The 72,089-nt window shown below is 44.7% G+C and overlaps 1 annotated feature.

The window, feature by feature from the left end:
- Nucleotides 24,078–25,277: an enhancer, noted in NCBI's record as "P300/CBP strongly-dependent group 1 enhancer chr11:134721213-134722412 (GRCh37/hg19 assembly coordinates)". NCBI's record gives its function as "activates an origin of replication core promoter dependent on BRD2, BRD4, P300/CBP, MED14 and CDK7 cofactors, with strong dependence on P300/CBP, by STARR-seq in HCT116 cells {active_cell/tissue: HCT116}" and the evidence as "EXISTENCE:reporter gene assay evidence [ECO:0000049][PMID:35650434]".

The following is a 72,089-nucleotide window of genomic DNA, read 5'->3' on the forward strand; positions in this document are numbered from 1 at the left end:
TATAGATTTGAGTCTATGGACTTGAGTCTCCTGAATAATATATATTTATAATATATAGAAGCATATATTTTAAAATATTTACATAATATATATGTATATATGTGTGTGTGTATATATATGTATGTGTCTGTGTATATATATGTGTGTGTATATATATGTATGTGTGTGTATATATGTATGTGTGTATATATATGTATGTGTGTATATATGTGTGTGTATATATATGTATGTGTGTGTATATATATGTGTGTATATATGTACGTGTGTGTATATATGTATGTGTGTATATATGTGTGTATATATATGTGTGTATATATGTATGTGTGTGCGTATATATGTATGTGTGTATATATGTGTGTATATATATGTATGTGTGTGTATATATGTATGTGTGTGTATATATATGTGTGTGTATATATGTATGTGTGTGTATATATGTGTGTGTATATATGTATGTGTATATATATGTATGTGTGTGTATATATGTGTGTGTATATATATGTGTGTGTGTATATATGTGTGTATATATGTATGTGTGTGTATATATGTGTGTGTATATATATGTATGTGTGTGTATATATGTGTGTGTATATATATGTGTGTGTGTATATATGTGTGTGTATATATGTATGTGTGTGTACATATGTATGTGTGTATATATGTATGTGTGTATATATGTATGTGTATGTATATATGTATGTGTGTATATATATGTGTGTGTATATATGTATGTGTGTATATATGTATGTGTGTATATATATGTATGTGTGTATATATGTATGTGTGTGTATATATGTATGTGTGTGTGTATATATGTATGTGTGTGTATATATATGTATGTGTGTGTATATATATATGTATGTGTGTATATATATGTGTGTGTGTGTGTGTGTGTGTGTGTGTGTGTATCTGTTTTTAGGAGTGAATGTGCAATTTCTGGTTTAAGGCTCCATAGTTTACATCAGAAAAGGAACTTGTCACCACAGAATTCTGTTCTAGAACCTGCTCAAAGGCCTCTGGGCAAACGTTGCCAACCCTGTGGCTTTTGTGTGGAGCTTCTCAAGATGCCTTGGATTTGCCAAGGGAGAGAGGTGAGCAGCCTTTCTGGGGTCATGCTGAAGATCAGTAGTTGGGACGAAATGAAGACCCAGGTCTGTGGACCCCTGGTACAGGCCTCTGGATTCTCTACTCCTGAAATTCTCAAAAAGTAGCATATAGGGACCAAAGAAATAAGCAGAATTAATGGAGTCACTTCAGACATCAAAATAAACTTCTCACATTTACCTCTTCAGGACTGGAGGAGGTAAAGACACCATAATATTCTAGTCACAGAGTATGGCATTATCCTTTTGTTCTCTGACACATTCTCCCTATTTTGGAAATATCCCCTGTGTTAAAGTCATTTGAATTACCTCCACTGAGTGTGCAATCTCCCTCTCACCAGACTTGATTGACAAAGACACCAATTTCTGTAACACATGTATGTACAGGAGCCAAATGAGATGATGACTAAAAACATGTAGAACTCAAAGACTCATATGAAGGTGGCCACCCTTCTGCCCTTGAATCACGTGTAACAATTCCAAACATGACATATGACCCACGTGAATAACATGATCCTAATGAATTAATCGGAGGTTACAGGAAGGCAGGAATATGTGTTTTTCTCCTTTCTTCTCTTATTTAAAAAACAATTGTGGCCACGTGTGGTGGCTCACACCTGTAATCCCAGCACTTTGGGAGGCCAGTGTGGGTGGATTGCTTTAGGTCAGGAGTTTGAGACCAGCCTGGCCAACATGGTAAAACCCCATCTCTACTGAAAATTCAAAAATTAGCCAGGCATGGTGGTGTGAGCCTGTAATCTTAGTTACTTGGGAGGCTGATACAAGAGAATCACTTGAACCCAGGAGGTGGGGGTTGCAGTGTGTCAAGATCATTCCACTGCACTCCAGCCTGGGCAACAGCATGAGACTCCATCTAAAAAATTAAAAAATAAAAAATGAATAATAAAAAGCAATTATATTAAATAGTGTGCATATAATGTATCATTGTGCCTATAACATAAAGAAGTATAATATATATGTAATATGTTTGCCTATGACAGCATAAAAGAGGTAGGTGAAAGCAAACTGTATTAAGCTGAGAAAATGGTAAAATCAAAATTAAAATCAGCTTATCAAAATTTGTAAGCTATAAAAATAGTGCTTAGAAGAAAGTCGTAGCATTGAACACATATATTAGAAAAGAAGAATGAACTAAAATCAATCACCCAAACTTCCACCTTAAGAAAAAAAGCAAAGTTATTTAAAGCAAGGAAAAGAAACTAAATAATAAAAAGTTTAGAGAAATCAATGAAATTAAAAACAGGAAATTAGCACAGAAAATCAATGAATCCAGAAGCTTTTTTTTTTCCAAAAATATCAACAAAATCAATAAGCTACTAGCCAGGCTAAGAAAAAAATGAGAAGACACAAATTACTAATATCAGAAATGAAAGAGAGGACATCACTACAGATCCCATAGACTTCAAAAGGATAATCAGGAAATACTATGAACAACTTGATGCCTACAACTGTGATAACCTGGATGAAATGGACCAATTCCTTAAAAAAAATACCACCTGCCAAAACTGACAGAAGAAGAAACAGACAATCTAAATAGGCCTATATGTATTAAATATATGGAACCAACAATGAAAAACCAAAAACAGTAAGCACTAAACCCAGATGGGTGAATTCTACCTCACACTTAATAAATAATTATACCAATTCTCTATAATCTTTTTTAGAACACAGGAGAGGGAATACTTCTTAACTCATTCTGTGAGGCCATTATCACCCTAATACTTAAACCAGACAAAGACATTGCAACAAACGAAAATACAGAGCAATATCTTTCATGAACATAGATGCAAAAATCCCCAACAAAATATTAGCAAATTAAATTCGAAAACATATAAAAATAATTATACAACATGATCAAGTAGGATTTATTCCAGATATGCAAGACTGGTTCAACAGTTGCAAATCAATAATGTCATTCATCACATCAACAGGTTAAAGAAAAATCACATGATTATATCAATAGATACAGAGAAAACATTTGACAAAATTTCATACCTACTCATAACAAAAATTCTCAGCCAGCTAGGAATAGAGAGGAACTTCCTCAACTTGATAAAGAACATCAACAAAAATCCTACAACTAACATCATACTTAATGGTCAGAAACAATGCAAGGATGTCCCCTCTCACCATTGCTTTTCCCTTCCTTTCTCCTTCCCTTCCCCTTTCCTTCCCTTTCTATTCCTCTTCTCTTCTCCTTCCCTTCCCCTTTTCTTCCCCTTCCTTTCCCCTTTCCTTCTTCTCTTCTCCCCTCCTCTCCTTTTCCTTTCCTTTCCTTTTTCCTCCTTCATTCTTTTCCTTTTTTTTGAGACAGAGTCTTTCTCTGTCACCAAGGCTCCAGTGCAGTGGCACTATCATAGCTAACTGTAACTCTGAACTCCTGGACTCAAGCAATCCTCTCACCTCAGCCTTCTGAGTAGCTAAGACTAAAGGCATGCATCACCACACCTGGCTAAGTTTTTTAAAAAAATTTTAGAGACAAGCTCTTGTTATGTTACCCAGGCTGGTCTTGAATTCCTGGCTTCAAGTACTCCTTCTGCCTCACCCTCCCAAAGAGCTGGGATTACAGGCATGAACCACCACACCCAACTTCACCACTGCTTTTCAACATTATGCTAGAAGTCCTAGCTAATGCAATAAGACAAGGAAAAGAAATAAAATATATACAAATCAGGAAGGCAGAAATAAAACTCCCTTTTTGTCTAGGTAGACGATCTAAAAGAATTAACACTACCAACAACAACATTCCTGGAACTAATAAACAATTACAGCAGGTTGAAGAATACAAGGGTAAGATTCAAAAGTCAATCATTTTCCTACACACCAGCAATGAACAAATGAAATTTGAAATTACAAACACAATACCATTTACACTAGCATCCAAAATAATGAAATACTTAGGTATAAATCTAACTAAATATACAGAAGAGCTACATGAGGAAAATTATGAAACCCTTTGAAAGAAATCAAAAAAGGACTAAATAAATGGAGGGATATTTCATATTTGTGGATATGAAGGCTCAATATTGTAAAGATACAAGTTCTTCTCAATGTGATCTATAGATTCACACAATACCAATAAATATCTTAGCAATGTATTTTGTGGCTGTTGACAAATTGATTTTAAAGTTTGTATAGACAGGCAAAAGACCCCGACTAGCCAGCACAATATTGAAGGGGAATAACAAAGTTGGAGGGCTAACAGTATCTGATTTGGAGAATTGCTATAAAGCTACAGTCATCAAGACAGTGTGATATTGGCAAAAGAATAGACAGTTGATCAATGGAATAGAATAGAGAGTCCAGAAATAGACCAATATACATTTAATCAACAGATCATTGATAAAGGAGCAAAGACAATACAGTGTAGTGAAGACAGTCTTTTCATCAAATGGCACTGGAACAACTGGACATCCACATACAAAACTATATACACACACACACACACACACACACACACACACACACACAGAGCTAACATCCTTTGCAAAAAATAACTTCACATGATCACAGACCTAAGTGTAAAATGCAAAACTATGAAACTCCTAGAAGATAAAATAGGAGACAAACTAGATGATTTTGGCTTTGGTGATGACTTTTTAATGAAATACCAAAGAAGCAGTACATGAAAGAAACAATTGATAAGCTAGGCTTTGTTAAAATAAAAATTTCTGACCTGCAAAAGACACTGTCAAAAGAATGAAAAGACAAGCCACAGACTGGGAGAAAATATGTGCAAAAGTCATGTTAGTTTAAAAACTGTTATCTAAAATATAAAAAGAATTCTTAAACTCAAAAATAACAGCAAAATCAACCCAATTAAAAAATGGCCCAGAGACTCTAACAGATACCTCACCAGAAAATTATCAAAATGTCAAAGAAACAGATGAAAAAATGCACCACATCATAGAAATGCAAATGAAAACAGCAATGCAATAAACCTATTAGAATGGCTACAATTCAGAACACTGACAGCAACAAATGCTGGCAAGAATATGGAGCAACTGGAACCTCATTCACTCATTGCTGGTGGGAATGCAAAATAGTACAGCCACCTTGGAAAACAGTTCAGTGATTTCTTAAAAACCAGACATACTGTTAACATATGGTCCAGCAATCATGCTCTTTTGTATTTTCCTAAAGGAGGTAAAAACTTACGTTCACACAAAACCTGCACATGGCTGTTTATAATAGCTGTATTCATAGTTGCCAAAACTTAGAAGTAACCAAGATGTCTTTCAGTAGATGAAAGGATAAATACACTGTGGTGTAACCAGACAATGGAACGTTATTCAGAGCTAAAAATAAATGAATGATAAAGCCATGAAATAACATGAAGGAAAATTTAATGTATATTACCAAGTCAAAGAAGGTTATCTGAAAAAGCTACACAGTGTATGATTCCAACTATATTGCATTCTGGAAAAGGTAAAACTATGTATTGAGTAAAATGATCATGGTTGCCAGGGATTCGGGGGCAAGAGGGTTGAGTAGGAAGAGCACACAGGATTTTTAGGGCAGTGAAACTACTCTGTGATGATACTATAATGGTGAATACGTTTGTCCAAACTATGGAATGAACAGCACTAAGAGTGAACCCTAACGTAAACTATGAGCCTGGGTGATAATAATTTGTCAATGTAGGTTAATCAACTGTAACAAATGGACCGCTCTAGTCGGGGATGTAGATATTAGGGAGGCCATGCATGTGCTGAGGAAGAGCGTGTGTAGGAAATCTTTCGATCTCCTGCTGACTTTTACTGTGAACCTAAAACTGCTCTAAAAAATAAAGTTTATTTTAAAAATTAGACCTGATAAACAAGTTCATCAAGGTTGCAGAGCACAGGAACAATACATAAAAATCAATTAAGTTTCTATATAATTGCAATGAACAATCCAAAAATAAAGAAAACATCTATTTACAGTATTATTAAAATATTACAGTATTGTAAACAAATTTAACAAAAGGAAGGGAAATACAAACTCTGAAAACCATAAAACATTTTTAAAAGATATTAAAGAAGGACTAAATAGTTGGTAAACCATCCCATGATTATGGACCGGAAGACTTAAAATTGCTAAGACGGCAATACTCCCCAAAGTGATCTACAGATTCAACACAATCGCCATCAGTACCTCAACTGACTTTATTATACAAACTGACAAGCTGATTCTAAAATCCACATGGAATGGCAAGAATAGCCAAAACAACTTTGAAAGAGAAAAACAAAGTATGAGTAATCACACTTTCTAATTTTGAAACTTACCACAAAGCAACTTTATACAAGACTGTGTGGTACTGACAAAACAATGGGCACACAGACCAAAGGAAGAGAATTGATGCTCCTGAAGCAAACCTAAACATCTACCATCAGATAACTTTTGACGAAGCTCCAAGACCATCCAATGGAGACAAAATTGTCTTTTTAATAAACGGTGCTGGAAAAACTGGAGAACTACATTCCAGAGAATGAAGGTGGAGCATGACTTCACACCTATACAAAGATTATATCAAAATGGATCAAAAACTTACATGTAAGGACTAAGACTACCAAACCCTTAGAAGAAAACAGAGGAGTAAAGTTTCAGAAACTTAAATTTGGCAAAGTATTCCCACATATTACATCAAAAGCATGAGCAAGAACAACAAAATTAGACTTCATTAAAATGAAAAAAAAAAAACTTTTATGGTTCAAAGGACACCACTGAGAAAATAAAAAGAATGCACAGAATGGGAGAAAATGTTTACAATCATATAACTGACAGGGGACCTGTAACCAGAATTTATAGAGAACTTTTACAGTTGTATGATAAAGACAACCTAATTAAAAATGGGCAAAGTAACTGAATAGACATTTCTCCAAGGATCATATATAAATGGCCAAAAAGCACATGAAAAGATGCTCAACATCATCAGTCATCAGGAAAATGCTAACCAAAACCACAATAAGATACCACTTCAGACTCACTAGGATGATTAGAATTAAAAAGACAGAATATGGAGAAACTGCAATCCACACACAGAGCTGCTGGGAAGGTAAAGTGGAGCAGCGACTTTGAAAAATAGTCTTGCAGCTCTTCAAATGATTAAACATACAGTTACCATAAGATCCAGAAATTCCACTCCTAGGTTCATCCCCAAGAAAAATAAAAATACATGTTTACACAAAAAGTTGCACACAAATGTTTATAGCAGCATTATTCATAGTACCCAAGAGGAAAACAACCCAAATGTTCACCAACTGATGAGTGGTCGCACAAATTGTGATCTATTATTGCAATGGAATTTGTTTGGCCATACAAGGAGTGAAGTACTGACAGAGGTTACAACAGAGGTGAACCCTGAGAACCGTATGCTAAGATGCCAGCCAGTAAAGGCCACATACAGAGATAGAAGGCAGATTAAAGGTTGCTCAGGGCTGGTGGTGGAGTAGGGAATAGAGGAGCAGTGGGTGATGGCTAAAGGTATGGAGTTTCTGTTTGAGGGTGGTAAAATGTTCTAAAATAGACTGAAATGATGGTTGCACATATCTGTGAATATACTACAAAACATTGAGTGATACACTATTTTTTTTTTTTTTTTTGAGACAGGGTCTCACTCTCCTGCCCAGGCTGGAGTGCAGTGGCATGATTGGAGCTCATCATAGCCTCAACTTCTTGGACTCAAGCGATCCCCCCTCCTCAGCCCCCAACATGGCTGGGACTACAGGTGCGTGCCACCACACTCAGCCAATTTTTTTGGATTTTAGTAGAGCTGAGGTCTTACTATGTTGCCCAGCTGGTCTCAAACTCCCAAGCTCAAGTGATCCTCCCAACTCAGCCTTTCAAAGTGCTGGGATTTACAGGCGTGAGCCACCATGCCTGGCCAAATTACACACTTTATGGGAAATTGGGGCTGCCCCACCTAAGTCCCTTTATGAAAACTCTTGGTGCTGGGCCCTCAGGGCCTCTGGCTTTCCCTTTCCCACCTTCACCCCAGCTCCCCATCTTCTTCTGTTTCCTTTCACTGGCTGCAGTCACCACTCACCTCAGCCTCCGGTGCTCTGTGATTGGTGAAGTCTCTAGTTTCATTTTTCTGTCTACATTGGGCTTCAGTTTGTTTACATGGGAACTCACAGTGCTGCAGCCATCCCAGTCTAAAGGCCTCCCAGTTGAAACAGCATTTTAACAGGGCAATAAAGAACCACGAGGATCAGCAATGGGTACAATGAGCCCAACTCCTCCTGAAGGTGCCCTTGCAGGGAGAAAAACTAAGCCCCAAAGGAGGAGGATGGAGACCAGATCTAGAGCTCTGACCTCTAGCTCCCCACCCGGCACAGACCTGGACCCTGACCTGCCCTCTGGCCGCATGGCCACCCACAGTTCCATCCGAGGTCCCCTTTGTCCATGGCATCTCCTGACTGCTCAAGTCCCACACACTGATCTCCTCACATACATCAAGAATGCTCAGAGAGGTGAAGGCCTTGTTGGCTCACACAAGGTGGCCAGTATTTAGGTTTGTCGGTTTGTTTTTGTGGTTTTGTGGTAACGAGGAGTGGGAAGTGAGCAGGGGGCTGAAGACCAGAGCCCTAGGGGCTAGAAGCTTCATTTGATGGTTTGGAGGCTCAGCACACTTCAAGAAGGCCACACAAGCTCAGGTGGGCTATGTCTGTCAAGGTAGGCTTCCAAAATCACTCCACAGTTTCATGTGGCTGGGGCAAACCCAGGTGACCCCTTTCCATGGGGCTCAGACTGGAGCTGCAGATGAAGGCCTGGATGAAAACCAGCAGCCAGCACAATCACATTATAGCATGCACATTGCTACCAAGTCGCCTCCATTTCCCATTTTGCCAATAGTAATGGACTTAAGTCTCCTTTTATTTTTATTTCAAAAATTTCTGTTTTACAAGATTTCAACTTCTGGTAATGTGCTCATAAAACACAATTCCAGTGCAAAGTGGCAATGATTAAATTAAAACTTAATGAAGCTTGAAGAGCCGGGGCAGTTCCTACTTGGGGAAAACAGAATCCCGTATGGTCTTTTTGATCAATCAGCCAGCCCATCACGAAAGCAAGTTTCTTCATCAGCAACTCCCATTGCAAACATTTCCAACTGAAGAACCAAGTTAATCGGGAGGGGTTTGCATTGGGAGAAAAGAAAGCTAGTGAGCTTAGAACTCATGTCCTCCTTCCTAATACATAACCATCACAAGACCTCTGCTTAGTGTAGCTGGTACATGCACCCACATGATTTCCTTGGTGCTCACAGCAGCCCTTTGGGTTAGAAGCTATATTTGGTCCCCAGGGCGGTACAATGAGTTGTGGGCACCTGGACAGGCTTGTTCCTGGCTCCACCTGCTCCATGACTAGCTGGGAGACCTTGGCAGGTTCTGGGAATATTCCTCATGAGAAAAGTGCTGCTATAGGATTAAATGAGAAAACGGATGGAAAACAGCAGTCGTCTCTCAGTACACGGCAGCTGCAGCTGCTGCAATTGTTTTAATCACTACACAGAGCCCACTGCTGCCTAGGGCATCATCTGCCTTAGCCTGCACAATTGCCTACCAGGGTGGGCTGTTGAACCCAGGTCCTGGGTGAGGCAGGACTGAAGGCCCATTGAGAAATCCCCATTCTCAATCATCAGATTAAGAAGAGTCAAAAGCCTGTGTTTCTAACTGCGGCTGGAGCCCTGGAGTCCGAGAGCACTAAAATCAACTCCAGCAGCAAAGGGCAACTCAAGGAAGATTCTCAGTGGACTTGGTGTTTTCAGGAATAGCCTCAGGTTTCTAGCAGAGCCTTTTGTCCATTTCTTTCTCCGATCCTACCCTTCTCTCCCTTGCCCTTTTCACCCCCTTTAGAATTTGATATAAAGCTGTTGCTCACTACAGTGGCTCTGCCTGGACCTTTTCAGACCTTTTGAGGGAAATGGCAATTTCCCTCAGAATGTTTCCCATAGTACAAGTCCTTGGGGGCACACGAGGGGCTGAAGTAGGAACGTCAAGACTCAGGGGCTGGGCCCAGTGCAGACACACTGGGGGAAAGAGCTTCAAAGCGAAGGTGCCCACCTCCCTCCCAGCCCCGATCCTCTGCTAGGGGCACTGTGGTGGTGGGGAGTGGGAAGATGCTGTAGCTCAGAAGTGAGGCATGTGAGTCAACTGAAGGGCTGCTAACGACTGCCCTTGTCATCTTTGGCAAACTTTCTTCTCTGGGCCTCAGTGTCCTCCTCTGGGAAGTGGATGCCCCAGTCAGTGCTGGTGAGGGTCAGAGGAGGTTAAAGTACTGCTTCCTCACACCTTAACTCCTCTGCCCCATGATATCACCCCTAGAGTCTGGGTCTTCCCTGGCTGTGGGGAGGAAACCTGAGGTGGGGCCGAAGCAGTGGTGGTGGGAAAAGTGGGTTAGTTGGCTTCTCTGCAACTCTGTGTGGAAGCTGCACCCCAGAGGCCTGAATCCCCAGTTACTGAGACAGAGAGGAGGAGAAACTCCTTCAGCCCCTCCTCCTCCAAGCACGGGAGCTGGGAGGTTTGTGTCCCTGCAACAGTGGAAGCCAGGGTTATGCCTCCTGCCAGGGGCTTCATGGCCTGAGGTCTTGGAGGTGGCTCACATGCCCCAAACCTCACCCTCTCTGTCCTCCCTCTTCAGTGGGTCCAATCAGAGCCTGGCACCAAGGTCAGCACCACCCAGGAACTTGCCATGAAGTCCCCACGCCCAACCACCCGTGTTCACAGTCCCACTGAGCAGGGGCTGCAAAACAGAGAGGGCTTCACGTGGACCAGTGGGGAGCTGCCTGGGCATCAAAGACTTGGGCAGAAGCCACGCTCCCTTGGCAGCGACCTCTCAGTTCCCAGCAGCAAACTCTTGTGAAGAGGCTCACGCACACTCAGGCTCCTGAGCCCTTCACAGAGGGGCATGAAGCTGCAGCTCTCGGGCCTCCAGGGATATGTCCCCAGGCATAAGAGCCCCCTCAGAGCAGAAAGGAGGAGTCAAGCATGGGTCAGGGCTCCTGACACCCACAGGGGAGGGCCCCAAGCAAGACCAGGAGGCCTTCTCCCTGTGTCACTAGAAATCCTCCAAGACGTACAAACCGGTAATAAACCATCTTTTTTCAAATTATCACAGGCCACGCAAGTATGCAATGGTCTAAATATGTCTGTTTAAAAGACAATAATTTGCCACCTCACCAATAAAACTAAAATACTGCCCCGCCACCCACCCCACAAAAAAAAAATGCCCAACCATCTGAAAGCAGGTTCTCCTTCCTCAGAGCCTTTGCTGATGACCCTGCCTGCTTTGTTGTTTTAAACATGAGATGCCCTCTTGGGACACGTGTCCCCCTGTGTTTGCTGGAGCATTTTGAGGAAAGATTCTTAAGCTCTCTCCTGTTTTTTCAGAATTCTATACATTTTGTCAATTTTGTCAGGGGTAACGAGCCCAGGCATGTGGTGATGCCTTTCAGACTTTCCACAAAATCCCAGGAAGCCTATGGAACGCCTCTGTGTGGAGATGCCCAGCCTGCACACCCGGAAGTGGATGCTCGTTTTCATACTTCGAGCTGAGGTTGGTGAATCCACTACGAAATGCTTGATTTTATCGCATGGGCCAAGGCAGTGACCTGAGTGGCGGCTGCCAGCTGAACAAGGAGCATTTTCTGGCCTACTCTCTAATCCCAGGATGTGAGGAGGACTTTTAACATTAATGTGAACTCATATGGACTTTTCGACTTAATTTGCTGAATCAATTATATCGGAGCCTCCTTTGAAAGGGTACTTTTCAAGAAATGAGTTAAAGAAAACAATACACAACTCTCAGAGCAATATCTAGCACACCTCTGTTTGTACTCTAACTTTGTTAAATTTTACAGTGTTTGATTGATATAAAGGATGCATATATTCAGTGCATACAGTGTGATGATTTCATCTGTGTATGCATTGTGTAATGATTGTGTAGTGATTACCACAATCACAGTAACTAAAGCATCCATCACCACCCAGCTGTACTTTAGAGCCCCAGGACCCATTCATCTTACCACTGAAACTTTGAACATTTTGACCAGCATCTCCCCGTTTCCCCCAAGCCCAGCCCCCGGCAGCCACATTCTCCTCTCTATGACCAGCATCTCCCCGTTTCCCCCAAGCCCAGCCCCCGGCAGCCACATTCTCCTCTCTATGACCAGCATCTCCCCGTTTCCCCCAAGCCCAGCCCCCGGCAGCCACATTCTCCTCTCTATGACCAGCATCTCCCCGTTTCCCCCAAGCCCAGCCCCCGGCAGCCACATTCTCCTCTCTATGACCAGCATCTCCCCGTTTCCCCCAAGCCCAGCCCCCGGCAGCCACATTCTCCTCTCTATGACCAGCATCTCCCCGTTTCCCCCAAGCCCAGCCCCCGGCAGCCACATTCTCCTCTCTATGACCAGCATCTCCCCGTTTCCCCCAAGCCCAGCCCCTGGCAGCCACATTCTCCTCTCTATGACCAGCATCTCCCCGTTTCCCCCAAGCCCAGCCCCTGGCAGCCACATTCTCCTCTCTATGACCAGCATCTCCCCGTTTCCCCCAAGCCCAGCCCCTGGCAGCCACATTCTCCTCTCTATGACCAGCATCTCCCCGTTTCCCCCAAGCCAGCCCCTGGCAGCCACATTCTCCTCTCTATGACCAGCATCTCCCCGTTTCCCCCAAGCCAGGCCCAGCCCCTGGCAAGCCACATTCTCCTCTCTATGACCAGCATCTCCCCGTTTCCCCCAAGCCCAGCCCCTGGCAGCCACATTCTCCTCTCTATGACCAGCATCTCCCCGTTTCCCCCAAGCCCAGCCCCCGGCAGCCACATTCTCCTCTCTATGACCAGCATCTCCCCGTTTCCCCCAAGCCCAGCCCCCGGCAGCCACATTCTCCTCTCTATGACCAGCATCTCCCCGTTTCCCCCAAGCCCAGCCCCTGGCAGCCACATTCTCCTCTCTATGACCAGCATCTCCTCATTTCCCCCAAGCCCAGCCCCTGGCAGCCACATTCTCCTCTCTGCTTCCATGAGCTGGACTTTTTAGGTTCTACATGTAAGTGAGATCAGGTGGCATTTGTCTTTCTGTGCCTGCCTTATTTCACTTGGCACAATGTTCTCCAGATTCATCCGTGTTGTCTTAAATGGCAAGATCTCTCTTATCACTGAGTAATATTCCAGTGTGTGTGTGTGTGTGTGTGTGTGTGTGTGTGTACCACAGTGAGATATTTCCTCACACCTGTTAGAATGGCTAGCACAAAAAAGACAAGAGGCAGAAAGTGCCAGTAACGATGTGGAGAAAAGGGAACCCTGCTGGGGAGAATGTGAATTGGTATGGCCATTATGGAAAATAGTACAAAGGTACCTCAAAAACCTAAGAATAGAACTAGAACTACCATATGATCCAGAAATACCACTTATGGGTACATATCCAAAGGACTTGAAATCGGTATCATTGCAGCCCCATTCACAATAGCCAAGATATGGAAAAAGCCTAAGTGTCCATCAACAATGTGAATGAATGAAGCAGTTGTGTGTGTACTCCACCGTCTCCACACTCTCCAGCCTCTCTGTTCATGGCCCAGCAAGCCACCTTCGAGATACCCTTTTCATCCCCTTCATACCGTCCTCCAAGCTCCCTCCTCTCAGTCCTACACCTGTTGGCTAGAAGGACCCCACTGATTCCGAGGAGAGCTCCACAGCACCAGAGCTGAGCAGGCTGATATCAAGGAGACATGATGTCAGGATTCTTGAGTTGAGCTCCATTTCTCCAAGGACGGAACGAGTGTCATGGCATGGCATTACAGAAGACGGATGTAGATGAGATCACTGACTCTCAGCCTTAGCTGTGCTTCAGGGTCAGCCGTGGAGATTTACACAATTATATTATTAAGCTCCATCTTGGGAAATTCTGATTCAGAAGGTCAGGGGTGTAATTCAGAGGCCTGTTTAGAAAATCCATAGTTGATTTTGCTGCAACCAAGCGTGAAAACCACTGGACTAGATCATTGGAAAATTGTATTGAAATTAAAATTGTGTGTCAGTTGAAGGTGGGCCAACATTTGGAGTGGCCTCATTGAATGGTTTTAAAATCACAGGGCATTTGGCTGTGTTTTTGTTTTTTCCTAGATGCGGGGAAGGTGCTAGCTGACACTGGAGGCATTTTCTAGTCAGGATTTCCCTTGTATGTATCCCACGGTGCATGTCTGAGGGCAGGATGTGGGCATGCAGATGAAGCATTTGGGCATGCTGATGGAGCAGCAGGTGAAATGCTTGCTCCAACACGTGCCCCTTCAGCTAAAGTCTCGTGCAGTTGTAGAATCTCAAGGGCACAGGAAATCCTAAAAGTCACTTTGGGTAGCTCCCTCCCACTTACCGCCTGAGGACTGTCTACAGCATCTTTCTCCATTTGTTTTCCACTTGACATGTTTACTTGCCTGAATTAAACTATGTATTTGATTTTCAGTGATGTGTGGCCCTCTTATAAACCAAACATAGACTCTTTAGTAGAATCTGAAACCCTCGACCTTGGCCATGTGATTCAAAATCTTTTACATTGGTGGACGATTCCAGCCTTCATCCTTACAGCCTGCTGGCTGCTGTCCCTGCCAGCCCAACACCTTCAGGAAGGATCTTAACCTATGGTTGCCCAATTTGAGTAAAGCCTGTCCTGCACTTCTCCCAGCACTCTGGTGCAGCAGACAGAGTGAGCCATGCCAGGCTAAGCAGCACTTTTTCTGGTTTAGAGTGAGCACAGTAGCCAGGGAAATGATTCACAGAGATCCCCTGCACCTGGGGCAGGGCTCTGAGGTGTAGAAACTTTCCCTCCTTGGCTCCCAAGCCACTGGGGAATCTGCCACAGAGCCTGCAGTGTCCACAGGAACATGTCAGGAAAGCTGAACATGAGTTTCCATGTTTCCGCTGCTGATGACGGGACAATCAGCAGGAGGGAGGCAGGTCACCCGTGTGACAGACAGTTCATCTCCCCACTGTGCAGTAACAGCTCGCCCTGCTGCTCAGCCTCAATGGCCTACAGCCGGGCTGTTCTTCTTGCCTGCTAGTCCCTTAACACAAGGAGTCCAAGAGGATTCTTGTTATGTCCCCTGGGAAAAGCCTGCTCATTTTAGGGACCAGGACTCTTAAACCCATAAATCCCACAGCTTCAGAAAGCAGGAGGGTCCCGAATAGGGTCCTGGGAGTGTAAGCATATCTCCTCTGAGTCTACCCTTCATTTCTAACTCACTGTGCTTCCTGGGGTCACAGTACCACTTAAAGGTACCAGAGGATGATGCCCTGTCCTCTTATATGATAGACGCTGACTCTGAGTTGACACAGTAGTGTGCCCTCAGCAGCCATTTCCATTCCATTCCTGTGGTAGCTTCTGGCAGGCATGGTCAGGGGATGTGTGCTGAACTCCACAGTCATACGTCTGCTCCCACACCTCCTTACTGGAAATTAACTCTCTTGGTATGAGGATCTGATGCCAGTGAATTTGGCATCCCATACCTACCCAGGCAATGTTGCTCTCTAGTTCCTACAGGCAGGAGAGGCAAACCTGTAGCTAGAATGTGTGTCTGTTCTACCTGAATGAATTGCTGGCCTGTCTAGGATGAAAGGGGTCTAGTGTTGCTACCAGTTGGCCAACTGGTCACACTCAGTGCTGGTCTTGGCTGTTAGCACTATAGGCATTTGGCAGTAGGACTGGCTGTATCAGCCTTGGTGTGTGGGGTCCCATAGTGCCGAACCCCAAATTGCCCCCATATCCCTGCTACCATGACGGCTGTTCCAGGTGGCCAGCAGCAGAGGCTGAGTGACATCACGGGGCACAGTCCTGCATCACCTGGTTGCTTATCACCTGTTCTCAGATGGGCATTCACGTGGGATACGGAGGCTCTCCCACATGTCTGCCCACGTGCCCCTCTCCTGGACTCATGTGCCCCGGGTCATCCAGCCTTTCTCCCTCCCAGTTCCTGGACAGCTGGCCACATCATTTGCCCCTGCCTTTAAGTTCATGTCTGTTCTGTCCTGAGGCCATTTCTCTTCTGGTACAGAGCGGAGGACCAGGTGCACTGCCTGAAGCTCTCTCTTTGGGAAGGTTTTTGGCCACCACCCTCCTTCAAGGCCACCCCGAGTGGCTGTCATGCAGTTGCAGCTGAGGCAGTCCCCAGAGGGCCGGGAACTAAAGCCTGCCAGCCGCATCCTCCCAGGAGGGAGGATGGTCAGGCAGCCTCTTTACTGGCTGCCAAAGTGTGCCCAGGCCTTCCTTGCCCCGGGTTAACCCAGTCATGAAAGGCATGCAGGTGGCGAGCAATGGAAATGAAGTCCGGTGTCCCAGTGCTGCAGGGCTGAGGGGCCTGGGGACCACAGCCGCTCTGGCATCCCGGGTCTAATTAGCACATTTTCTTTTGGAAGCTTTCCCAGGACACCTTTCTCTGTTCAGAAACAGGGCTACTCTGCAAGAACCCGACACAAGATGATGACGGTGTCACATCGTTACAGACAGAATGCCTCAGCGTGCTTCATACTCCTCCATATCTGGTCCCCACCCAAAATATTCTCTGTCCCCTTCGGCCGGCTGCCTGGGCACTGAGTGATCCTGATTGCAACCTGGGTAGGCAGCTGGTTCCCCCAGCAAGGAGTCTGTCATCTGATCCAAACAGCCCCCTTCAGCTCCCATGACACTTGTGAATGTGGCCTCTATGCAAGCCAGAGGCGGTATCCGTGCAACAGTCACTCTCATTTCCCTCTCCCCGCTCCTTGCTACTTCCTACCCTCCTTCCCCATTTCTCCCCAGAAGCAGCAGAAAGCTTCCATGAGATGAACAACTTTGTTCCCCAAATGCCTTCTGGTCCCCAAACAAGAAGGCCTCCAGGGGGACAGGAGCTCCCTTTCAATTTCAAAGGGTTCCTCACCCCAGACCAGGGCTGTGGGCACAGACTGGCTCCTCCTACCCAGCTGGGAAGGGGCTCCCCAGGCAGGGTTCAGATCCCAGGTTTGTGAGAAGATGCTCTGAGCTCCTACCTGGTCCTCCAGCTTCTAGAGAAGGCAGGGTTTGCTGTGGAATCGAGGGATCAGATTCCCACATCAGCTCTGGCGAGATGTTCCTCTCACCGAGGGATTGCAGTAAGGTCACTGCCGGCGGTGCACTGAGACTCCAGGGCCCAAAGGAGTCACACTGTGGTGGGAAGAGAGAGGGGAAAGGTGGTGACAGGCTGGAATCAATCACAGCGGCCTTCTAAAGAGGTTAGAAAAAGGAACCCCTTAAATGTGGCCCCCACACAGACACACACGGGCGGGGAATCACAGGAAGTGGCATCCTCACTAGTCCCCATTCCTGGTGTATAAAATCTGTACCCAAGTCCCCGTGTTCTCTGTCACGGCGCTCCCAGTATAGATGTCAAGGAAGTCACCATGGTTGTAAGTAGGAATTTGGGAGCCGGAAGGCTGGTGTGTGGAGCAGACCTGCACACAATGGCCCCACAATGGACCAGATTTTCACTCAAAGCCATTGAGAGGGAAAAATAAGTTCCTTATGTGAAGTTCTGGGTTTGCCAAGAGGCATTTGATAAAAGCCAGGGAAACACAGTAGTAGGTCTGTCACCACAGGACTCCCCTATCTGGCCCCACTCTGCTGATCTCAGAATGCCCAGCTGCCTCGCAGGTGTAACGGAGACCAAACGGCAAGTCCTGTGGCCTGAACACACCCAGTGCAGAGAGCTCCGGCCTCTAGCCACGCCTGGAACCTGCACTTCTTCCCTGCAGAACCAAGAAGCCCAGACACGACCTGACTGTGCGAACCCTTCCAGAGGCAAGGGGTCTGCTGGCTAGGAGAATCTGTGCTGAAATCCCCCTCATCTTTCCTTACAATCATGGGTCAGATTTGAAGCCCCGATCAGTCCCCACAAGCCAACATTCCTAAATCCTTTCCCTCACTCTCCAGCCCATTAAAACTCACCCCAGACCCCAGATCTGGGAGATCAGATTTGAGCTGCCTCTCTTATCTCCCTGATGGTCAACCTCGCAGTAAAGCCCTTTCTTTCCTCAGAAACCCGTACCATGGTATTGGCTTCTATGCACGTAGAGCATGAGCCCCTTGCTCAGTAACATAGATATTTTTCATTCAAAGCTCCCATCAGAGCGGCTGGTCCCAGTAAAGCCCAGGCCCTGAGTGCAATCCTGTCTGTGAAAGGCTCCAGGAGGGTCTAGATGGCTCCACCCCACATGCGTACACTGCATGACTGCAGCTGTGTCTGCCTGGCATTACTGGCACACGCTGCTCCCCGCTGCTCACAGGTTTTCTGCTTAGGGCCTAGGCTCCTCCTGTCCACCCGCTCCCCCCACGGCTCTCCAGGTTGCGGCCACCCTAGCTCTGAGAGGAGAGGGAGACAGTGAGACGGACCATTTCTGTGAAGACTCTGCTGCAGGTTCCTCCTGGGCAAAGAGCACAGCCATTTCTGCTTTTTCCCCACCTTTTGAGCTCGATGGACTTGCAGAGCTGAGGCTGCCTCAGGGCAAAGCCATTCTGCCTCTTGTCAGAGCTCATTCTCACCTTTCCCTGTCACCTCTCTGATTCTCTCACAAGCAGCAGCCTCTTCATAAAACTTCTCCCCTGCCCCAATCTCCCAGCACTGCCCCTCCCCATCTGTACCTGGAGCCCAGGAGAAGAGGCCTGGGCTGAGCCTGCATCTATAGGGAGGAATTCCAGTCCCAGGAGCCACCTCCTTCCAGGCCCTTGGTCCCTGTAGTCCCAGCTCCCGACTGGCCCAGAACCCAAGGTGCCTACCGTGGGGGCTGCTGCTGTCCCCTGAGTGGTCTGCGCTGCAGAGCAGGACAGGAGATGCCGGGGCTCTCTTTGCAGCCTCCTCTCTTGGGGGCCAGAGGTGCAGCAGGCTGGGGAGGGAGGGCAGAACTCAGGCGTGCATGGCTGGGGGTCCTGGTGGGCTGGAACCTTCCTGCAGGGGTGGGATTGAGCTCACCCAGCTCCACATGCCTATCCCACTCTCCTGACTCCTATCACTCCTGGGAGTTGCCTGTCCAGCGCATTCAGGATTATTAGACAAAGCAGGACCGGAGCCCCTTCCAGAGTTAGGCGAGCCTGCTTGGCTTCATGCATGGGCCTTAATTAGAAAATTCATCTTAGCCACACAACAAAATGAGATTGAGGCTTCAGCGACAGCTAATCCTTTGTAGGAAATGAAAGATGCCCTTACAATGAAGATTTATTTTATGTTAGCTTTTCCCCAAGCACTCTTAACTGACTGAGTAATGTAGTAATGATTACTCTGATATTTCCACATGCGCTTTTAAGAATTTATAAAGTCATCTGTCTTCTGAGGAGCCTGGGGAGCTACTTGAGTGGTACAGTGAAAATGGAAGAGGGGAGAGGCTCCTACCCTTCTGAGACTTCAGAAGAATCAATTGCAAAACATCTCTTGGAGTTTGGAGACTCGGGGAGCAGGTGTGAGGATAAACTTCCCACAGAAGCAACCCTGGGATGGTGACTAAATATCCATCAAGTCAATGACAGGTGGCTTGGATGGGGGTGGGGAGACAGTGAGACCAGAGCAACAGGCCTCTGAAAAGGGAATTGGATGCAACGTCAGGGAAAAGTCGACTTGGATGCAACCTCAGGAAAAAGTCGCCATCCCAGGGCTTAGAGGGGAGGGTGTGGCCCAGTCACGGGAGGCTCCTGACCACTGCTGAGGGGACGACACAGAGGGCCTGCCCAGGGTAAAGCATGCACTAAGTGGTCCCAGCAGCCCCTGCGTGTGTAAGTGTGCATGTGGTCATGTACACACATGTGCATGTGTGTGGGCATACCTATGTGAGTGCATGTGTGTTTGTGCACATAAGTGTGTGTGCACGTGTGTGTAGGGCATGGAGGGTGTGGGATAAAAACGGAGGCACTGGCCCCTGAAGGCCTTTCAGATATGGATCCCATAAGCACTGGGAAGCCAGGGAGGGCAGACGTGGAAGGCTGCAGAATCAGAAACGCAGCCTCCTGGGGAAGGGCCCTGGGACCCCATGAGCCAAGCTGTGGGTTGCTCATGGCACACTGCTGACTTCCTGCCGGCTTCCTCTGGAAAGCTCGTTGAGATCCTTCCCTCCAGTTCTTCCCTGGCCCACGCCCTTCCTGCACACATACTACAGTCTCCTCTCTGCTCTGCGAGAGCCAGCTCATCTCCACTGCCGCTGGAGACAGGCAGCCTGGGGAGCAGTCTAACAAAACGGTCTCCAGAGGCGCAATCCCACAATGTGTGAGGGGAGGGGTCCCGGCCTGCGGTGGGGTGGAGGGGTTAATTACTGGGGCCTGGCAGGTGTCCACACAGGGCCGTGTCGACTTCTAGATCTCCAAAGAAGGCCTGGAGCTGCTGTCTCTCCGGAGCCAGGCCTCACTGCTGCAGGCCTGCAGTAGAACCCTATGGGCCTTCCTAAGGTTTCAAGTGGGGCTTTTCCTAGATTGGGTGTTCACTGGTTGCTGTAGACCTTGGACTGTTTTCCAGAGCTCCTAGAAGGTTCGTTCAGCCACTTCTGGTTGTTCCTGATGTTGGAAGTCAGGGGACGGGGGTTTGCAGTCTTCCAGTTCACCATGTGGACAATGTCTCTCCCTTAAACCTTTTACTACGTAGGCCCTCAGATCTTTCCTTTATCACATTTGTAACCATTTGGCACAGCAATATTTCTCTTTTTATGTTTTTTAACTTCTGACGAGTCAATTTGCGTTTCAGTTTGCTTTCCACAGAACTTTAATCTGAAGGATTTGATGTTGTGTAGTCATAGGACTAAAGCTAGCTGTAATGACACTCACATAAAGAAGAAAGCTGTGTGAGTGCATAGCTGCATTTGTAGACAGTTCTCTTTGCCATTTAGAGGAAGTGCAGGGAATCGTCCAGAGCAAATATCCCCCTTGGGGCCACATCGCCGAACACATTTTGGATAGTTGTTCTTCTGTTTATTGGGCAAAGTGAGACTTCTTTTTTCCCTTCAAGAGTCTTCTGCCTGTGAATCTGTGAAGCATGTTTGTCTGTCCGTGCTCCTATTCAAGAACACAGGCCTTTCCGGTCATTTATTGAGAGAGCCATGAGTGCTACTCTAGTTTGTTTACTTTGAAAACTACCTGGAAATGTCTAGCTATATTCTGTTTATTTTTATTTAAATAATCTAATTACTATTTGAGCCTGTTTATAAAAAGAGAGCACGACTCTTCATCACAGAATACGGTGCAATAGTCGTTTGAGTCATGCCTTCTACCTATGTTTAGTTTATATGTTGGGATCTGCGTTTAGTCCACACTCAAAAAAAGAAAAGTCTTCTCAAATTGTCTAGTGTGGTTATATTTACCTTTATCTCTGTTGTAACAAACTGCCAGAAACACAGCGGCTTAAAACTAAACGAATTTATTATCTTACAGTTCTGAAATTCGAAAGGTAAAAGGTGCCTCACCAGGCTAAAACCGAAGGCGTCAGCAGGGCTGTTTCCTTCTGGAGTCTCAGGAGAAGCTGTGGCCTTGCCTTTCCAGCTTCTAGGGCATCCGCATTCCTTGGCTGGTGGCCCTTCCACATCTTCAAAGCCAGCAATCTTGGGTTGACTCTTCCTCAAACTGAATCACATCAACATGGACTCTTTTGCCTTCCTCTTCCAATGTAAGGCCCCTGTGATTATACTGATCCCACCTAGATAATCCAGGATAATCCCCCTTTTTAAAAATCAGCCGATTTAGCTACCTTAATTCCATCCCAATCTTAACTTCCCTTTGCCATGCAACTTAACTTATTTGCATGTTCTGGGATTAGGATGAGGACACCCTTGGGGCAGACAGTATTTAATTTTGTTTATCACAGTCGTGTTTTTCTACTTTTATTGTTTAAATCATTTGTATTACTTTTAAAATTTTACACATATGGTTGATTTAATCTTGTGTCTTTTGTCTTTCCAAGTAATTCAACTGTTGTCTAGCATATAAATATTCTAGGCCAGGTGTGGTGGCTCACGCCTGTAATCACGACACTTTGCGAGGCCGAGGTGGGCTGATCACCTGAGATAAGGAGTTCGAGACCACCCTGACCAACATGAAGAAACCCCATCTCTACTAAAAATAAAAAATTAGCCGGGCATGGTGGTGCATGCCTGTAATCCCAGCTACTCAGGAGGCTGAGGCAGGAGAATAGTTTGAACCCAGGAGGCAGAGGTTGCGGTGAGCCAAGATAGCACCATTGCACTCCAGCCTAGGAGACAGAGTGAGATTCCATCTCAGAAAGAAAGAAAGAAAAAGATTCTAACAAAATCCTGAATTCTATAGAAAGAGAGATACAGGGAGGGTATGTTTCAGAGGCCATGGAATCTTTGAGACGCACAATCTTTGAGTTAGAATGTTGAGACCCCAGCCTACCAATGACAAAGCTGACTTTTGGATATTTGGTGTTTTGACTCTTGATAATGTTGGAATTTCTTGTAAGATAAAAATTCATTCATTTTGACATTTCAAAGCATTCCCATAATAGCCATTGTTACAGTAAGTCTTTTAATTTTTATTGTCATTTATCAATATAGTACAAGAGCAAAGATTATAGTGCAACTTTATAAAGGAAGCAGAAGTGTTTCCAGGAGGGGTTAGGAAAATTGCTGCCGGAGCTCAGTGAGTTACTGCCCTCAGGCCACGTCCCACCTGCCACCTGCGTTTGTAAATAAAGTTTTATTGGAACACAGCAAGACCATTTGTTTATGTAGTGTCTATACCTGCTTTTGTGCTACAAAGGTGGAGTTGAAGAGTTGCCCCAGAGATGGTGTAGCCCACAAAACCTACACTGCTTACTATCTGTTCCTTTACAGAGAAGTTAGCTGAAACCTGATAACAAATTCATGACAAACAAGAAAAAGACACCATGGTGTCACTAATGTGGGCTGTGAATGGTGTTTTGGGCTTTCAAACCAGAGGAGAGGAGGGAGCCATGCAATTAATTCCTTGATAATTGCTGACTCCAAGATATGAACTTTTAGTAATTTTCTCTCACAAATTGACAAAATGAGGCGTGCCCGCGGGAAGATCTTCTGGGGAACCCAAAGCAAAGTTTGAGCAATTCTTAGTAACAAGCATGTTGCAGGTCTAATTTCTGCCCTATGTTCCTAGGACAAGCTTGGAATTGATTGATTACTTTTATAGTCTACCCTCCATCCATTCCCCATGGAACACTTTCTTAAACATTCAAAAGAAAAAGGACAATTCAAGACAAAACAAAACCACATGAAACAAGATTTTATCACATAGATAAGCAAAAGCAAAGCAAACAGCAGGAAATAATCTGGTTAATAAAAAATATTTTCTAAATACTATGTTTCCAAAACAAAACAGCTAATAACCTTATATCAGCAGTTCACAAGTGGGGCAATTTTACACCTCAGGGAGCGTTTTGCAGTGCCCTGAGACGGTGTTGTTGGCTACATATGAGGAAGTAGTGTGTAGTGAGTGAGTAATTTTATGCTGCTTTTGCATCCATTTTTAAATATAGCTTTAATTTTTTTATACCTCTGTGAAGCAGGGCTCAGTCACTCTTGACACAGTTTCCCATACTATAACCACCCAAATGGCAGTAGCTGGTGGACAGAGATAAACAGCAGAGGCATCTCTCCTGCCTGGCAGGCTGGGCTCCACTTTCCTGCCTTGCCTTTAAAAGGGCCATTCAGACATTTGCCTGAAACTCAAAGGGACCACCTCTCAGTCACAGCGTGACCTCCTGGAACTCATGCCGGTTGGCTTTAAACCCACCAATTAAAGCTCCCACAGGACATCTCTTGGGAGTGGGTCCCTTCTCTTGTTGTGTCCTTGAAGCTGTGCCCAGAATCAGACCCCTGAAGGGCAGCAGCTCTTTTGTCTGGGCCTCCCAGCTGCTGGGAATAGCAGTTACCAGCTAAACTGATATAGCTTCATTCAAAACAGGTTGCTGGTTGAATCTAGTGGGTAGAGACCAGAAGTGCTTTTAAACAACCTACAGTGCACAAGACCACAGCAGAGATTTACCAGTCCAAAACGGTGGTAGTGCTGACATTGAGAAACCCGGCTTTATTCAAAAACTTAGGTCTAATTACTGAATGGTGTACTTCTAAATCAAAGTTCTAATTACTGAATACAAAGGCCTATGGCTAAGTACCCTTTACAAAGACTTAATTCTGTCACCCTTATATGAAGACCTGCTTGGTTACAAATTCTGGGACTTCAAAATAATCTGGTAGAATGTTCGAGAACTGTCAAAGGTTGATGAGGGCAACATTTACTATCTGAAATAAAAGGGCAAGGTTGAGTTAACTGCTTACTATAGTAAAAGAGAGCTATGGGAGTCAGGTACAGTCTCTGAGCAGCGTAAGGGGTGATCTCACAAAGGTTTACTACAGTAATGGAGAGCTATGTGAGTCAGGCACCATCTCTCTGAGCGGCGTAAGGGGTGATCTCACAAACGTTTACTATAGTAAAGGAGAGCTATGTGAGTCAGGCACCATCTCTCTGAGCGGCGTAAGGGGTGATCTCACAAACGTTTACTATAGTAAAGGAGAGCTATGTGAGTCAGGCACCGCCTCTCTGAGCGGCGTAAGGGGTGATCTCACAAAGGTTTACTACAGTAAAGGAGAGCTATGTGAGTCAGGCACCGCCTCTCTGAGCGGCGTAAGGGGTGATCTCACAAAGGTTTACTATAGTAAAGGAGAGCTATGTGAGTCAGGCACCATCTCTCTGAGCGGCGTAAGGGGTGATCTCACAAACGTTTACTATAGTAAAGGAGAGCTATGCGAGTCAGGCACCGTCTCTCTGAGCGGCGTAAGGGGTGACCTCACAAAGGTTTTCAGTGGATGAAAGAGCACTGCTCTCATCTGCAGACGCAGGGTTATTGCTGTCATTGGCTGGCACTGGGAGGCATGTTTATTGGAGGCTTTCCAGGCCTAACTTTCTGGGTGGAGGGCCTGACCCCAGTCGGCTTGCAGAGATGTGTTCACTGAAGATTGCGGTCTTGACCGCTTGAGCAAATTTAAAATTAGTTCTGTGGGCAACTTGTAACCATGGCTAGGCAACAGTCTTTCCTAAAGTTGTAGGATTACAAAAAAATTATCAGATGCCTTCACTCTCAACTGCATTTCAACTGACTTGGTCATAGAATCAAAATTTTTGCCATGGTCTACAAGGACCTCTGCAGTCTGGCCTTGGTCCCTCTCCCGTCACCCTCTCTGTCCTTTTCACTTATGAAGCTCCAGCGTCTCAGAACAAGCCAAACCCTTCCCACCCTCAGGACCTGTGCACCTGCACATCTCTCTTTCAAGAATGCCAGTCCCTCACTTCATGTGGCTGGCAACTTCTCATTGCTGGATCTCAGCTCAGAGATGTTAGCATTAGAGAACCTTTTCTTGGCCACCTGGGATTTAGAAGACTCAAGTCACCCAAACCCAGACACTTTCTTTCCTGACACTGTGCACTCCTTGCTATCTAAAGTTATTGTATTTGGGTCTCTGTCAACTCATCTCCCATCACTCGAGACCACTGCTTCCAGATTGTTAGCCCGATGAGGGCAGGGCCTTTCCTGTCTTATTAATGCCTGCATCCCCAGCACCAAGAAACAGCCACGTAGAAAGTTCTCAATAAATATTTACCATGTCACAGTTCAATTAGAGAATGAATGTATGAATACATAGCTGGGTCACAGCTTCTTAACCTGAGAAATTAAGGTCTCCATATAACTCATCTCTGAGGTCTCTCACAGTGCAAAGAGGGAACAAGGTTATGCCTCATACAACACCAAGAGAAACACACCGAGGTCCTGCCCTGCAGGGTCTGCCTGCGCGGTGGAGAGGGCTGCAGTAGGGGGAGGAACAAAGAGCGGTAGGAATGGAGACGAGGGGTTTTGTGTAGCTTGCAGGGTGTTAAGAGGGTGCTGGGGAGAGCTTCAGGCCAGGGCCGTCATTCCTTCTAGTTGGTCTTAAAAAATGTGTTGAACTTGTCCAGGTGTGGTGGCTCATGCCTGTAATCCCAGCACTTTGGGAGGTCGAGGCAGGTGGATCACCTGAGGTCGGGAGTTTGAGACCAGCCTGACCAACATGGAGAAACCCCGTCTCTATCAAAAATACAAATTAGCCAGGTGTGGTGGTGCATGCCTCTAATTCCAACTACTTGGGAGCCTGAGGCAGGAGAATCACTTGAACCCAGGAGACGGAGGTTGTGGTGAGCCGAGATCGCACCATTGCACTTCAGCCTGGGCAACGAGAGCAAAACTCCATCTAAAAAAAAAATGTGTTGAACTTGACTGGGTGAATGATGAAGCCAGGCTACTCAAGGGAAAGGAGGGACATGAAGATAGGACTTGGAAGTGAATGCCACCTGAAGAGAGGAAACAGACTGGTAACAGTGGGAGCAGGGGCGGGTGAAGGGTCTGCAGAAGGAGCAAGAACCATGTGTCGGTCTGAACTCGTAACGCTCCCTTTCTCTGCTGAGAAGATGCATCCAGAAGGCTTGGATTCTGCAGGCAATTTGGAGCCACAAAGGCTTTTATTAGAGGGGGACTTGAATTTTGGGGAAGGATGGTCGGTATTGTGTGAAGGATGGTGTGAATGGGGTGAGCCTAGCAGCTGGGGACCCCCTGTGAATAGCCCACAGAAATGACAAAGGCCTCAAATTTGCAGAGGCAGTAGGAATAGAGAGGGAGACAGGTTTCAAAAAATTAATAGAGAAACTTGACAAAATATGGTTATTTAATACACCTTTCACTCAATTGATTCTAAAATCTAAACTCAGTCTCTGAGATCAAACACTGTCAACGTGCCTGGCACAGCGCCTGGCTCCTGGGTCTGCACAGGTTGGTTGGACCTGAGCACGAATCAGTCCAAATGTGAACCTTTGGTTTGCTTCTTTTCAGAGCCAGGGAAAGCTGGCAAGGGACAATTGGAACCAAAAACAGCATATGTTCGAAGGAAGGTATTAAATTGGCTCAGATTTCTCATCTCTGGGCCAACATGAACTTTTACAGGCAAAAATTCTTGAATTTATGTAGAATTGCGTCTTGCCTGAGAAAGGTACATTTCTAACACCTTGAACCACAGAAAAGAGGAGGTGGCTGGACCCCTGATCACACTCAAGCTTCATCTAATGCCAAACAGAACAGGTTGGCCTCACCTTCAATCTTAGCTCTGTCTGACACTTACAGAGTCATCAAATGCCTTGGCTGTCTCGCCGTCTGGTGCTGTTAGGGATTATCTAAACAGGGAGAATCTCAGGAGCGGGAGGGGAGCTGAAACACATCTCCATGTGCAGAATGTGCAGGGACAGCCCCAGGCAGGTGGGCGTTTCTCTCGAGGGAAGTGAGAATCCAAGAAATGGAGAGATTAGGCAGCCATCTCAGGATTGCAAATCTAGTGTGTAGTAGGAGTGAGCTGGGGCTGGGAGTGGAGAACTGGACAGGCCTGAGTTATTACATACGCAGTTCCTAAAACCCTGCCGGACCTGTTCAGTACTGAAGGGTGCTTGGCTCACTCCTGGCCCCTCAGTGGGTCTCCCTCCCAGTGGTGAGCATTTCCTCTTGGAAGGTTTGCTCTTGTACTACTTTATCAAGGGAACTTTGATAAAGCTATGATGATGGGGCATCTTACTAATTTTCATCTTGACAGATTTCTTATGGAGTTTATTTAGTGACCCAGCTTGGAAAGGTATTCTGGGAGCCAGTGCCAATTCAAGGGGCAGGTGCTTGTATGTGTGTGTGTGTGTGCAGGTGCTGTGTGAGCACACAAGAGCACGCAAGGTGGGGTGGGGGGATGTTGGTGAGAGTTTGTCGCTGTGTATCCTGGCCATTTGCACATTATACAAGCATAGACAACATTAAGACTGGGCCTGTATGCTTGGGCGTTACTGTCCCCAGGGTCCCAGCCACCTGTGCTTTGCTCAACCCCTTGGAAGCCTGGGAGGATCAATAACTGGGTACCCGGCCCCCATCCTCAGGAAAGGCACACAGCCTGGCATAGAGAAAGCCCCATGTCAGGTTCTGCACCCTCCCTAAAGGTGAGCAGCAATGCTTTAGGGTAGAGAGGCGACCAGAAGCCTCAATAGAAACAAACCATGTTTGTTAATGATGATGGGGTCCCAGGAAAACATTTCTGCCTTTAAAATAATGATGAAAATTTTAAATGGATTTCTTTTGGTAAAAAGGGTACAGGACTCAGAGTCAGAAGGCCCAAGTGTGGGTATGTCCTATGAAAGGGAAATTATCTTGGGCTCCCAAAATCACTAAAGAAAACTTAAACTGGAAACTGCTTAGGGCAAACCTGCCTCCCATTCTATTCAAAGTCACTCCTCTGCTCACTGAGATGGATGCACATCCGATTTGCCTCCTTTGGAGAGGCTAATCAGAAACTCAGAAGAATGTAACCATTTGTGTCTCACCTATCTGTGACCTGGAAGCTCCCTCCCTGCTTCCAGCCTCCCCGCCTTTCCAGACCGAACAATGTACTTCTTACATGTTGACTGATGTCTCATGTGACCCTAAATGTGTAAAACCAAGCTGTGCCCCGACCACCTTGGGCATGTGTCGTCAGGACTTCCTGAGGCTGTCGCGGGCACGTCCTCAACCTTGGAAAATAAACTTTCTAAATTAACTGAGACCTGTCTCAGACTTTCTGGGTTCACAGTCCTATAGAGTTGACTATTTGTCTCTTGATCTTTGTGTGCTGTGTGCCTCAGTTTCCTCTCTCCCATCTACTAGTCACTCAACAAACACTTCCCGGGCATCTTTTATCTGTGGGGCACTGTGCTGGGCCTTAGGAGGAAACAGTTTCCTACAGGATAATATGGAAGGGGCAAAGAAGAGTCAAAGATAATCCCTACACATGGGTGGTTTACAATCTTATGGGGAGCTAATAAGTATACACAGATGGTAGTGACACACTGCCAGAAAAGATAAATCCATAGAAATGTTGTAAACAAAGTACAGTGGAGCCAAGAGGAAGAAACAATTACTTCAGAATGAGAGAACACATGTCTGGAAGGATCCACGGAGGAGACAGTATTTCAATTGACCTGGGAGGAGGAGGAGAAGAATTTCAATCAGGGAAAAGGAATTTGCAGTGAAGGGAACCTGCTGTCGTGCAGGGGCTGAGGCCACAGAATGGGCAGCTTCCCTGGCAGAGAAATCCCAGTGGAAAGCCAAGGGCATCAGGGTGCTCCAGGCCCAGCAAGGCACAGGGAGTTTGGAAAATGCTTCCTGGCAGTGGTGCAGGCTGGGTCTGTGCCTGCAAGGTGGCTGGTGACAGCCCTGCAAAGCAGGGAGCCCTCCTACTGGTGGCGGTGAGCTCGATGACTCAGTGCTCCATCCAGTCCTCCTGCTGCCCGAGGTGGTCAGTGCACGTAGAATGTGGCTGGGACCTCGGTCCTCCATCCAGTCCTCCTGCTGCCCGAGGTGGTCAGTGCAGGCAGAGCGTGGCTGGGACCTCAGTGCTCCATAGGGGCAGCCCTTCTGAGGAGGGTTCTTGGACGGCGTCTGCTCCTGGCACCTGAGTGTGCCTGGCTGCCACCTGAATGAGGCCTCCGTAAACACAGAGTCTACTGTGTGCAGGGCCTGGCCCGTGCCTCTACCTCAATGATATGCAGCCCCCACCCACCCTTCACTAACATGTCATGAAGTTGCCTTCTTTTCCTGCCTGGCCCAAGGCAGTCACCATTTGGGCCATTCATCTGAACAGACAACATCCAGATGCTGTCTCTTGGACCTGGTTTGGAAAACTGGGCAGAGGAGGTCTGTGTTCCCCGGGCCTTTTCCACATTGTCTTATTTCCCACTAATGGCTAACTCTCTCCAGGGATCCAGGAATCCAAGCCTGGAGAAGACCCCCTTGTCCTCCCTCTGCACCTGCTCAAGGCCAACCTGGCCAGAAAGCAGGAGGAGGGAGGGCTTCCGGAGCAGCATGAGAGGTGAGCTCCCTGGCAGCTCTGAGAAAGGATAGAGGGAGGCCAATGCATGACCAATGGCGACCAGCACTTACAAAGCCTCTGAAGGCACGAAGGACTTGCCATCTCAAATATGCTGGATTGGGGTACTGATTATTTCCAGTGGAAAACATTGAAGAAATTGTAGTTTCAGAAAGTGTGAACTGACCTGTCTCTTTCTACACGTGGCAAGCCATACAGCTTCCTCTGGGAGGGGTACCCTGTCCACACCAGGGCGAGAAAATAGCCCCCATTACCAGAGGCCGTGCACTGGGGCTGCAATGGACTGGCTGAGGTAACCTTCACCTTCCGCTAGTCGTCCACCCCCATACATGTCTCCTCGTGACTCTCCTGGAAATGTGCTGCCCCTAGCCAGATCCCCTGTGTCCTGTCATTTCGTCTCAAACACATCATTTTTGCCTAAAAAGTATATAAGCATCTTGCTTTGGCCACTTCTTTGGATCCGTTGTGAAGATCCCCACGCACATGTAAAGTCTACTTAGTGTCAATTTGGTTTCTAGATCCAGCCGAAGAGCCCACATCACAGCTAAGGGAGGATGGGGAGGGGGTCTCTGACTCCCCTACACCTCTGAAGGCTGCACTGAAGCCCACTCCCCATTACATGGCAACCTGGAGAGCCCAGCCCTGTCCCTAAACAGACAGAAACTGGGGGAAAGCAGTACAATTCATGTGTGTCAGAGAGATCCCCATCTGGTGCAGAATGACACCAAATTGTTCCTGTACCAGTTTCTCCAGGGCTCCTGCTGAACCCGCGCGATGGCAAGTCTTTAATGATGAGTGCCACCTTCCATGGGAATGCATGCCTGGCTCATTCTTAGTCTATCAGATTGACTTTATTGAGTGTGATAAAGGAAGTGTAGGGACCGGGAAGTTGTATATGTTCTCTTCACTGACGGCAGCCTGGGACAGGTGAAAACACCCAAACTTAAGCCAGCCAGACCTGAGCTCCAACACTGCAATGTCATAGAAATGCTACCTGTGCCACAAGAAGTTTGAGAGAACTCAACATTCTACATATATATGTATATAATGTATGTGGCACCTGCTCTGAGCCAGACACGCCTGACCTCAAGTGATCCACCCTCCTTGGCCTCCCAAAGCGTTGGGATTATAGGTGTGAGCCACCGCACCCGGCCCTTTTACTTATTTTAGGTTGGTGCAGTAAAGCTCCAGATAAATATATGGAACAATGATAGTGCTTAGTGAGAAGGAAGGAAAGATTGTGTCTCAAAAAATGCAATTTCATCTCTCTGGATAGCAGTGAATTACCTCAATTCACCTATGTGGAAACTCTGTGATACTGAATAAAAACACCTTCTTCTCAGCCCACACTGGTCCTAAGTGCCTGAGGGGATGTGAGTTGAGGAGAAAATGACAATGAGGTTTTGACTCTTCTGCACAACTCCCCAGGGCCGCTTATCACTTCCCTGGTCTTAATGTCACTTCCTTGAATAATCACCAGATTCCTCCATTGATAGAAACTTGCAAACATGGCAATAGGGGAGCATTTAAGTATTTATGCTGTGACACTTCACCCTGAAAAGGAAGTGGTTGTCATTAGAATCACTCGTGACATGGGCATGCAGATGGAGGAGAATCGTGGGCAGGAGGGCGCCTACCACTCATCCAGGCCTGGAAGGAGAATAACGTCTGTGTGTGTGTGAGCCCCAAGGCTCCTGCTCATTGCAGAGGGAACGCAGTGGTCATGCCTGGCCCCCGCTGGGCTCAAGACAACAATTCTGCCTGGGAGTCTGGAGTCAGCTCTGGAAGCTGTGTGGAAGTCACAGAGGAGGGACTCCACGTGCCATCATCCAGGTTGGTCTTGGTGAGCCCTGCAGTTCCAAATGCTCAACTAACACTATAATATCCCTGACTGACCATGAGGATTCCCCTGAAATGCACCATGCCCTGGATTCCTAATGCACAGCTGAGGTCCTTCTTCCTTTCACATATCCTCCTGCCTTGAGAAGAGTTCGATTCAGTCCTCCCCACCCCCATGGATGGGCACCCAGCCAGGAGACAGAACCCCAGACCAGTCCACTGCAGGGAGTCTCCATTTATCTGTCTCCCACCACAATGCTTACCATTTCAGGGAGTGCTTGAGGAAGCTGCTAGGGGCCTCCCCAGAGAAAGCTTGACAGCTGACTCCTCTGAGGGATAGGCTGTGTTCTGGGTTGCTTATTCTGATCTGGACCACCACATCCCTGCCTTCTGGGCAGATAATTACAGAGAGTCAGTGTCCAGCTCAGGGCAGTGGTGGGGAAGGGTGCAGGCCACAACCAGCCTTACATCTGGGCCCTGGCAGGAGGTTCTTCTAGAGGAGGAGCAGAGAGCAGAGGTTGCAGGTGGCAGACAGTGGTCCTCAGAAAGGAGCCCAAGATGCCTGTGGTCACTGTGCTTTGAGGGTGGGAGCTCTCCACTGCTTCAGTGTTCCAGGGTAGTCCCAGCCTACTGCAACCCTGGGCGGCAGGGTACCCTGCCCTGGGGTAAGGCTGAGAAACTGGCTAGTACAACACCAAATGTGACCTTGTAGGGTAATGTGAGAGCCAGGGATTTTAAATGCAGGTGCAAGCTTATGGCCTAGCTGTGTTTCTCTCCCTCTCCCCATGATTTCTAAGGACTCTTTACCATAGTAGGATAAGATGAGAATATCAATATTTAATTCTCATATTTGTTTCCAATATTCTGTTGGTCTGTTTCCCTTTTACCATCATTTATGTTATTTGTGAAGCACAGAAGTTAAAAAATATTGCATTCAAATAAACGGATTGCAAATATTTTCTCCTTTTCTGTGAGTCGTGTCTTCACTCTATTGATTATTTTCTTTAGTGTGCAGAAACCTTTTGATTTGATGTAATCTCATTTGTCTATTTTTGCTTTTGATACCTGTGTGTGGAATACAACATGCTTTTTCTAGCTTTATTGAGGCATAATTGACAAATAATGATTGTGTATATTTATGGTACATGATGTGATGATTTGATATATGTGTACATTGTGAAATGATTGCCACAGTGAAACTAATTAACAAATCCATTACCTCACATAATTATCCTTTCTGTTTGTGGTTAGAACATTTAAGATCTATTTTCTTAGCAAGTTGCAGGTACGTTATGATTAACTTTTGTCACCATGCTGTACAATAGATCTCCAGAACTTAGTCCTCCTGCCCAACTGAACCTCATGTCCCAAAAATCATTGCCCAGACCAATGTCAAGGGGCTTTTTTTCCTGTTTTCTTCTAGAAGTTTTATAGTCTCAGGACCCAAGTCCTTACCCATTTTGAGCTGATTTTTCTATGCAGTGTGAAGTAAGGGTCTAATTTCGTTAGTCCACATGCAGATAGCTGGTTTCCCAATGTATTTTATTAAGAAGATTGTCCTTTCCCATGGTTTATTCTTGGCACCTTTGTTGAAAATCAGTTGACCATAAAGGCATGGGCATATTTCTGGAGTCTGTTGTGGAGTCTATTGTGGTCTGTTGTGTTCCACTGGACTTTACGTCTGTTTTTATGTCCGTTAACATCCAAAATACAAAAGGAAGTCAAACAACTCAATAGCAAGAAAACAACATAATTTAAAAATGGGCAAAGAACATGAATAGACATTTCTCAAAAGATATACAAACGGCCAATACATTTATGGAAAAAAAAGCTCAACATTAATAATCATCAAGGAAGTTCAAATTAAAACCACAAAGAGAAACTTCTTCACACCTGTTAGGGTGGCTATTCTAAACCAACCAACCAACCAAAAACAAACAAACAAAAAACCCAAGATAACAATTATTGAAGAGGATATGGAGAAAAGGGAAGCCTGTTGGTGAGAATGTCAATTAGTACAGCCACTGTGGAAAAAAGTCTAGAGGTTCTTCAAAAAAATTAAAAATAGAACTATTATATGATCCAGCAATTCCACCTCTGGGTATACGTTCAAAGGAAGTGAAGTTAGGATGTCAAAGAGATGTCTGCACGCTCATGTTCATTCCAGCATTATTCACAAGAGCCAAGACATTAAAACAACCTAAATGTCCATTTATAGATGAATGAACATGAAATATTATTCTGCCTTGGAAAATAAGAAATCTTGTAATTTATGACAACTTGGATGAACATGGAGGACGTTGCGCTAACAAAACAAGCCAGGCACAGAAAGACACACACGATATGACTCACAAATACCACATAATTTATACATGGAATTATAAAAAGGTGAACTCATCGAAGCCAAGAATTAAATAGTAGCTTCCAGGATCTACGTGGAGCAGGGAACGGGAAGGTGTTACAAAGTTTCAGGTAGGCAGGAGGAGTAAGTTCTGGAAATCTGTTTTACAAGCTGGTGACTACAATTAATAATAATGTACGAGACACTTGCAAATCCCACCCCGGCCTGCAGAGGCGCTGTCCCGCCCCCAACCCAACCACGGGCATTTGCAACACGGGCGGAAAAAAGAACCAAAACTTCCTAAGGCCCCACTTTTTTCTAAAAGGTACTTTAAAAAAAACTTGTTTGTATTTTTTGTTTACATTTTACATTTGTGTACACATGGTTAGGGTCAGCCGTTTTTGATGATCTGGAATGACCAAACCAGCCTTCAGAGTGCGCTCTGTCCTACTTCTTGACTTTGCCTGTGGTGTAACCATGCTCACTACAACCTCAAGAAAAAACCTTGTAGGAAAATAAAAAACGGCAACAAAATGCCAATCTTCTTCCGAGCATTCCAGTAACTTGTTAGTGTGTGTACTTAGCTGTACTTACCATAAGTGGTTGGTTCCTATGAGACCGTTTAAAAGGCCAAAAATAAAAGGTCTTTTTTTTTTTGTCCATGAAGATGCTGTTTATTTATTTATTTTTAGCCTGTTTGATGTAAATGTGAGACAGTGTTATCCAACAATAAGCAGGAATTTTATTTTGTTGAGTTGTTCTTAAGCAACAAAAACAGTAACTAAAAAACCCTCGGGGTCAGATTACATGATCTGAGACACTGCCGAACTTAACATCCAAGAAGCGCAGGCTTTGTGGCGGGTCTTTGCAGAGTGATGATTTTACTCTGATTTTACTCTGGGGTGAATGGAGTCCACTATTCCCTGGGGCAATGTTTTTTCTCCTCCCCTCTGAACTCTCCCAACCTCTGTGGTTGCCAGATAAAACACAGGATGCTCAGTAATTCGTTTAATTTTCAAGTAAACAACAAATACTTTTTCAGAATAAGAAGGTCTCAAATATTTCATGGGACACACTTACGAGAAAATATTACCTGTTTATGTAAAATTTAAATTTAACTGTGTACTCTGTATTTTTAAATAATTGTTTCATTTTAGAGTAGCTGGAGAATATATGTTGCCAATATGGTGCGAGGGTCCCCACACACTCCTTGCACAGTTTTCCTGCTGTTAGCATTTTATGTGAGCATGCCTCATTTGTCACAGTTAATGAACACATCAACATGCTATTATCAACAAGGACACGTCACTGTTCCCCAAATCCACTCCCTCATTTTCTTAGTTTTCCCTGTCCTCTTTGTTTCCCAGGGTCCTATCCAGGATCCCACATGACATTAGCCCGTCTGCCCAGCCTCCTCTTGGCTGTGACAGTCTCTCAGTCTTTCCCTGCTTCTCATGGCCCAGGCGCTTTTGAGGTCAGGTGTGATGTAGAATTTTCCCCAGTCGGGATTTGTCTGATGTCTTCCTTGTGATTAGACTGGGCTGCGGTGTGGCGTGAGCCCGCAGAACTGCAGTGCCATCCCATCACAGTGTGACGAGGGCACACCCTACTATCCTGACAGGTCACTGTGGATGCTGACTGAGATCGCCAGGCTGAGGGGTGTGTAAGGCTTTCCCATTGCAAAGTTCACCTTTTCCCTCCATTTACATATTGTACTCTTTCAAAGAAATGTCACTGTGCACAGCCCTGAGCTGGGGAGTGAGGGGTTCTGTTCTGCTTCCTTGAGGTACTCTGTGGATTTTTGGCTAAATCTGGCAGCCCTCCTCACCCTTCAGTGGATCCTCCACTCTCCTCCACTGTCCTGGCTTCCTCATCCACTCCAGCCCAGGCAGCATTCTCCCTCTTTGCAAGCCAGGAGCACTAGGAATTTACAAGCCAGGATGCCTCACCCCAACCCCCTGCATAGCTGCCCTCTGATCACATACCTCAGACGAGACTGTCAGCTTCAAAGGGCAGAGGCCGTTCTTGGGTGACCGCTGACATCCCGGAGCACCTGGAAAGGAGCCAGCCGCAAACACCTGTCGGTCTCACTTGATGAACATCCTAACTGCAGGCTTCTTTTTCCCTGGACAGAGCAGACAGCCCTTCCAGAGTCATCACGAGCCCGGAAGCTGTAGTTCCCTCCTGAGCAGGGGAATTGGGTACCCCGATTTGTATCAGTTTCACAGGGTGAAGGAAAGGCCCCTGATGGACACACCATCCTATTTGTCCTCTGCGAGGCCAGTGATGACTGGCCAAGCAGCAGGAGGTACCAGTCACCCCAGGACCTGTGCCTACGTCTGTGCCAGGGTTCATCCTCATGCTGACTCCTGGTGAGGATGCTTGAGGCTGACTGGTCTGGAAACCAGCGTGGGATGGCATCCCATCCAGACCTTGCCTCTTGCAAGGCTGTCTTTCGCTTAACAGACTGAGGCCATGGTGCCCTCTGAGTCTCTGGCTCTCCCTGGCCTCCCTTTCAGGAAGATCTTCCTAGAGTCTATCCTCAAGCTTTCTATGGGCAGAGGACACTCTTCCCATCCTGGTCTACATCTCTGCAGAAAGGGCAGACCCTCCCCACATACCCTGAGAGTACCAGAGTTTAGCCTTGCGCCTCTCCCATTGCTCGGACTCCATAACACAGAGCTGTCCCTGGGACAAGAACACACCTTTCCAGAGATCGGGTCAGCCTGGTTAGTCCAGGTGGCCAGCGATCCTGGAATAGAGTTGAGTGGTCGATGGTGGCCACCTTTGTGGGGAGGAGGTCCAGGTCTTCAGATCTTGTGAACCAGACGCGAGTAGGTTCTGAGGCAGGGCAGCCCACGGTGCTGGGTGGTATCATCTGGCCTCACAGTGACCGGCCAAGGGCTCGGGGAGCCAGGGTTCCTGGCAAAAGCCAGCGGGGACGCCGGGTGTTCTGGGAGAGGCTGGTCTGTCCGTAAGCTGGCCCGGCTTTGATATGGAGCTGCACGTTCACCTGGAGGCAGGGTCCTAAAGGTAGAGAGGCTGCTGCGCCCCTCCTTGCTCTTTCCAAGCAGACCTGGCCTGCAGGAAAGGCCTCACACTGGGACAGGCTGGAGAGGCCACTGTGGTTGGGGAAGGTTCCAGGAGGGCAGGCGTGGAGGGAGCACAGGAACTGGGGGAGCCTGCTACCACCAGAGAGTTGGGGGAGTCCGGGTAGAGTCCAGCGTCCTGGGGAGTCGCAGCAAGGTCCTGCCGTGCCCACGGCCTGCTGCGTGGCTCTCCACGGTATCCTGGTCTCTCTGAGTTCCCTTCCCCATGGACAAGGCCATGGTGACAGCTCCACAGAAGCCTCCTGAGCATGGGAACCTGAGACAGTGCTGGGCCTCGGTGCTCCAAGGTGGGTCCTGGACCCCCAGGCTGGCTGAGCGGGAGCCTTGATCTGGAGGGAGTGGCCCTTGCCAAACCCGAGGAGGGCAGAGGCCTGGAGAAGCCTCACCTTGACAGGGGCTGAGGCTCTGAAGGTGGTGGGGAGGACTCTGAACCCCCTTGGGCCACCTGCCATTAAGAAATGGCAGGCACTTAAGCCAGTGTGCATGCTACACCTGGCTGTGTCAGCCCATCCTGGGAACGGGCCCTGTCTGGGAACGCCCCACCCCTGTCTGCTGCAGCGAGGTGAAGATCAGCACCTTGCCAGCATCCCCTGGCAGCCCTTTCTGTCTGTGCTATGAATTCTCTCTCACTTTTTCTTTTACCCAACACCATCTACATGGCTGTTCGTGCACAGGACTTTGATTTCTGTGATGTGCTCTGATGTGCGTCGACTGTATTTTATCTACCCATGACTGCACTGCTGGCTCCTGCAGCCATCAGAACCAACCTTTAATTAACATCACTGTATATACGGCTTATAGATTCAAAGGAGTTATTGAAGTTAGTCTTAAGACAGAATCCAAATGATGGGGTTTTATGCACTGGAAATGGCCCTTGAGGGGAAGGATGAGATTACCATTCCTGGGGAACTGTGGGGCTACGGTGGTGGAAAGGGGAGTTGCTGGTAATCCCTTCCCTCATTCTCACCCAGCGTGCATAAAATGCTGCTTCCTTTCCTAGCACATGTGCATTCCAATTCCTCCATTCTAATTTGATATATTTTTATCCAGGCACACATCTCCTCTGACAGGCAGGTGTCATTTGCTGGATTCTCTTTCTACCTTTTCTCTAAAACCTTTACTCATTTGCCAATCTTGGCAGACAGCTGGCATAATTTTTTATAGGTCCGGAATTTTATAATAGACTGGCATTATTTTGAGTTCTGGATGCCCCCATTTTTTAAAATGTCTTAAGAAAAGTCTCTGAGATATGGAAATGAAAACATGAAAAAGTTTAATTTCCTGCCTGAAATGGAGATGAAGAAGAGAAAATGTCAGAACAAACACAGATTAATTAATAGTAATATAAATTATCCTTTTTCTTTAATGAAAGAGGAATCATGCTTGGCAGATGTATGAGGGAAAATGCCTGCCTGGCTCTTGGATTTAGAGAAATCTGAATTTGCATCCTGGCACTGTGTGACCTTGAAGAAGTTATTAAGTGCCTCTAGGCCTTCATTTTTAAATATATAAAATAGGGATGGCTTTCTGCACTCATAGGACTTGTGTGAGGATTAAACGAGATACGATATCAGAGGATACCTCATGTGGGTTCAGGCACTGATTAGCATCTGAGCTTTGCCATCATCCTTAAGCTACAGATTGGATGGAGGAAGGTCAGCGTGAACCAGCCTGAGGGGTCCTGCGGTTCCTGTGGAAGGCTCACCTGTGGAGGGGGACAAAGTCCTTCTGAGCACCCACGCTGAGGCTGGGTTTCTCTGAGGCCCCCAGCTGACTGTGGACGCAAACACCCCCTGCTTCCCCCTCTCGCCAGGAGCTCCTGACCCTGTGAGCTCCAGGCAGCTCTTTACTGAACAGATCTTGATACCCAGGGGAACATTTCCTGAAGCAATTGCACGCTTGCATTTTATGCTTGGAAATTCCACTTAGGCTGTGCTCCTAGGGAAGGAGTCTGGACCCTGCCTCAGACCAGGGGCCCTCCAGCTGCCCCCTGTGATCCTGTCTCTCTGGAGGGGATGCTGTGCTCACCCCAGGCATTCATGGGGGCCCCTGGAATCCTCTACCAGATCAGATTAGCTAAGAGCTAGAGCTGGTGCCAGAGCAGACTGGGAACCACCTGGTGGCTAAGACCATTTTCTCCAGCTTCCGTGATGGTGTGACTAAGTGTGGCCCGAGGGGAGAGAGGGGAATTAATAATTGGTTCCGAGGTAAATTGATAGAGGAGATATAATGAGGAATGCTGACTTTGTGTGATATTGCTTGGTGCTCCTGTGCAATGATTGGATTTGCAAAGTCCGTGACTCAGCTCGTTCTTTGGGAAGTGAACCCTTAAAAATTGAGAGCTAATGAGAGCAGCCGTGTCCCTCTGATGCCAAGGTTCAGAACCTGGAGCCACGTGGGAGAAAGGCCATGAGAAATGGAGAAGAGTCTGCATCAGAAATGGCATGAGGGGCCCTGCAAACTGACCCCATTCCTTCTGGAATCGCTTCTCCTCTGGCTGGTAAGTGTGTACTTCTTTCTCCCACAGGCTCCTGTAAGTGGTGCTGGCTCTGCTGTCCACCCAAGGCAGCCGTCCCTGTGAGCCCCTGGTGAGCCGGGCTCCCGCCCTGTGAGGTACACACCCTGCAGGCGCAAGAGGGGTGCAGATGGGCTGAGTGCTGGGGGGATAAAGGCAGGAGGGGACTGAGAGGAAGGCTGGGTTGGACCGGGAGCCAGCTGGGCAGGGGCATTTATTGGGCACCACCGGGGCATACACAGTCCGGGTGCTACCTGAAGTGTGGAGCAGGGTGAGGACAAGAAAATGGAGAAAAGAAAAATCCCTGCTATTGGGTAGCTTAAGACTTGTGCTGGAAAATCAGTGGATCTGAGCAAGGTGCAGAGGAAGAGTGTGAGTCCAGGAATGCAGCAGTTGATGCTCCAGGCCTCACAGCGCTGGGCCCAGGGCCGGCTGACTGCACTGTACACCCAGACAGGGCAGCTCAGGGTGGAGTTATCGCAGGCCTCATCCAATTAGAGACTAAAAGTGTCCCCTACTCTTACTGTTCATGGTGACCTTGTGAGTCACCAATCTTCTATCTGATGCTAAATATTATTTTAATGGGTTTTGATATTTTAAATATAAACCATAGACGCACTCAGAACAGATGATTCTTATTTTATCACGTGGCTTTCTGAAGAGCTGTGCGTGTAGCTCTATGCAGGTAGATCTGGGTGAAAGCAACGGTGCAAAGTGGCTTCTGCCCTTCCAAGCTTTGGCAACTCAGCAGGGAGGTGCTGGTTCCTTCTCCCACCTACGCTCCCTGTCAGGGCTGATCCTCAGTAATGGGCAGTGTGGTCCTCGCTTTTTCACCTGTTATCTGTCACCGACAGCAGCAAATCAGGCAAGGGCTGTGCAGAGCCCACACAGGGAGCATGGCAGAGCAGCGGCCCTGAGGCTGCAGGATGGAGCCAACGCATCTCTCAGTTAAGAGCCAGGGGTCTGGGTTCCTTTCCACCTTTGCACCATCAAGCGGTGTGGCCTCTTACAAACCCTCAGTGCTGGTATCCTTGGTCCCTTCTGATTGCCACAAAGGGTCAGGAGTGGGGGCTGGACCACAATGAGAAAGTCCCTTCAAATTGTGACCATTTGTGGTTGAACTGTGTGACTTACAGCACGGAGATTCTGAGTCGCTTTGATAGGAGCTAGAGTTTCAAGGTTAAAAACAAGGTGAGTACAATATTGAGATAAGTAGATTCTAGATTCACCCTTGGAGACTGGCACAGTTTGTAGGTGTGGAGGAATGGGAACACAGCCCTGAGATCGAAGATGAACAAAAGGGAATAATCCAAGAGGAAAAGCTCAGAGGGTGGGTAGGTGTGGGGACAGGAGAGGCAGGACCAGCCCTGAAGAGCACAAGTAAATGTGGCCTGTCCTCGTCTGGAGCTGCTGAACACCCCGAGACACTGAGAGGGGAGGGGTGAGGTCACCTCCCCTTCCCAGGCCTGTGTGTGGGTCTCTCTCTCTGTGACACACACACACACACACACACACACACACACACACACACGCACGCACAGCATGAGGTATGCACATGGTCTCAGCTGACATCTGAAAGCATGGGAGTGCTTTATCTGCGCTGAGATCTCTCCCGCCGTCTTCCTGGGAGAGGAGGAACGGGTGCTTTACCACAGCCGAGCGTTAGGGGGCGCCAGAGGAGCTGATATCGGACTTGCTTAGAGGAAGATTTAGAAATGATTTTTGCTCAGAAAGGAAAAGCCGGGAGCATAAACACATCAAAAGGCCTCTGCAGCTGTGCTCCCTGCTAGCGAGGGGCTGGCCCTGGCTGAGTCCTCTGGTGGCTGTTGGAGATTTCCAGCCTGCCTCAAAGGGCCGTGCTTCTGCTCCAGCGCCAGGAGCCAAGGCTAGCCCAAGGTCATACAGATTTTTTTCCTGTTTTCTTCTCAAAGTTTTATAATTTTTGATTTTACATTTATTTCTATGATCTACTGTGAATCAAGTTTTGTATATGGTGTGATAAAGCTCATTTAATACATAACGAATTGTCTCAGCACTGTTTGTTAAAAAATACTCTTTTTTTTTTTCTGCTGAAACGCCTTTGTACTTTTGTGGAAAATTAATTGTGTATATATACTTGGGTCTATTTCTGGCCCCCCTAGTTTCTTCCCATGGGTCTATTTATTATCTGCATTTATGACAAGATCACACTGGTTTGAGTATTGCAGTTTTATAGTAAGTTTTGAATCAGATGTTAGGCCTTTAACTTTGTCTGTTGTACTTTCTGATAAATTTTAAAATGATGTTATTACGCATATATTCAGTAGTTTGATTTAGCTGTTCCACAATGTATATACATTTATCAATCTTCTTGTACACCACAAATATTTATAAATTTTGTCAATTGAAAAAATAAACAAAAATGTAAAACAAATTATTTAATGAATTTCTTAAACAATATTTCTGGGACTTGGAATTGCATCAAATATATAGATCAATTTGGGCATATTTGGTAAGATTATTGGGTCTTATGACCTATGGACATGGTGTATTTTCTCTGTTACTTAGGCTTTTTATTTTCACTCAGCATTACTTTATAGTTTTCGGTGTATAGGTGTTGCATGTCTTTGCCTTACTTGATGCTAAATATTCCTACTTTTTATCTTATTCTAAAGTGTATTCTAAGCATTTCAAGTTCCAAATATCGTTTGTAAGTATTACAGAATAAAGTTTATTTTTTGACATGAATACATGCTTTCAGATAGGCTTTATTTTTTAGAACAGTTTTAGATTTACCAAAAAATTGAGAGGGTAATATAGAGTCCCCTACCCCCGCACCCAGGTTCTCCTATTGTAAATATCTTACATTAGCATGGACAGTTGTCACAACTGATGGGCCTATGCTGATGCAGTAACTAAAATCCACACTCCATTCCAGTTTCTTTCATTTTCCCCTAACGCCCTCCCCCGTTTCAAGATCCCATGCGGAATCCTAGGTTACTTTCAGTCGTCATGTCTTCCTGGCCTCACTTGGCTATGAGTGGCTCAGGCTTCCATTGTCTTGGACAATCTTGACAGTTTTGAGGGCTACTCAGGTGTTCTATAGAGTGTCCCTCACCTGGGATTTGTCTGATGTTTTCCTTATGGCTAGACAGGGGTTATATATTTTTGGGAGGAAGGGGGATCACAGAGGTGAAACGTGCCATTCTCATCCCACTGTATGAAGGTATGGACTCAATGCCAGTGTTCCCAACCTTGGTCATGGTGAAACGTGCCATTCTCATCCTGCTATATGAAGGTATGGACTCAATGCCAGTGTTCCCAACCTTGGTCGTGGTGAAACGTGCCATTCTCATCCCACTGTATGAAGGTATGGACTCAATGCCAGTGTTCCCAACCTTGGTTGTGGGGCTGAGGCAGTGGTCACCAGGTTTCTCCACTGTAAAGCTGCTCCTTTCCCTGCCCCTCATATTGCACTCTTTGGAAGGAAGTCACTATGCACAGCCCATGCTTCAGGAGAGGGGTCATGCTACCCCTTCTTGAGGGCAGGGAATCTACAGGGATTTGAAATTCTTCTGCATGGGACAGTGGTCTCATCTTCCCAAGTTACTCACTTATTCAATCATTTCTTTATATCAGTACGGACTCATGGATATGTACTTTATACTTTGGGCTATAATCCAATAATTGTTTATTTTGTGGCTTAACTGTGTTCTACTTTTGGCCATTGGACATACATTCAGCTGGCTCCTCTGTTTCTTACCATTATCCACATGGTTTTAAAAATGGGTTGGTTTTTCCTTTTTTTTTTTCAGCGCGTTTTAAATTTCTGGGACTATAAGATGTTTCAGGCTTACCTTTTCTATTTCTTGCCCCAGTCTTAGAGTCAACCATTTCTGCAGTAAGCCCTGATTTCTTTTGTGGAGAATGACATTAGAAACCAAGATCTGGGTGCTAGGTACATTTGACTTTTGTATAATGAATGTGTATCCTGCAAACTTGCATTCATTATTATGTGTGTGTGTTTTGTAGTTTTTATTTTTTTTAAATTTAAATAAGCTTGTAATCTGTGAAAATAGGCAGTTTACTCATTTATTTATTTCTACTCAATCTGATTGTCTTCTTCTTCTTTTTTTTTCTAATTTAGCTGTTTAGAACTCCCAAAACAATAATAATTTTAGAGATAAGAACCATACAGTCTCTCCTGTTACTAATTTTAGGGGAAAATATAGAATATTTCAGCATTAAGTATGATATTAATTATAGGTTTTTAATAGATTCCCATTATCAGGTTGATAGCTGAGAGATTTTACTAGGAATAGATGTTGGATTTTGTCTGCATCAATTGAGATAATCACATGGTTTCTCTATTTTAATTACTGAATTACAATGAATGATTGATTTTTGAATGTTTTCTGACACTAAACACCACCACTTTAAGTGGTAAATTCCCAGAAAACTCTCCACACTCCAGAAACCAGCCACATTTGGGGTCCCCAGGCCACCTGCACTTCTGACTAATTGGCTACAAGTATAGAGTACTTCCCAATCTTCCTCAAATTCAATAGTTCAATAAATGACTCACACAAACCATATAAACATTATCATTACAATTTGATTCTAAAGGACACAAATCAAGATCAGCCAAATCAAGAGACACAGGACAAAATCTGAGAGGATCTCAAGCATACAGCTTTCGTGTTTTCTCCCTGTGGGATCAAGCACGTCACTATCCAGGCACATCAACTGGAAGCTCCACTAAGCCTTGGTGTCCAGAGTTTTTATGGGGCTTTATTAGGTAGGCATGATTGAGTCGTGGGTCAGGTGAGTAAACTTCATCTGTAGCCCCTTCACTCCCTGGAGGTCAGGCTGTCTTCAAGCCCCAACCCTCTAATTACACGGCTGGTCTTTCTGGTAAAGCCCCATCCTGAGTCAGTTCATCCTTAGCATAAACTCATATGTGGTCCAAGGGGCTCCTGAATAACAAGGACACTCCTATTACTTGGGAAATTACAGGGATCTAAAGTCTCCCAGGAACCAGGGGAAAAGGCCAGTGGAATGATTCATTATACAATATAACATTGAACCAACTTTGCGTTCCTGAAATAAGCTCCACTAGGTTATGATGCATTTTTTAAAAATGTATTGTTGGGTTCATTTCTATAATTTTGCTTAGAAATTTTGCACCTGTGTTCATGTGGGATGATGACTTACAGTTTTATTTTCTTGTAATGTCTTAGTGTAGTTTTGGGATGAAGGTAATTCTTGCTTCAAAAAATCTATTGGGAAATAATGTATCCTTTTAATTTTTTTGCAGGTTTGTGACAGATTGGCATAATTTCTTCTGTATGTACTTTGTAGAATTCACCAGTGGAACTATCTGGGCCTTCAGTTTTCTTTATGGGAAGGTTTTACAGTAAAAATTCACTTTCTAATATAGAGAGAGGTTTGTTCAAGTTTTATATGACTGTTCTTGCATTGTCTTTGATAGTTTGTATCTTCAAGTAATTTTTCCATCTTATCCAAGCTCTCAAATGCACTGACATAAAGCTGCTCGGGATATTCCGTTATTACCCTCTCAGCCTCTGATCTGCAGTGATGCACCTTCTACCCTTTCTGGTCTTGGTAATTTATGACTCCCATCAGTCCGATGAATTTTTATCAATTTTTAATCTCATCAAAGCTCTTGATTTTCTCTTCTATTAAAATGTTTTCTACCTCATTTTTCCCTTCTTTCGTCTGCATCATTTCCTGTCTTCAAATCACTTTGGATTTAATGTTGGGTTTTCCTTTACATCCAGTTCAAATTATTTTATAATTTCAATTTTTATTTCTTTATTGGCATGAGTGGCTATTTAAATAATAAGTATATTATGTAGTTTTCAAACAATTGGAAATTTTTAAGAGATGCTTTTATTATTGATTTCTAATGTAATTGTATTGTGGTCGGGGAACATATTTTGTATGTGCCTGATATGGTTTGGATGTTTGTTTCCTCCAAATCTCATGTTGAAATGTGTCCCTCAGTGTTGGAGGTGGGGCCTGGAGGAGATGACTGTGTCCTGGAGACAAAGCCCTCATGCACAGCTTGGTGCCCTCCTCATGGTGAAGAGTGAGTTCTTGCTCTATCAGTTCCTGCAAGGGCTGTTTGTTTAAAAGAACCAGGCACCTCCCTCCTCTGTCTCTTGGATTCTCTCTGGCCATGTGGTCTCTGCACACACAGGCTTCCCTTCAACTTTTCACTTTCCACTATGACTGGAAGCTTCCCGAGGGCCTCACCAGAAGCAAATGCTGGCACTGAGCTTTTTGCACAGCCTGCAGAACTGTGACTGTAACTTTTTCTTTATTAATTACCCAGCCTCAGGTTTTCCTTTACAGCAACACAAATGGATGAAGACAATTCCTCCGATTCTTTTAAATGTATTTGAGACTTTTTCTGGCCTATTATATGGTCTGTGTTAGAAAATATTCTGGGTTCAGTTGAAAAGAATGCTTACTGTGATATTTTAGGTGTTAATATTCATTAAATGTCAATTAGATCAAGTTACTTGATAGTATTTTTCAAATCTTCTATATCCTCAACAATTTTCTATTTGTTCTATTAATTATAGACAGAATGATATTTTTCAAATGTGATTAAGCTTGTGATTTTTTTCTCCTAGTCATTCTAAGAGTTTTTGCTTCAGCGATTTCAAAACTCTGTTACTAGGCAGGTATAAAACCATTTAGGATGGTTATGTGCTCCTGATGAACTGATCATTTTTCTTATAATGAGCCATATATTCTTTTTTCTTTGTGTGCCAGATACATTTTTATTGGATGCCAAACATTGTTAATTTTACCTTGTTAGGTGGTGTGTGTTTGTGTGTGTGTCTGTGTCTCTGTGAGTGTATGTGTATATGTGTGTGTGTATACATATATATTGCTGTACGTATTATCTGGCTCTGTTCTGTAATTCCGTCATGTTACTGGAAATTGATTTGGTCATTTTGAGTCATAGGTTGAACTGGAGCTCTATTTGGTGTAGGGGTAGTTATTTTTCACTACAGAGAAAAGACCCTTCTATGTACTGTAGCTGATGTCTCATGTCCTGTGAGGTTTTCCAGTCTGGCTGGTGGAGGCACACACTGTCCTTATTTCTGTGTGAATCTGCTGGACACTGCTGCGTCTAATCCTTTTGGGTATTTTCGTGACAATGGGTAACTTACTTACACCCGTGCACTGATAAGCACCCAATCATCCAGCTTTTATTTTTAATACTAAAGTGAGAAAAGCAAATCTGGGAGGAATTTCACGTGCTCTTTTCAAAGCCAAATGTAAATTTTCTACCTTTTTAGTCTCCACGCCTTTGATTCCCTTTCCCCAATTAGACAGGCACTTGAGGACTGGGTGCATATGTGAATGGGATGAGTCTTTCCTGCCACAGGTCCCCAATTAGACAGGCACTTGAGGACTGGGTGCATATGTGAATGGGATGACTCTTTCCTGCCACAGGTGATGGCACAGGAGGACAGAGTCCAACGGCACCTTGGGACTTGTTCTGGCTAAGGTGCCATATGTGACTTAGGCCACTGTACGCCAAGTGGGTCCCAGGCAGGGATCCATCTCCCTGGAGGGAGGAGAAGGAGTCTCCTGGGACTTATTAATTCTAGTGTCTTATTGATTATTAACAACTTCATACTGATAAGCTCGGCAATTGAAGAGACTTGGATGAGTCCTTGGAAGGACATGGAAGGACGTGCAGATGTGTTTGGGGGGCTTCCAGCTCTTTCTGCAGGTGGAGCTTTTCTGTTCCTCCAGTTGTGCCGCTTATGAGAGACTAGACTCTCTCCATCTTTTCTGTGAGCATCCAGTGGGTTTCATGGAGATAATACCTACAAGAAAAGTGTGGCCTTTCCCCACATCTCCACCCACAGTGGCTTTGCCCTCTCTCAGCAGTGCATAAACAGGCTGCAGCGGAAGACCAGCTGCTCACGACGAACGCTTCTCCCTGGTGCCCCACTGCCTCCAGCCTGAGTTCAGTCAGTACTCAGCTGCAAATCTCGTCTCTAAATCCCAGGCAATGTGGCTGTCCTGTCACCTCAGCATTCCAAGGGGGTCAAGAAAAGTTGTGAACTTGCTGTTTATCTGAATTATTTATTGCAAGTTTGGGAACAACACTCTTTCCAACTCTCCAGGCAGAAATAGGAAAGCCTCTGCATGCTTCTGGAGTACTTTTTGGTATCATTGTTTGCTCCTAAATAGTCTTATTCGCTACACTCTTTATATTTAGTGGTTTTCTTTATACACACACACACACACACGCACACAAACACACACACAAGTTAGCAAAACTTAGCAGTCTAAGTAAACCACTTCCTGTAAAATGCTGGAAACTTAGGAAATTGTTTCATTTACACCTCATGTCCTTTGCACTATTTCTCATGATTTTTGTGCATGTTATAAATCCCAAATGCATGGCTATTATTTTTCATTTAAACAGTTTATTATCTATTTTTTTTTTCCTGAGACAGAGTCTTGCTCTGTCACCCAGGCTGGAGTGCAGTGGTGTGATCTCGGCTCACTGTAACCTCTGCCCCCTGGGTTCAACCAGTTTTCCTGCTTCAGCCTTCTAAGTAGCTGGGATTACAGGCATGTGCCATCATGCCCAGCTAATTTTTGTATTTTTAATAGAGACGGGGTTTCACCGTGTTGGCCAGGCTGGCCTTGAACTTCTGACCTTGTGATCTGCCTCCCTCAGCCTCCCAAAGTGCTGGGATTACAGGCATTGAGCCATCGCACCTGGCCTATTAGCTGAGTTTTTTTTTTAATAAAAATTAAAAATAAGCCTTTAATATATACCTTCTTTTAAAAACATTTCCAACATATATTTTCCTTTCTATAAATACAGTTAACATTTGGTATAATATCATTTAGTCCGAAGAACTTCAACAGGTATGCAGCAACATTTGTTCAGAATATTTTGTCTTAAAATGTTTCTATTTTATGTTCAATTTTGAAGGCTATTTTTGCTGGATAGAGAATTTTAGGTTGACTTTTTTCTTCTGGTGCTTTAAATATGCTTTTGCATCATCTTCAGGCTTGCATTTTTTTTGTTGGTAACCTGCAAACATTCCAATGTTTATCCTTTATAGAGTAAGTCTATTTCTTCCTTCTGACTTCTAGTGTTTTCTTTCTATCACAGTTTTGTAGCAACTTAATTAAAATACACCACGTGTTTTCCGTTAGATATATATTGCTTGGGTTTTATCAGCTTTCTTGATGTTGCCCCACATGGCACAGCCCTGCAAGCTCCAGCAGCCTCCATATTTCTGGATTCTAATCTCTGTCTCCTCACTTCAGTGAGACGACTGTGCCGTGTTTGGTTTCCCTTTCCTTGGAAACCAGAACGGGAAAGGGACTCCAGAGGGGAAGGCATCGCTCAGGTGTTGCAATCCTGTGCTGTGTGTTGTCTGATTTGGGAGGAACTGTTACCCCATGTATCTGGCTCAGCTCTCTCAACGTGCATACATCGGGTCAAGTCTGGTGCCAGTTACTCTGTTAGAGCCACAGCCAGGGCTTTCCAATCACTCCTTAAGGATTCATTGGTTAGACATGCTAGTGCACACTTAGAAGGTTCTTCCCACTGTATAACTACTGCCATGTGATATGTATCTAAAGCAAATGAGGTTTCTCTAGTATAAGGAAACTGGTTTTAAAATAAAAATGCAACCCTTGCCATGCCCTTGAGTTTCCCGTTCTCTGTATTGTTGGGGCTGCATCCGGTAACCAAATTTCTTGCAGGCACTAGCAGATGAGCCCCTTGCTGTCCCTCCACATGCCCCCTCTCCACTTGGGCCCATGTTTGCTCATCTGGACCCCTCTCCTGAGGAGAAACTGGTCTTTCCTCAATTCTGATGAGAACATGTATCCCCAGCCAAGCCCATGGAACTCAAAATGACATGGACCTCAGCTGGCCCTTGCACTGGCTGGCCATGTCCTTCAGCAGAAGGCTCAGCAGGTCCTGTTGTGCTTTGCTAGGGTCAGCGTGAATGAAAGGGAAGGCTCATAATTACGGTAATAAAACAGTTATATTCAGTCGTCGTCATTTTCATGTCAGATGGAGGTAATTATCAGCATTTATAGAGGGTCTGCCAGGGGCCAGGCTCAGAGCTGGTGCTGGGTATACAGTGGTGCATAAAACCAGTGAGGTCTCTGATCCTGCAAAGCTTGGAATTGAGAATCTAGCTCAAGCAAAACCACTTTAATATTATTTGTCAATAAAATTTACTTTGTTTGGATTAGTAAATGTCATTTTTCCTCTTTAGAAATGATTTTGTTGTATATTAGAGTAGCATTGGGCGTAGTTCTCAAAATCATCCAAAATATTTTGGCAATGTGCGTTCACATAGACCCTTGACTGTGGCCAAACACATAACCGTTCCTTATGGCATGTCTCTGGCACATCCCTGGAAACAAATAGATGAGAGCAATAGGTCATGAACATCAGGGGACCACAGACTTAGATGTGTGTCAAGGAGATCTGGACACCTCCAAGGAACACTCTGTATTCAAGGAAGCATCCTATCGGTAATGCTTCCACTCTGGACACCTCCAAGGAACACTCTGTATTCAAGGAAGCATCCTATCGGTAATGCTTCCACTCTGTGTGACCATTTCTGCAAGGCTCTGGCACAGGGAAGCCATCCTGGCTCATTGTAAAGTCCTCCGCCGCCAAGAACACCATTTGACCACAATCCACTGCTACCAGTTACATGTAATGACTAGAATATCTAAGGTTCTTTGAAGCTAACATTAATTTTCAGTGGTGGAGAAGATCCCTTTTCTCCCACCATGGGTCTGAAGGGATAAAAATCCAATCACCTTGGGATAAAAGTGTCTTATTTTTGTCTTCTGAGTAATTTAGCATGAACGCAAAAAGTGCAACCATTCAGCAGAGAGAGATGGGAAGGAACCCAGGTTTATTTTCGAGAAACAAGCACATCTCTGCCTCTTTCTTTGACCCTGAAAGACAAACGTCTTTTCAAGATGCTGCACAGAATGTTAAGACAAAATGCTAACCAGTTCATGGAGAAAATGAGGTGCTTTCATTGAAAAATAACTGTGTTTTTATATTTTCATTATATAGTTCACAGTCACCCCCTAGTAGCAATTACACGTTTCCTCTTCCTCATGTTCTCCTGCAGCTTTCCTCTTTCCTCAGTTCAGGGAGTGTCAGCAAACTGGTTGGAAGGCTGCAAGCTGGGCAAAAGCTTTGCAGTCGGCATTCGCCATTCTGGGATATCATTCATTAGAACTGGCTGTCCACTACCAGACCTCCTTTTCTTATTTTGCCTAATAGGACAAGCTGCATTCATTGACAGAATTCACCGTTTTTATCCTTCTTCCCCCTGCCCACCACTGCCGCCACCTCTCTCTCTCTCTCTGTCTATTTAATACAGGGACTCAGGCTAAGAACTGCATGGTATAATGCGTTTATCATTCTTATCTCGTCGTTTTTATTCTAGTGTGAAGTTGTTTTTCAGGTAGTGATGAACTCACACACAATTTCTCCCCTTTTTGAGTAATATGCAGTGTTTATGAAGAGGAGGCTAATTGTGCTGACCTGTTACCAGAGTTGTCATTAGTGTTTTCCTGCAGTTGATTCCTATATTGTCTTCTGTCTCTCATGCAAGCCCATGCTCCTTTATTCTTTCTTAATGGATGCTTTTTCTGTGGGGATAATCAAGGAACTGACAGCTCCCTCGAGATTAAATGTATGACTTTGAAGTTGTAGAACGAGGAGAAAGTACCAGGTGTTGAAGCCAGTATAGGCAGATCCAGACCAGCGTCATGTCCCCAGGCAGCCTCTCCACCTCAATTCTTCACAGAAGGAAAAATAAGTATGTGTCACAAGTCAGTGCAGGACCAGCATCCCAGGGGCCCTGCATTGAAACTCCAGGTAACTGGCCAATACCTCACTGGGCAGGTGTGCCGTATCTGATTACCCCGTTTGATTAGATCATATCTTGGGATTCATTAAGATTAACTGATAGAGGCTGGGTGCAGTGGCTCATGCCTGTAATCTCAGTACTTTGAGAGGCCAAGGCAGGAGGATCACGAGGTGAGGAGTTTGAGACCAGCCTGGTAAACATGGTGAAACCCTGTCTCTACTAAAAATACAAAACTTAGCTGGGCATGGTGGCTCGTGCCTGTAATCCCAGCTACTTGGGAGGCTGAGGCAGAGGTTGCAGTGAGCGGAGATCACACCACTGCACTCCAGCCTGGGCGACAGAGTGAGACTCCATCAAAATAAATAAATACATAAATAAGATTAACTGTTAGAGCAGGACTTGGGGGCAGGGGGCAGGGCAGTGAGATATGCTAACCCTATTCTCCCACTCAGGTGACAGGAGGGCAGCTGCTGATGCAGACGGAGGGTGCTCCCTGTCTCAGCAAGAGCAGAGTCCACGGGTTGAGGCAAGGGGGGCCTGCTGGAAGTCAGGCCAAGTGGAGCTCCGGGTGTACTAGAAAGGTGGATGCAGCTCACAGCACGGTGAGATGTGGAAGTACAGGCATTTGGTGTGTGTGCAGGAGGAGCTGGTGACAACAAGGCTGGCCCAGGCCCAGGAGACCAATGGGGCATTAGGATGCCTCCTACATAAGGTCTAGGGAAGAAATGCAGCTGTGAGAATTAGGCTCAGAAACAAAGCAAAAGCACAGGGGCGTGTGGTGTGTCCCTAATGCTGAACTCTGGGAATAGGTCTGGAGGGTGGAAGACCAGACATTGTGCTGCAGTCGCGATTGGTCCTGGTGACTAGGAAAGGGAATCCAGAGACCTCATTTTTGGGACAAGGGGCTGCATATGGAGGTTTACTACCAGAAGGGGCCTGAGGTTTGTGTCACTATCACAAGGGCAAGGTCATAAGTTTTCTGTGAGGCCCTAAAATTAGTACCATGCCCCAGCCATAGACCATGTACTTCATATTTGCTAGTTCACTTGGAAATCTACATTGAGGGTGCCAAGCCATTGAGTGTCTGAGAAAGAATGAATGAAATGAATGACAGCAATCAGTGTCTGACACCTGCTATTTATGCATCAAATGCAGTAGAATGAATGATCAGTAAAAACTCTCTACCAGCAGGAAAAATAATCAAAGCGCTCCTTAACTGATCAGATGCTGTTGTCACACTGGAGTGTGGGTGATGAGGCTGACCTATAACAGGCCAGAATAAAAATCCGGTGGAATGAAGGTCTGTCTTAGAGACCCCGAAGACAAATGAGAACTGACACGGCTCTTGTGTTCTGCAAAGCGCTGTCACAGACGTGCCATTTTACCTCTGCAGTGACCCCGCTGCTATTGACATCATCACTCACATTTCACAGCCCAGGAGCCTGGGACTCAGGGTGATGGAACAACTGCCAAAGTTGGACCCACAGGGTGGACACATGATGGTCTGAGTGGTTCCTAAAGGCAGGACATGGAGGCCAGTTCTGTAGAAACACACCGGCAGCAGGACAGGACACCAGGAAGTCAGCACCAAAAACTCTAGAGGCAGAGAGAGCTGTGGAACTCGGTTCTGGACTGTGTGTCCTGTAGTATGTAGGCAAGTCTGGGCCCCAAGTACAGAGTCCTTCAAAAAGTGGGCCAGAAGCTAGCCTGTGTTTGAGGCAGGAAGATAAATGCTATTACTATTTCTAATTATACAAACACAAAGGAAGCTTTAGCTCTGAGATCGCAGTTACTGTTTAAAATTTAAGTCTAAATTCCAAATTTAAAGTTTCTTAAACGTTCACATGATGCCAGTGAAGGGCAGGTGTCCATTTTAATATATTCTCAAATGGGGCAATATTGAGAGTCAGAGGGGGAGTTGCTAAATATTTGCCTGGAGTGGTGGCATCAGCATTCCCTGGCAGATCTGCTGGTGTCGTGCCGGGCTGCCCCGGGGGCGCTGGAAGAACGGGCCCAGCAGCTCAGGACAGGGTTCCTCTCCCCAGGAGGGGCAGCTCCCAATTCCCACTGTGGACAGACACAGACTTTGTTTGAGTGAATCACTCCTACTAGTTGTGCAAAATCAGGAAGCCAGCCCAAAAGACCTTTGGATGCTGAGGATGAGGATGGGATCATTTAAATTTTATTTTTAAATGAAAGACCTGCCTTCTTTCCAATTCTGCCCTTAATTGGCCATGAGCCTCAGGCCTGCCCTGTTCTCTCTCCTTAGCATCACTTTGCTCATCTATTAAGTGGGAATTGTGGCCCCTTCCCCACCTCCCTGCTGTGTTTTTCTGAGGGGCAAATGAAACAAAGCGTGTTAAAGCTCCTCATGAGGTGGATACTCTTAACAAAGGTGTATGGTTAACTGTAGGTGTTAGCTTGACTGTATGAAGGAATACTTGGACGGTAAAACATTATCTCTGGGTGTGTCTGGGAGGGCATTTCTGGCAGAGGCACACTGGAGTCAGTGGACTGAGCCAGATCCACCCTCACCCAGCATGGGTGGGCACTGTCCAATCGCTGAGGTCTCGAGAAGAGCAAAAAGGCAGAGGAGGGTGAATTCTCTTTTGTCCCCTTTCTCTTGGAGCTGGGATGTCCTTCTCCTGCCCTTGGGTATCGGAACTCAAGGTTCTCTGTTCTTTGGACTCCAGGGCTCGCACCACAGCCCCCAGTTTCTCAGACCTTTAGCCTCAGACTGAGAGTCCCACTATCAGCCTTACTGGTCTTGATGCCTTCCAATTTGCTTGGAGCCATTCCACACCAGCTTCCCCGGGTCCCCCGCGTGCAGACGGCCTCTGCTGGGGCTTCTCAGCCTCCATAATCATGCGAGCCCATCCCCTGATCAGGCTCTTCTCATGTGTCTGGCAACGACCTATTTCTATTTCTTTTCTTTTCTTTTCTTTTTTGAGACAGAGTCTCATTCTGTCACCCGGGCTGGAGTGAGGTGGCACGATCTCGGCTCACTGCAAGCTCCATGTCCCACGTTCACGCCTTTCTCCTGCCTCAGCCTCCCGAGTAGCTGGGATTACAGGAGCCCGCCACCGACCAGCTAATTTTTTTTGTATTTTTAGTAGAGACGGGGTTTCACCGTGTTAGACAGGATGCTCTCGATCTCCTGACCTCATGATCCGCCCACCTCGGCCTCCCAAAGTGCTGGGATAACAGGCGTGAGCCACTGCGCCCGGCTCTATTTCTGTATTCATGTCTAGATCCTTTGTTTTTTCCTCTGGAGAACCCTGACTAATACAAAAGGTAAGAGCCCATCTGTGAGGCATCGTTTCCTCTTAGTAGCAGTGTCAGCTGACAGGGGTGCACCAGCGCTTGAATGCTCGTCCCTCCAAAACTCATGTTGACATGTGTAAGTCAGTCCAACCATAACAGTACTAAGAGGCGGGGCCTTGAAGAGGTGATTAGGCCATAAAGCTTCTGCCCTCATGGGTAGGTTTAGTGCTTTTACAAAGGGCTTTCAGGACTCGGTTCTTTCTCTCACCCTCTCACCTTCCACAACAGGAGGATCCACAAGGAAGACCCTCACCAGATGCCAGCACCTTGATGTTAAACTTCCCAGTCTCCAGAGCTGTGCAAAATACATTTCTGTTCATTATAAATTACCCAGTTTCAGGTATTCTGTTATAGCAGCACAGAACAGACTAAGACAGAGTGAAAGTTTGTTGTTGATTTTCCTTTGGTGAGGCTGTGAGCTCTGTGGATGGGTGTCTCGGGGAGAAGCAGGTCCTTCAGTTTGGGAGCACTGAGTTGAGAGAGCAGCAACAAGGAACCAAGCAGATGCTGTGCCCAGGACTCCTGGCTACCGAGAGGCCAGCAGGAAAGAGAAATGCCGCAGGAGTCGCAGATGGATAAGCAGGTGCCGCGCGGGTGTCAGTGTTTTCTATCTTAGCTCGGTAGCAAATAAACACATATCTCAGTAATATTCTTCCTGGGATAGAGAGATGCTGGGGGAAGGACCACTTCTTCCTCTCAGGCTTTAAAACAGCACATCAGGGAGCATGATGGGAAATGCTCTGATTTACTCCAGGGCTAGAGGATTTCAAAGATACAGGGGATGTGAAGGGAAGTCGGGCTGCTTCCAACGCCTGGGGAAGGGCGGGCCAGAGAGCCAGCTTAAAAACGATGGAAAAATGCGAGGTGGGACTCCTCCTGCCTCATTTGGTTTTAAAAATAAGGTATTTGTATTCCTAGAGCTAAGTCTCCAAACAAACTTAAATTTACATTAGGATACCTTGTCAAATATTGCTGTTTAAAATGGCCTGTTTAAATAAAGCTTGGTTTTTTTTTTAAAATGGGGATTATTGAGCCAGAGACATGTAAATTCTTCAGCCCTTGCTGGGAAAATGGGTCACTGCAATTAAATATCAAATAAACTCTTTTCAAGGACAATTATTCTTTCTTCTTTAATGATGAAGTTTCAATGATCAGTGTGTGTCCTGCATAGATATTTCTTTTCTTTCTCTCCATGTGGAAGGAAAGTGAGAAGAACCTATAAGAAATAAAACTTGGAGTGATCATCTGCGAGCAGGCAGTCACAGCCACAAAAGCAACAGTCGCTTCAGTGGCAGCGCCGGCAGCCAGGGGCTTTCAGGTGTTTCCCGCCAAGGTGCTCCGGAGACATGGAACAGACGCCACATGAGGGATTTTGTACCTCGATAGACTTGATGACAGTTTTTTTTAAAAGGCAGGAGAAGGGGAGCTGGAGAGGGGAGCATTGTAGCCCCAGCCCAGGCTTGAAGGTTGGGACTAAACAAAGTGATGACTGGTAGAATAACAGCTCACACTTACTGAGCTCTTACTGCCTGGCAAGCTCTCTTCTGTGTTCTTTTTTCTTTATTTATATTTTGAACTTTTATTTGAAGTTCAGGGGTACATGTGTGGGTTTGTTATATAGGTAAACTTGTCATGAGAGTTTGTTGTAGTTTATTTTGTGGTACTAAGCCTAGTACCCATTACTTATTTTTCCTAATCCTCTCCCTTCTTCCATTCTCCAGCCCCAGTGTGTGCTGTTCCCCTCGATGTGTCCATGTGTTCTTATTATTTAGCGCCCACTCATAAGTGAGAACATGCAGCATTTGGATTTCTGTTCCTGTGTTAGTTTTGCTGAAGGACAATGACCCCCGGCTCCATCTGTGTCCCTGCAGAGAACATGATCTTGCACATTCTTATCACCGCAGAGTATTCCATGCTGTGTATGTTGCCTTAATTCATCGGCTCTTTATGACAACCCTGGGACATATGTCCTACTGTTATCCCCACATCGGCACATGAGAACACTGGTCATCCAGAGGTTAAGAAACATTTCTAAGGTCACAGAGCTAGTGCAAGGTAGGAATGGAATGAGCAGCCCAGAGAGCACTGGATTAAACACTGTGCTAAACACCCACAGGCAATGGAGAGGAAATGCATTAGATTTGTTATATGGAAATCTGTCTTTAAATAATACCATCTTCAGATATATCATTGTGAAAATTACCTAGAAATATATACACTAATATGTTTTAAAAAGAATAAAGAATATTCTTTTACTTAATGTGTTCTTAAATGAAATAAGTATCTTTCAGTTTAGATTTTGAAACAAGTGTTGTTTTGGGACTCTGTTCACTGACATAGTATTTAGAACTTTTGCATCAATATTTGTAAGTGGTATTAGTCTGTAATCTAATTTCACTGTGCTGTGTTTATCAGGTTATATCCATTTTATACTTTATAAAGCTAATTTGAATATTTTATTTATGTTCATTGGCTGCAGCAATTTATGTATCATTTGAATTATTTCATCTTTGAATGTTTGTTGGAATTCACCTGTGAAACTATTCAGGGCTGGGTGTGGTGGCTCATGCCTGTAATCCCAGCACTTTGGGAGGCCGAGGCAGGCAGATTGCCTGAGGTCAAGAGTTCGAGACTAACCTGGTCAACATGGTGAAACCCAATCTCTGCTGTACAAAAAGAGCTGGGTATGGTGACACGTGCCTGCAATCCCAGGTAGTCAGGAGGCTGAAGCCAGAGAATCGCTTGAACCCGGGAGGTAGAGGTTGCAGTGAGCCAAGATCGCACCACTGCACTCTAGCCTGGGTGACAGAGCGAGAACCCTTCTCAAAAGGAAGAAAAACAAAAGAAACTATTGGAACCTGGTACCGTTTTTGTGTGTGTGGAATGGTAGAATCTTGATAATTTTCTCCATTTCTGTTGTTAGAATTGGTCTGTTTAAACTTTCTGTTTCTACTGGCATCAATTTTGGGAACCTGCTTTTCCCTAGGAAGTTACCCATTTCACATGGTTTCACTGTTTATGTTTATAGATGTGTGCAAATAGCCAATTAAACAATTTTTCCTTTGTCAATAATTATTTACTCCTGGATGCTTGTTACTATTATTTATTATATTTGTGCTTCTACCATTTTTCTTTATTAGTGACCAGTGGTTTATTGATTTATTAATTAGGTCTATTTCTTTCTGTTTTCATGTTAATTTTTGACTCTGTTTTCTGTATCCCGTTTCCTTTAGTTTGTGTGTGAATTACTCTTTTGTTCTGTTTCTAGGTTTTAAGTTGGTAATGTAATTCACTTGTGTTCAGTCATTGCTTAAAATGAAGCATTTGAGAAGGTTCAAGGCTGTGAGAGGAGGCTGGAGTCTGAAATGAGATAGCTAGCATGAAATTCTTGGCCAATTTGACTAGGGGATTGTTAAGAGCAGGAATGTCCAACACACTGCACTATCAATTAGTTAAGATCATCTATTCGAAAGTTCAGCTGTGTTGTGCCTGTCCTCTGAGACTCTCAAATCCTCAGTAAAGGTCTCTGCACATAATTGACTTGTGCATTGGTATTTTGGAGAATGCAGGGAAAGGGTGTTGTTATAGTCCATGGTTAGGATGTCAGAGGACAGAAAGAAGAGAAGACATTTGAATGAAAGACCAGCTTGGGGGAGGAAAAATTCGGCAGGAAAAGGAGATGCGAGAGAGAAGAAATCATGGGAACGTGGTCTTTGGAAACTCACCAACAGGTTGAGGACTGAGCACTGAACTTCGCCCAGCAATTGGGACAGAAGATGGAAGAAATGTTATTCAAATATTAAGCGGACCTGCTGACTTCATAGAGACATCTTGGTTACCAGGTACTGCCTTTCACAAAACCCCACTCTCTCCAAAATGGGAAGTATTGTTCATACTTCTATCTCCATGGCATTGAGATTAAGATTCTATAAATAATCTAACCCTGGCACTCTTTTTTTTTTTTTGAAACGGAGTCTTGCTTTGTCGCCCAGGCTGGAGTGCAGTAGCAGGATCTCGGCTCACTGCAAGCTCCGCCTCCCGGGTTAACACCATTCCCTGGCCTCAACCTCCCGAGTAGCTGGGACTACAGGCGCCTGCCACCACGTCCAGCTAATTTTTTTTTTTTGTATTTTTAGTAGAGTCAGGGTTTCACCATGTTAGCCAGGATGGTCTCGATCTCCTACCTTGTGATCTGCCCGCCTCAGCCTCCCAAAGTGCTGGGATTACAGGCATGAGCCACCGTGCCCGGCCAACCCTGGCATTCTTGTACTCACTTCCACATTGTCTCGGTGGAGGTCTGCGGTGCTCTGATGGCACGAGACTGTGGGTGGGACATTGCAATCTCTACTTGAGAAGCTGGCCTTTATCAGTCCTTCTAAGTAGATCACTTGCAACCAGGAGTTTAACAGAGGCTCTTTGGTGATTGTGAAGTTGAAAAGTATTGGTATATTTTTCTTTTATTAATTATTCTAATCTTGGTTAAGTTACTAAACAAAACAAAAAAAGTGGTAAATGCTGCCCCTATGAACCTCTGAACAACTTCCCCACTTGTCTGTGTCGTAGCTTATCTTTCTCAGAAACCAGTTCCCCTTAATTCATTTTGTGCCTCTGGGCTGTAAGTGGCAATAACATGTGGGCATTCAGAGAGACTAGCTACAGTTGCCTTCACAGACATCATGACTTTGCTCCCTGCAGCCTCCTCCACAGAACAAGGAGGCATTAGTCATGGTAGGCATTGGTCACCTGTAGAAGGCCATTCCAGAGCCACTGCTGGAAGGTGAGCACACCAGTTCTTGATGCCACATCTCCTTGATACTTCTTGCAATAAACCATTGCTCAGCGTCTGTGATGTTCTGATACCTTGCAAGTATTTCAGTTCTTTTTTTTTTTTTTTTTTGATGGAGTCTCGCTCTGTCACCCAGGTTGGAGTGCAGTGGCGCAATCTCAGCTCACTGCCAGCTCTGCCTCCCGGGTTCACGCCATTCTCCTACCTCAGCCTCCCGAGTAGCTGGGACTACAGGCGCTTGCCACCACGACCAGCTAATTGTTTGTATTTTTAGTAGAAACGGGGTTTCACCGTGTTAGCCAGGATGGTCTCGATCTCCTGACCTCGTGATCCTCCCACCTCGGCCTCCCAAAGTGCTGGGATTACAGGCGTGAGCCACCGCGCCTGGCCGTCATTTCAGTTCTTGCCTTTACCTCGAAGACAAGCCATGGAATCTCTGTACATCTCTGAAAAAGGAGCACCGAAGCATAACATTGCTCAACACCCACTTTCCCCGTAATTCCCACAAACACATCATTATGTCTTCTCCCTCTCCTACATTACAAGTAAAACACATCCAATCCATCTCTAGACATAAGATCAAGGTCATCTCCTCCTCATTTATGTGCCCAGGAAAATGTGTCTTTCTCGTATTCTAAGTTTCTTATCATGCATGACTAGTGCCTGGGTAATACAGTTGGTGAGCACATATTATTTGACCACAAATCCATGCTAGTCTCAAAATTGTTCTTTCTTTTTTACCCGGGGAGAATTTAGTTGCATTTTAGGAATGTCTGTCTGATAAAATTCAGAGTCCTGAATCCTAGGTCTAGCTCAAATATTGGTTTGAAGTGTGAGCCTGGTTGTCTTTAAGATGAGGAATAGAACCTCATGAGTACCACAATCTGCTTCCACTGTGAGGCTTCGTCCCTGGCAGGAAGTTCTGTGTGATTCTCATGCCAGGTGGTGCATCTCCCCAGAACTCAGGGCCCAGGGCAAAGACATAAGTGATGGAAACACTGGAAGCATGGGGTGCTGTCTTCATCCTTCTCTACACAGATGTTCACACTAAACCAGACAATATCTCAGAGCAGACGGCCAGGATGGATGAGTCTGTATACCCTGCAACGTTGCCAACAAACGCTGGGCAAAGGCTTACACACTGCACACTGGCAGGGGCCTTTAGAGAAATGTGGGGAGGGAGAGGGGTGAGGCATGGTAGGATAGAGCATTCTGGAAGGTTGAGCGGGTTGGGTTTGATGGGGACCATGCTGTGGTCCATCTTCTCCAGGCATTTCCGTGGCACTCCCGACAATGCGTCTCACTGCTTGAACTTTAGTCAGCACCTTCCTCTGTTAAGAGAAGCACAGTTACTCCTGAGCAGGAGTGTGTAAGGCTTTCCTGAGACAAGACTTTGTAATCACAGCACCGGCCAGATTCACATATTCTTCAAGGCTGAGTGCAGGCAGTGGGTCATGACTTCTTGTTGATTACATCCTTCTTTGAATTCCTATATTGTTTTTCTATAAATCATGTATTTTAATGTAAACTGTGGTCTGCCTTGGATTATTGAAATGCCTGGTGAATGTATCTAATTTCACTCTCTGGCCTTCAAGCTCCCAGGCTTGGCAGGCAGCATGTGCTACTCTCACTTCGTAGCCCTCTCTCCTCCCACGCGTGTACTCTCAGCACAGTGATCACGGTTGAGGGGTGTTTGGTAAGTACCTGCTGACTTATATTATGGTGGGTGATCAATTGACGATAGTGATCATGGAGAGGAGGGAAGAGAAGACGTTCTCCTGAGGAAAATCAGTCAACCTCGTGCGACGCACCTCAGCAAAGATGCTCGAGCCACTACACTTCCCCATTTGGCAAAGACAGCACTGACTTTTGATATCGAGTGGATCCGCGCTCTGGCTTGCCTCCTACTGAAGCTGGACTCCAGCATCTCTCTTGTCTGACTGCTTATTGGAAGCTCCCTGCCTACCTGTTGGGGAAATAGGTGTACACCCCCGACCCCTGGGAGCTGAAGGACTTTTATCTCATGTTTCTGTCTGGGTGTTTTATTGGTTGACATTTTACATTTAGATCTGCAATCCATCAAGAATAGACTCTTTATTGTTGTTATTGTATATGGTGAGAGGCAGGAAGCAGATTTTCCTGACAATATGCAGGTGTCTTTGGATTACAGGTCCAAAGCTCTCATACGGATGTTTGATTGTCTCAGCACCATGTGTTGAAAAGACTATTCTTTCCCCCCATACCGATTGATGCTCTTGTCACAGAAAAGCCGGCCGTATTTTCACACATCTCCTTATTTATCCTATTTTGTTCTGTTGGTCAAACTTTCTATCCTCACATCACTAGTATACTGAATAAGCCAGTACTGTGTTATAACACACCTGGGTATCTGCAGTAGCAAGTTACTTAGCAGTGTTTTTGTCAACATTACTTTGGTTATTCTTGGGTTTTGTATTTCCATCTAGATTTTAGAAATAGCTTATCACTTTTACAGGCACACACACACGCACACATTATGAGACTCCCGGTTAAAGCAGGCTCTGTGGTATTCCAGTCACTGAAAAGAAAGTGGGTATGTTTGTTTTCCTCTGAAAACAAGAATTACCATTTTGGGCACTGGTCAACAACATATTTTCAATGCTCTTCGAGTTTTTCTAATTGCATTTCTCTTGTTATGGTTGGCACTGTGATGGTGGCCACTTGGCCACCTTGCCCTAGTCAGTGTAGAAAAGTAGAAAGGCTCTTCTGTCAGACTGCACCACGTGTGCATGTCGTTGGATGCCTCCAAGGAGCTGATGAGGCCTGTGGGGTGGGTCAGGGAGGAAGCATGGTCCACAAAAGCGCCCATGATTGCCTGGCAGGAAAGCACAGAAATGATGCTCAGCAGTGAGCGACTGCTGTGACATTGGTGGTAATGATGATGTCATTGCCTAACATCGCCTTTGCCATCCAGGAGTGGGAACCAGACAACCGTATTGCAGTCTTGTTTCTGCCTTCATGACCCTCTGTTTCTTTATCTAAAAACTGGCTTCAGAAATAATTATTTCTACTGATTAACATATGTCATAATGAAATGACTTAGGTTAAAATGACTAACAGGGTCCCTGGAACATTGTGGTCCATTATGATATATTACTTTTCCAAAGCCCCTTTGGGGATTCAAACCATTCACTTTTCCTCTATAGCAATATCAGGCAGTATAAATATGTACAAATCAGTAATCAGCACCTGGAGAAGCTGGTGTCCTGTCCTAGGACTCTCCTAGCTCCTGAAACATATGTTTAACTGTGGAAGCAATAACAGGAGGGATGTATTTACACCTCCTCACAGGTGAGGTCCAGCTGCTCGTGGTGGCATGTGTGGGTTCCTGGGAGAGCTGAAACAAGTATGTAAAGTAACCATGTCAGAGGCCCTTGCTGCCCCCTCTCCAGAGCCACTTTACTGAGCTGGCCCATGTCTCAGATGCTGTCTGCTACATCTGCATTTTTCTCTGGAGGGCTGCTCCTTGCAGATGAAGGCTGCCTGCCAGGAGACACCACTGGGGCTGTCCGAGGCCACTGGCCACTCGTGCCAAAGTATAAACTTCCAATCTCTGTCCCAATATGGGGCAGGATTTGTGATGCACTTGGTGCCCCAGAACTCCTCATGAGACGGGACTGAGGCAGGACTTTGGAAGTGATGTTGATATGGTTTGGCTGTGTCCCCACCCAAATCTCATCTTAAATTGTACCTCCCGTAATTCCCACACGTTGTGGGAGGGACCTGGTGGGAGATAATTGAATCATGGGGGGTGGTCTTCCCCATACTCTTCTCATGGTAGTGAATGAGTCTCATGAGATCCGATGGTTTTATAAGGTGACACCCCTTTCACTAGGTTCTCATTCTTTCTCTTGCCTGCTGTCATGTAAGATGTGCCTTCACCTCCTGCCATGATTGTGAGGCCTCCCCAGCCACGTGGAACTGTGAGTCCATTACACCTCTTTTTCTTTATAATTTACCCAGTCTCAGGTATGTCTTTATCAGCAGTGTGAAAATGGACTAATACAGTAAATTGGTACCGGTAGAGTGGGGTGCTGCTGTAAAGACATCTGAAAATGTGGAAGCGACTTTGGGACTAGGCAAGCAGAAGTTGGAACAGTTTGGAGGGCTCAGAAGAAGACGGGAAAATGTGGGAAAGGTTGGAACTTCCTAGAGACTTGTTGAATGATTTTGACCAAAATGCTGATAATGATATGAACAATGAAGTCCAGGCGGAGGTGATCTTAGATGGAGATGAGGAACTTGTTGGGAACTGAAGTAAAGGTGACTCTTGCTATGTATTAGCAAAGATACTGGTAGCATTTTGCCCTGCTCTGGAGATGAGTGGAACTTTGAACTTGAGGGTGATGATTTAGGGTGTCTGGTGGAAGAAATTTCTAAGCAGCAAAGCCTTCAAGAGGGCACTTGGGTGCTGCTGAAAGCATTCAGTTTTAAAAGGGAAACACAGCATAAAAGTTCAGAAAATTTGCAGCCTGATGATGCAATAGAAAACACCCATTTTCTGAGGAGAAGTTAAAGCAGCATGCAGAAATTTGCATAAGTAATGAAGAGCCAAATGTTAATCACCAAGACAATGGGGAAAATGTGTCCAGGGCATGTCAGAGAACTTTGTGGCAGCCCCTCCCATCACAGACTTGGAGGCCTAGGAAGAAAAAAATGGTTTCATGGACTGGGCCCAGGGCCCCCTGCTGTGTGCAGCCTAGGGACTTGGTGCCCTGCCTCCCAGCCACTCTAGCTATGGCTAAAAATGCCAAGGTACAACTCAGGCCATGGCTTCAGAGGCTGCAAGCCCCAAGCCTTGGCAGCCTCCACATGGTGTTGAGCCTGCAGGTGCACGGAAGTCAAAAATCGAGGTTTGGGAACCTCTGCCTAGATTTCAGAGGATGTAGGGAAATGCCTAGATGTCCAGGCAGAAGTTTGCTGCAGGGTGGAATCCTCATGGAGAACCTCTTCTAGGGCAGTGCAGAAGGGAAATGTGGGGTTGAAGCCCCCACAAAGAGTCCCCACTGGGGCACTGCCTAATGGAGCTGTGAGAAGACGGCCACTGTCCTCCAGACCCCAGAATGGTAGATCCACCAACAGCTTGCACTGTGCACCTGGAAAAGCTGCAGACACTTAACACCAGCCTGTGAAAGTGGCCAGGAGGGAAGCTGTACCCTGCAAAGGGGCAGAGCTGCTGAAGACCATGGGAACCCACCTCTTGCATCAGCATGACCTGGATGTGAGACATGGAATCAAAGGAGATTATTTTGGAGCTTTAAGATTTGACTGCTCCACTGGATTTAGGACTTGCATGAGAGCTTTAGACCTTTTGGGTTGGCCCATTTCTGCCATTTGGAATGGTTATCTTTACCCAATGCCTGTACCATTGTATCTAGGAGGTAACTAACTTACTTTTGATTTTACAGGCTCATAGGTGGAAGGGACTTGCTTTGTCTGGGGTGAGACTTTGGACTGTGGACTTTTGAGTTAATGCTGGAATGAGTTAAGACTTTGGGGGACTGTTGGGAAGGCATGATTGGTTTTGAAATGTGAGGACATGAGATTTGGGAGGTGCCAGAGGTGGAATGATATGTTTGGCTGTGTCCCCATCCAAATCTCATCTTTAACTGTAGCTCCTGTAATTCCCACATGTTGTGGGAAGGACCCGGTGGGAAATAATGGAATCATGGGGGCAGCCTTCCCCATACAGTTCTTGTGGTAGTGAATCAATCTCATGAGATCTGATGGTTTTATAAAGAGACACCCCTTTCGCTGCTTGGCTCTCATTCTCTCTCTTGCCTGCTGTGATATAAGATGTGCCTTTTGCCTTCCACCATGATTATGAGGCCCCCCCCCGCCATATGGAACTGTGAGTCCATTAAGCCTCTTTTTCTTTCTTTTTTTTTTTATGATTTACCCAGTCTCAGGTATGTCTTTATCTGCAGTGTGAAAATGGGCTAATACAGACGTGTTTACTTCATCTCTTTCTCTCTTACCTTGCCTCCCTCACTCCAATGCAGGCATTTCCTCAGGGTACTTTCTCAGTAAGATGCTTGCCCAAGAATCCCATCTCAGCCTCTAGGGAAGCTCACCTAAGACCAGATAGAGGGTCAAAAGTCTGATTGAAGAAGTAAGACTTCCAACAACTACCTGTGCATTTCCAAACACCCTCATACTTTGCCTTCAGCAGTCAAAGTATCTGGATGTTGCTCTCAGCTTTGCTTGTCAGCATTCGGCATTTATTTTTAAAGAGGCCACAGGGATGAGGAGAAGTCACCTGATTTATCTTTTGCTCACAGCCCTCTTAGGGCAGCAGGGTCAAGGGCACACACAGAGGGTCTTTTGGGGTGGTGGGCAGTGTGGTATCAGGGAGATGTTTAGCCTTCGAGTCAAAAATCTTTATGTTAGGCCATTGGCCCATTACTCCTTAGCATGGGAGTAATTTTCCTATCTACAAATTGGGAATGTAAATATTCACCCTAAGGTGTTTTTCAGAGACCTACTTGAAATAATGAATATATTTGCACTTTTATATTATAAAATGTTAATGTAAATGTGAGAGTTTCTTTAAGTCATATACTTCAGACTGCAGTGGGTTGGTTATAGGCTAAACGTCTTTGTCATCACTGGGTAATTAATGCCAATGGTTCCCTAAAATGGTCCTATTAATTTACATTTCCACCAGCAGCACATGCTCCTAACAGTGCTGGATGGCTGAGATGCTTGCTTCTGCTTGGCTCACTTCTTGTATTAGGATTATACATCCCGACCTTTGTTACACAACCTTGTGATCTCTCCCTCTAGAGGAGGCACAACACACGTCCCCACCCAGTTGATGCTGGGTTTGAACTATGGAGTGGTAGCAGATGTATTGTGGGCGAGGGCCTTCAATCTGCTTGCCTGGCTTGGTTTAGCCAGTGTTCTCTGGTGGTCCCCCCCGGGAAGCACAACCATTGCTGCAACTGCCCCTTCGGCCTGGGGGCAGAACTGACCCCCAAGGTAAGCCTGGAGTCCAGGCTAGCTCAGCCTAGATGAGTTGAATCATAATCGGCTTGCAAACTGTTGAGAGTGAATATAAATACGGGAAATGATTGAGATTTTGAGATACAGGAGTCTGCCCGCATCAATGGTTTCACTTTCCACAGCTTCAGTTACTGTGGTATGAAAATATTAAGGTATTTTGAGAGAGAGAGAGAGTCCACATTCCCATGATTTTTATCACATTTTATTGTTGTAATTGTTAAATTGCTCTCTTATATTATCAGTTGCTGTTGATCTCTAACTGTGCCTAATTTATAAATTAAACTTTATCATAGACATGTGTATGTACAGGAAAAAAACAGTATATAGAGAGCACAGTACTACCTGCGGTTTCAGGCATCCCACAGGGGTTTTGGAACATATCACCTATAAATAAAGGGGGGCGGGAGACGCTAATGTAATTTGCTATACATCAAAAACCGACAAATACATTCTGTTAACTTTAGAGAAATAAACTATCAAGGTGTCATAACATGGAACACGGGAAATTGGTGAAAAATGAATAAAATGTAGTTATGTGTGTCTGCATGAACAAATACCCCAAACACAACATTATATACAAAAGCAAGTTTTAGTATAATATAATCGCATTCACAAAAAGTTTTAAAATAAAAATAATACCTATATGTGGTAAAAAATGTTATAAAACGACTAGTGGTAGTTATACCTTGGGAAAATGAATCATTCAGGAGTTGGTGATCGGGGATTTAGGCATCGTGGCAATGTTTTATTTTTCAAGCTGTGTGATAAGCCTATAGGTTATCATGTTATTATTCTTGTGCATGTTATACTCTTCAATATTACATACTGAATTTTGAAATATAAGAATGTAAGTTTTTGAGATAAGTTTTATGCCTATGAAGTGTTATCCAAATGTTAATCATACATGTTATTTTTGAGTCTTGGTCATGTAGGCATGTGTTGGTAGGAAGTGTGATGTTTTTCATTCTGCCTAGATTGTATTTTGGTCCACACCCATGCTAGTTCTGTTGGACTAAAGAACTCACTCAGGAGGTTGAGTCTTTACCACTAGAAGTCCTCACGAGGACTTCTCCTGGAGATCAAAACTCATAAAACATTTTCTGGGTTCCCTCTTCTCCCTCATCCCACCCGAAGGTGCATAGGGCACTGTTGTCAGTAGAATCACCATGTTCTCTACTGGCTGGACTCACCCTGCAATCAGCTGACATGAGATGACAAAATTGAGACTGTTCTTATCTTGGATTTGTTGAGATCGCTCACGTTTTTTATTCTCCCATCTGTTTGGTCTGGGAAGTACAGGAATTAAAACTTACATTTTTTGCACCTTATTGAACTTGTTTTAGGTTTAATCTACTTTTCCTTTTCTAGATTCTTCATACAGAAGCTTAGATAATTCATTGCAGACCATCTTCTGTTTTTCAGTCAGCATATAAATTTCTATCTTAGCAGTGCTTCAGCTGCACACTACAAATCGTGAAGTGTCGTGTTATTATTTTCATATGGTTCAAAATGTTCTCTAATTTCCCCTGATTTATCCTTCAACTTACAGGTTATTTATAAGGATGTCATTGAAGTTCCAAATAATTGGTGATTTTTGAAGTATATTGTTGTTGGTTTTTAATCTAATTCTGCTGTGCTCAGAGAACATACTCCACAAGACTTTGGTGCTGTTAAATTTATTGATATTTATTTCATAAACCAACATATAGTCTGTCTTCTTCTTCTTTTTTTTTTTTTGAGACAGAGTTTCGCTCTTGTTGCCCAGGCTGGAGTGCAATGGTGCGATCTCGGCTTACTGCAATCTCTGCCTCCCGGGTTCAAGCGATTCTCCTGCCTCAGTCTCCCGAGTAGCTGGGATTACAGGCACCTGCCCGGCTAATTTTTTTATATTTTTAGTAGAGACAGGGTTTCACCATGTTGGCCAGGCTGGTCTTGAACTCCTGACCTCAGGTGATATGCCTGCCGTGGCCTCCCAAAGTGCTGGGATTTCAAGTGTAAGCCACCATGTCCAGCCCATGTAGTCTTTCTTGGTGAAGATTATATGCATATTTGACAATAATACGCATCCTGTTCTTGGAGGACAGAGTGGTCTGTAAATGTTGATTAGGCCATGTTGTTTGAGAGACTTGCTGAATTCTTCAATACCACTATGGATTCTCCGTCTATATGTTCTATCAATTACTGAGAAAGGAGTACTTCAATCTCCAAATATAATTGTAAATTTGTCTACCTCTCCTCCCACTTTGTCAAATTTTGCCTCATGTATTTTGAATCTCTGTTATTTGGTTGCATACACATTTAGAATCATTATGTCTGCTTGGTTTATTTACCCCTTTATTATTATAAAATGTTTTTGGGCCCTGACGTAGCCCTTTTCTTTTTCTAGCTTTTCTGGTATTATCTTTGCCACTCAGAGCTCTCATGTGCAATGTTCCCATGGTGTATCATTTTCTGCTCACTGACTTTTAACATTTCTGTGTGTTTATGTTTAACACGATTTTCTTATAGACACCCCATACTAGTGTCTTGGTTTCTCTTTATAATCAATTCTAATAAACACTTTTTTATGGAAGTATTTAGACTATTTTGATCTAATGTTATTAATATTTTTCAGTCTTAAAACTGTTGTCTAGCTCTATTTCTTTTTATTCTTTGTTTTGGTTTTTATTATAAAAAGTAAATACTCATTAAGTATTTAATATTTATTAATAATTCCACTGTATCTTCACTGTTGGTTTATTAGCTATATCATCTTGCTTTAATTATTTAAGAGTATTTAGGAATTACATGTGTACCTGGGCTTTTCTTTGTGTGAAGTTTTTTTTTATTACTAATTCACTATCTCCTCGTTATAGATATAATCCAATTTTCTATTACTTTTGATGTTGTTTTTGACAGTTTATCACTTTCCAGAAATATTTTCCATCTCATCTAAGTTGTCTACTTTGTTGCACACAATTTTTTATGGTATTTCTTTATCATTCATAGAGAATTCTGTAAGGTTGGGATTGACTGTCCCCTATTCTGTTAATGATTTTAATTATTTGAGTCTTCTTCCTTATTTTCTTAATCTGTTTAGCTAAAGATTTGCCAGTTTTTGTTCATCTTTTTCAGGAACCAACTCTGGTTTCATTAATGTTCTGTATTGTTTTTCTATTCTCTAGTTCATTTATTTGCCATCTAAACTTCACTATTTCCTTGTTTTTTTTTTCTGTTTTTTTGTTTTTGTTTTTGTTTTTGTTTTTGTTTTTTTTACTAATATATTAAGGTGTATGATTAGGTTATTGGTTTGAGATAATTTTTCTTTTTTAAATAGAGTAGATTAACAGCTGTTAATTTCTATCTAAACACTGCTCCAGCTGTACACCATAAGTTCTATTACGTTGCATATTCATTTTTATTTACCTCAAGTTGTTTTCTAATTTTTCTTGTGATTTTTTTTCTTTGATCCATTGGTTGTTTAAGACTGTGTTGTTTAATTTCCACAAATTTGCAAATATTTGTTTTTCTTCTGTTATTGAGCTCTAACTTTATTTCATTATGGTCAGAGAAGATACTTAGCATGATTTTGCTGTTTTTAAAATTATTGAGGCTTGCTTTGCAGCTCACCATTTGGTCCACCATAGAGAATATTCCAACTGCACTGGAGAAGAACAGGTGGTCTACTGGGTGGAATGCTCCACATTTGTTTGTTAGGGCTAGTTGGTTTGTAATGTTTTCAAGTCTTTTGTTTCTTTATTGATCTTGTTGAGTTTTTCTACACATTTTGAAAGCTGAGTATTGAAGCCCACAACTACTGTTGTTGAGTTGTCTATTTCTCCTTTTCTCGTTGTCAGGTTTTGATTCATGTAGTTTGGCACTCTGTTATTACGTGTACATGTTTGAAATTGTTATGTCTACCTGGTGATTAACTCTTTTATCATTATAAAATGTCTTGTCTTTCCCTAAGAATTTTTGTGTCAAATTCTATTTTGTCTGATATTAGTATAAGCATTCCAGCTCTTTTTGATGACTATTTGCATGCTGTATCTTTGCTTTTAATCTTCGGGTGTCATTGAATCTCAAGTGTTCAACTTGTAGACACAAGATAGTTGAGTTTTTTTTTTCATTTATTCTGCCAATTTTTGCCTGTTTATTAATATGTTTAGTCTATCTATATTCAAAGTATACATTTAATATTCACCCCCATAATACATTGTTAGTGTTTTGGCTTTAAATATTGACATTTTAAAATGAGAAGCCTACTTTCATAATGTAAGTCATGATTTCAGGGACTTTTTTTTTGTTTTTGTTTTTGTTTTTTTTCTGTTGATACCCTAGTTCTATCTAAATAACTTTATTTACCTTTACTATAGTGTATCCTTGCTGGCAACATATTTCTTCAGCTTTAATATGTTTGAAAAATGTATTATTTACCTTCCTAGGGATATTTTACTGGATAGAGAATTCTAGAAGTATGTCTATGTTTCTTTTAACTCTTTTATTATGTTGTTCCATTGAATTTTGCCTTACCTAGTTTCTAACCACATAGCTATGGCCTTTCTTGTATTTGGTCTATTGTAAGTAATATGATTTTATTTCTTGATATTTTAAAGATTTCTCTTTATCATTATTTTATGATGTAAACTTGCTTTGATTTGGTCTTTTGGTTTGTTTCTTTTATTTTGTTTTTCTGCGTGGAATTCTTGGCTGTATAGTCCCATTGTTTTTATCAAATTTTAAATACTCTCTGTGGTTATTTCCTCCTATATTTCGTTTTCTACCTCCTCTCATTTGGGTTTCCTATTATGTATACATGAGCCCCTTTGCACTGTTTCCTAAATACCTGTCATTCTGCTTTTCTTTCCTACTCTTTTAATTTTCCCTGAATTGATTTGGGATAGGTTATATTGTTACAAGTTTAAGTTTACAATCTTTTCTTCTGCACTGTCTAATCTGCAGTTATTCCTATTTCTATCTCTAGATGCTCCACGTGGTTCATTTTTATGTTTTGCTTTTCCCCTCATTATATTGATGTTTGCCTTTAAACTGTTGCGTGTATTCAGTGTGTGTATTACAGCGTTTTCCTAACTTTGTCTGCTAATTTCATCATGCCCGTCTCATTTCTGAGTCTTTCTGCTGATTGAATTTTCATTTGGTCATGGATCACGTTTGCTGTTTTTTGCCTGACCAGTTGTTTTTTA

This window comes from Homo sapiens, chromosome 11 (assembly GCF_000001405.40).
Source record: "Homo sapiens chromosome 11, GRCh38.p14 Primary Assembly".
Lineage (NCBI taxonomy): Eukaryota > Metazoa > Chordata > Mammalia > Primates > Hominidae > Homo > Homo sapiens.